Consider the following 53,288-nt stretch of genomic DNA (forward strand, 5'->3'; position numbering starts at 1 on the left):
AATTATTCTAAAGCTCCACCAGTCTCTTGGTGATTGGTTAGTTCTCAGTGGTCTCACTCACTGCCTAAATATCTCTTGCCCTGAACTAAATCTGTGTCCCAGCCCTTATCATTTTTTCCTTATTGTCCTTGTCCAGGAATGTCCTGTGGTCTCCTAGTCCCGGGGTTTGTGATTAGTCCCCTTTGGAATTTGTTGCCTTTATCTCTGAAGCCTTCCTTAACTGTCCTGAAGTCTTTCCTATTCTTTTTTGTTGTTGTTAAGATTTATTTATTTGTGCATACAAGAACTGGGGTACAGGCCAGAGGTGCGGGGGTGAGAGTGTTAGGAGTTGGCGCCTCAACTCCGCCTGGGGTTCCCAAAGACCACACGGAGCCAGAGATGCAAAAGCAAAAAGGCTTTATTGCTAGCTTAAGCTAGGGCCCAACTCTGCCAGGTGTACTGACACAGCAGTCATCAGGTTGAGAGAGCGACCTTCCAGAGCAACCAGCTGTTTTTGTACTTTGTTGAGTGCCGCAGACTTGCACAGCAGTGAACGATGAGGCCGTCTCAGGGTTGAGAGATTGCGCAGGGTGGTCAGGGATTTGGTTAAAGAAATGACAAACAGACACACTTCAAGAGTGAAAATCTGAGTGTAATTTAATTTGAGTTGGTGACCAGTATATATATGTTTTCTAAAAGCATAGGAATGGCGAACATCAGTGAAGAAATCAGCTTGCTTATAGGTTTAGCTTATCATTGCCAGGCAGTGATTTACATCTGGACCCAGGCGCATTCCTAAGTAGTTAGGCTATTAATTTTTCTTTTTGTTTTATATGATTACTTTTTGTTTTAACTACTCACTACCACTAAATTACTATTAATTAACATGGGTGAATTTTACTTTTCACAGTGTAATATTTTTATCATTAAGATTAATGCTAACAAGGCTAAGTATACAACAGAGAAATTATTAAACTAACAGTTCTATTAATACACAGAGTTTAGTAACATTTCATTTGAATTAGCCTAGTTATTAGATTTCGTATATTATTTTTTAATCAGCAAACCAATGACCTTTTAGACAGAGAAAGAGAAAAGATTTTAGAAGAGAAAAGATTTTAGAGAGACAGTTGTATTAGAATAAAGTTTGTGGGCCTTGAGAAGGCGAGATAAGTTTTCTTGTGGACAGCATTCCTGTAGTGGCTCCTGGTGGTCGTTACCTTTCAACAGGCTTCCGTCTTATCTATGTCTTCAGGGGATTTTGCTGTACTCCCCTGCGGGCTGGTTCCTTGCCCAGCCGGACCTAGGGACCGTGGCTTAGCCCTAAAGGTCACTGCAGGGGGAGGTGCAGCAGGTATGTCTTCAGGGGGTTTTGCTGTTCTCCCCCTACGGGCTGGTTGCCCAGCCGGACCTAGGGACCGAGGCAAGCCATTAGCCCTAAGGGTCACTGCAGGGGGAGGTGCAGCAGTTGATAGGATGCAGGGACTTTTCACACCTGGGGCAGGGTCCACCTTGATTGGATAGCTCTCATGGTGCCAGATAGGTTTCGTTTACCCTTGGCTTGTGGTTTTTGCCCTGAAACGAAACCAGCTGTGCCCTTTTGAGATGGCAGTTATTTCTCAAAATGGCTGCAGTCTTGTTCATCTTACAATAGGATTCATCAGAGACAGAGTGGGGAACAGAACACACAAACTGACTGAAATACACTACTGAGGGGAGCAGCAGGCAAGTCAGGAGAGGTCTGCTGCACCATGTGGGTAGCTCCCTGGCTGGGGACTGAACTCATGCTGCTGTGGCTGCGGATAGCATCATAGGTGGCCTCTTAACTCTTGCGTCACCAGGGAGGCCCCTGTAAGTCTTTTCTATTCTATTCTGACCCTAAGGGCTCGCCACTTGCCCTATGCCTCACTCTCACCTGAAATCTGAATATAGCCGTTCGAGCCAGGCACGTGAATTTCACCCAACATGTGTGGCGGTGGGGCAAAAAAGACTGTATACCAGGTGCCTTGCTGCCTGCTCTCCCATTTGTCATTTGGAACTTTACCTGAAGTTTGAACCAGATACTTCCAAAGCTGGTCCTGACACTCAAGTTTATCCCCAATGCCCAAAAACTAGGAGGGAAGTCATCTTGTTTAGGGATAAAAAAATAAGCTTTATTAACAAATGCATATGCAGCTAGTCAACACTCCCTTAGGGAGGTAAAGAAAAAGAAACCAACTATGTCTTCTAAGAACAAAACTGCTTCCTGGAAAAAAGGGATGACTGGATATTTAACTGAAGACTCTTCTGGAGATTGTTGATTTTATAGGGGTATGCAGAGTTGATTGACTTTCTGGATATGGACTGTTTTACAATTTTGCAGTAGTAGAAGTTTAGAAAGATGAGAACAATGGAAATGATTCCTATCTGGAGCAACACAAAGGATTCCTGTTCATAGTAATGCAAATGAATTTTGTTCAATAGAGACATAAATATTTGTAAATCAAATAAAATATTAGACACATTTATTAAAAAAAAAAAAAAAACCTTTCCTGGAGTTTAAGCCAATGTAGTCCCAGTGGGGCAGGAGATGGGAGCACATGCCATGGGGCGGAGCTCAACATATGGGTCAACAGTTGCAAGGACTGGTGTCCCCAGGTCTAAAGATTTACAGTGACTTGTACCAGTTACGCAATGAGGCGAGAGGGCTCTGGAGCCAGGTCCGGGGTGTCCTTTTCTGATCGCTCTCAGCCTTTTCCCGCTTGACAGTCTTAAACAGTCGCTTCTTTCTTTCTGTGTGTTTCAGGCAGGACCATTTGAAGAAGTGCCTGCTTATCTGAGTAAGCCTGGAAGTAGAGGCATACCCAGAGGCAAGAGAGTCTTCGATGGCCTTCAGGACATTATGAGCCAAAATTGGGATATCTTCCATAGGGTCATTGTTGAGGGATGTTAGAACTGAAAACAGAAAAGAGGAAACTCAGACCCTCCATTGCCAAACCCCATTATTCTACAACCCACATGCCAGAATAACTTTTAACTTTTATTAAAAGTAATACTTGATGATAGAAAAGGTCTACAGACACATTAAATAATGGAAGAAAAGTCACTCATCCCCAGAGATAACACTTAATATTTTCATGCTTTTCCTTGCAGTATTTTTAAAATACCTGATACTATTTTTTACGCTTATTTTATTTATTTATGCATACAGAACTGGGGTGTAGCCAGAGGTACGAGGGGAGGGCGAGGTTGGATGGTGCAGTGGCTACAATTAGCTTCATCGTGCTGAGACTTAGCCCCTCATGTAACAGGGTGGTCCCCAGGAAAGGGGGAGGTTCCAGGTTTCCTGCCCCACTCAAGGGAGGGTGGAGCTGAGCAGAGAGAGAAGCAGCTGCAGAGGAGGAAGGAAGCAGGATGGGGAGCCAGGAGACCTGGAGGAGGCACATCGAGCTGAGATATGTGAAGAAACTGCTCTTGCCTTTTGGTCGTGGACTGAGTGACAGACGTGGGTGAGAGACCCGTGGGGAGGTGACAATGGCAGTTTTTGTCTTGATTTTTGCTCTTTCCCTCCAGACTTTTCTGGCTGTTTCTGACCCTTTTCAGTGGGTCCCCTCTGGAAGATTCTTTAGACATGTGGCAGGCCTTGCTCTGGGCCAATCCCATTTGGATGGACTTTTACCCACGAAGGGACGGGTGACTTTGGGTGCTTGATTTAGAAACTTTATTCTTTGTCTTTTCTGTATTGTTCACTTAATTGTATTAAAATTCCTTCCCACTAAAGTCTTATTTGTTTTGTGTTGATGCAGCGGATGGCAGAACCTATTTAGAGCAGGCAGGTTTGCAGGGCCTGGGGTGCCTCTCTCCCTGCCCTGTAACACTCTGACACTATTCAATACATTTTATCATTTCTGTGATGGACCCCATTAGCAGATAATTAAGTCTTTTGCAATGCTTCACTATTGTTATTATCCACATTGGTGGAGGATAAGGATAAAAAAACTGGAAAGGAGGTGCCACAAGACCAGAAACCTGGGTCACACAATGCCAAGAGCTGGAGGTGGGGGTAGAGGGATTAACATACCCTTTAACCCAGCTAAGGGAACTCAGATCCTTAGCCAATGCCTAGACACAAAGCACAAGACCCAAGCAGGCATCAGACTGCTGGAGGGGGTGTCGGGAGTGCAGACCTGAAGGTGAAGATCTGCAGATGGAGGCCATTGTAGAAATGTGGTCCCTTTCAAATTCTACATGTTTACTCCTAGTCAACAACAAACAAACCACTCCAGGAAGGAGTGAGCCCCTCCCAAAGAGAAGGAGGCTGTATCTGTGTAGGCTCTGCAGTGTCCTGGGCGGCAGTCCTCTGCCCACTGTGCCTGTGCAGGTTCTTCCTTTTCACCAACTCTCTCCTCCGCAGGGCAGCAAGCAGCCTTTCTGCCTGCTGTGACCTGTGCCAGGCCAGAGATTCTCTTCACTGACCTCCTGAAGCTGAGGCAGCTCTCCTCAGCAAACCTGTCCCTTTCGAGGCAACCCTTTCTGCTGATCTGTGTCTATGCAAGTGTCCTTCATTCTCTCCCTTTTATCTAAACCTGCCCTCTCGGATGTAACTAACGTCTTTGTGTCTGGAACTGGAGAAGCTCTCCGGGGAACTCACTGGTGCTGGTGGAAGGGGAGCGATGGTGACACCTTTTCTAGAGTGAACCCAAGGACCCCATGAACCCAACAACTCCAAAAACGACATCACAGTCATCGTTAATTTGCCCAACAACCATCTACTGAGCCCTGACTACCACCAGGTGCTGTGCGAACTACTGGGGATACAGAGATGAACAAAACAGACAGATTTTCCACCCTTAGAACTTAATTCCAGTAGAGGGAAGACAAATTTAAGTACAAGCACAGACATTTCACAGTGATGAAAGCAAATACCTGGGAAGGGCTCCTTTAGATAAACCAGTCAAGGACTGCCTCTTGGAGAAGGTGACATTTTATTTTTTTTAAAGATTTATCTATGCATACAAGAACTGGGGTACAGGCCAGAAGTGAGGGGGTGAGAGATTCACCAGAGACAGTGGGGAACAGAACAGGCAGATTGACTGACATATACTGCTGAGCGGAGCAGTGGGGAGTCAGGAGAGGTCTGCTGAGCCATGTTGGTCACCTCCCTGACTGGGGATCGAACTCCTGCTGCAGTGGCTGTGGGTAGCTTCACAGTGCTGTGTCTTAACCCGTTGTGCCACCAGGGAGGCCCCTGGGAAGGCGACATTTTAGCTAAGATCCAAAGCAGGAGAGCCAGTCTCATGAAGAGCAGGGGGGAACATCTCCATTGGGAGGAAGGGTGATGGAATCTTGCTGTCGAAATTAGCCGCAGCTGCTAGTAAAGGGGGCCATGATGGAGGTGAAGGATGGGGACACAAGCCAGCTCATTCAGGGCCCTGTGGCCAGGTTAAGGGGCCAGCGGCTACCCTCAGAGTTGCTGATGAGTTTCCCGTAAACGGGTGCTATGGTTCCAGGTGCACAGAGCTAAGGAGATCTGGCTGCTGAGGGAGAAGAGAGTGGAGAAGAGAAAAAGGGTGTTGTGATGGTTAAAGTGGTCCAGTGAGCAGAGAGGAATGGCAGCTGGGGGTTTAGATTCAGGTGGGAACCGAGGGGATGGGGTCAGGGAATTGCTTAGCATGCAAAGAATCAAGAAAACTGGAAGAATCTTGGCTCACAAAAGGAAAAGGGTTTTCACACCCATTTGTGGGTACAGCTTTGTGTTATGTCCTTTCTCCTAGAACAGAAAACGAGGCTGGCCTCCTGTCTTTGTGGTTTACGCCGTCTTTCTGGGATGGGATGAGAGGGGCAACATGAATTCCCTGGGATATGGGGAAGAGTCTAGGGTTTCTGGTCTGGATAGACTTTCCCTGAAATTCCACAATGGTGACTAGGAATCGGGGTCTTCTATCCTTCTATCCAGACAGCAGTTCCACAAAATGAGCAGGTATAGCAAGTGAGGGTCAGAACAGAAGCCAGGGTTCAAACCCCAATGGTGCTGGTGCTGCTCCCTTGTCACTTAAAAGCAGCGACAAGATACTTCTGAGGAAGCATCTTAAAACAGAGAAAAGGAATAGATTGTTTGCAAAAGAACAAACACTAGAGCAGCACCAGGTTTCTTAGTAGCAACAAACAAGCTACATAACAATCATCTGAAATGTTTTAAGTGAAGAGAGAAAATAATTGTTGGTCTAGAATTGTGTTATTAGGAAAATCTTCTTGCAAGAATGAGGGAAAGAAAAAAATAATTACAAATAAACAAAATGAAGACAGAGTATAACCATCAAGGAACCTGCACTAAAGAAACCTCTAGAAGTTGTATTTCACGATGAAGAAAAATGATCCTCAAAGGATGTCAGAGACACAAAAAGGAACGGTGTGCAGGTAATGCTGTATGGAAGTCTAATATATCTGTATAAAATACCAACAGTAATCCAAGCATCTAAATTCCGGGTGGGGGCCTCCCCGGTGGTGCAGCAGGTTGAGCGCAGCGCTGTGAAGCTGTCCACAGCTTCTGGAGTGTGGGTTCGAGTCTGGGCAAGCCATACAGATACCCACACGGTGCGGCAGACCTCTCCTGTCTCACCCACTGCTTCCCTCAGCAGTGTTTCCGGTCCATCTGCCTGTTCTCCTCCCTGCTCTGTCTCTGGTGAATTTTCTCACCCTCTTGTGCCTCTGGCTTGTACCCCAGTTCTTGTATAAATAAAATAAATCTTAAAAAAAAAAAAGACCTGTTTGTACTAACATATGAAGAGCGGGGGCCGGTGGCGGGGGGGAGGCAAGTTGCAGAAACTTATATATAACACGTTTATAATCTATGCATATATTCTGTGTGTCCATAAACAAAGCGTGGGATTGTGGAGCAATCGGGCAGGGGAATAGGGAAGAAGAAGCAAGACTTGGGGGTTAGTGGAACTTAGCCCTCATTGCTAATGTTAACCTATTATTTTGCGAAGAAGGTATAGTCATGTAGGTCCTCTACATATGAATTAATCTGAAGATATTTTACTACGATCAAAAAGAATACAAAGCTGCTAGTTCTTCAGGGGGCAGGGACTGTGTCTGACCACCGGGGGCATCACCAGCCTTAGCACCTGCCTCTGTGCTGGCAGTTTTTATCCAACTAGTGTGACAACAGAGAAGTTGTTTTCTTCCTCCAACTTTTCGTTATTGTCTACTTTGATAACATTTATAATGGTGAAAATAAATTTTTCTTAAAATAATGAAACATGTCCTTATGATTTCCCATCCTCCTTTCTACCTCGCCCCAACCCCCTGGGGAACCCACCGAGGTACAGGGTTGAGACTCACCACTCCGCAAGAGCTGCACATCATTGGGGTGGATGAGTTTCATGTTTAGCCTCTTTACCGTGAACCCTAAATGTAAAAGGTATAAAGTCCTTGGCCTTCGGCTGTCCCCTTCCCCAGGTTCAGTAATGAACAAGGATATTTGGAAACCATTTCTAGCAAGGAATGTATCTAAGAACTGCCTTGGACCTGGGTAGGAGTGTCCCTTTCAAAGAACAACCATTAAAAATATTGTTGAGGGCCTCCTTGGGGGTACAAGGGGTTAAGCACCACACTATAAAATAATCCGCAGCCTCTGCAGCACAAGTTCAATTCCTGGCCGGCCAGGGAGCAACCCACATGGCGCAGCAGACCTCTCCTGTCTCACCCACTGCTCCCCTCAGCAGTGTATTTCAATCCATCTGCCTGTTCTAAAAGATTTATTTTTATACAAGAACTGGGGTATAGGCCAGAGGCTCAGGAGGGTGAGAGGATTCACCAGAGACAAAGCAGGGAGCAGAACAGGCAGACAACCAAAATACACTGCTGAGGGGAGCAGCGGGTGAGGCAGGAGACATCTGCTGCTCCATGTGGGTTTCTCTCTGGCCAGCAGGGAATCGAACCTGCACTGTGGAGGCTGATGGACAGCTTCACAGCGCTGCGCTTGACCTGCTGTGCCATCAGGGATGTCCCATCTGCCTATTCTGTTCCCCACTCTGTCTCTGGTGAATCCTCTTACCTGCATCTCTGGCCTGTACCCCAGCTCTTGTGTGCATAAATAAATAAATCTTTAAAAACAGAAAAAAAAGAGAATGTTCAAAAGCATGTGATCTATGTGGTTGTGATGCAGTAAGGCCAAAGAACCATACCAAATTTTGCAGTTTGAAAAAAATGCTATGCATGAGGGAGAGAATATGAGGGTGTGGGTGAGAGGGGAGAGAGGAGATATATTCTTAGGGGAAAAACTCTATAATGTTAACAGTGGTTCATTCCAAATGAAATTGGAATTTCTGGCATTATTTCTTCTTTTTTTTTAGTCTGAATGTTTTAGGTTTTCTAACTTGTACATCTACTACTGTTGTAGTTTGAAACAGCATACTTAGAAAACTTCACAGGGTTCCAGAGGAGGCAGTAGTTTTTCCCCTCTCAAATGTCTCTGATTCTTCTCCCCACAAAGCAGAGCACAGACAGATGGGAGACCCCAGACATGCAGAGCTGGGGCAAAGGCATATAGCCCCCTCTTCCTCCCTGGGCCTGATCACAGGCCCTGCTCAATAACTAGTCCAGAGTTAGGAAAGGGAGTGAATTGCCTCATGGTACCATGATTCTGACTTAGCCCTTTAGCAGCTGGGCCAGGAGGGCCCCCCTGCTGGAGAGAGGGGCAGGGTCGCCTTACCTATGAAGTTGAGTGCAGCTGCCCTTAGGAAGAACTGGGGGCTCTTCAGGAAGTCAAAGCTCTGGGACAGTAAGTCCCCCACGAGCTGCAATTTGCTTGTGCCCACCTGTGGGGTCAAACAGGGGTGGCGCTGACCGGGAGCTGGGGCTACTGGGCTCTTAGCTAAAGACCCTTTTTGCAGCCGTGGCCGCTCAGCCTGTCCACGGCCGAACCATGGCATCTTCAGCCAGCTTCAACCTGCACGCTGGGGCACACCAGCCAGCAGCAGTGCAGACTCAGGAGGAAGCCCATAAAGGGCTTCGGCTGTGGAGCAGGTGACCCAGGTTGGAAGTTTAGAACCTTCAGTTTGCTCACGAGCTGAAGTTAAACCTGTGCAACCTCCCTCACAGAACTGTGAAGCTCCAATGGGATAATGGGTATAAAAGCGTTTTGTCAACTGTAAAACGTTCTACCTGTGTCAGGCAATAAGCCTCACAATTCATCATATTAGAATTATTCCTGTTAGTCCCGAACCCACTTGCTTAGCCTTTAAATGTTTACTGTTGGACAAGGATTCCTAATCTTGCCCTGTGCTTGACTTCCGAGAAGCCACAGACTAATTTCATGGCTTCTCACTGAAGCCCTGGCCCCTCCTGGGGACAGTCATTCCTACAGTCCTCACAGGGGCAGGCCTCAGGCCATCCCCTGACCTTGCATGACCTCCCTGAGCCCTAAAGGCAGAGGCTGGATGCCAGGAGGATCAGACAGGGAGGCCCAGGGACTGGGATCTCCAATGTGGGCTCTGAGTTTACTGATGATAAGGAATGAGGATGGCAAAACGGAGGGCCTATATCTTCTCTCTGCCACCCCCTTGCCTGCCAGTGAGGCACTAGCAGGGACTTTATGCCCTGGCTCCTCCAGGCTCACTCACCAGGTACTTGCATGTTTCTTCCAACACGTGGATGTGGTCGCTGAGGGTGGTGTGCCGGAAGGCCTCCGTGAGTGACGACCAGACAATCACCTTAGTCCACTCAGTCAGGGCTCCTCCACAGGCCTATGGGGTGGAGCAAAGGGAACCCCAAAGTCACAGTCCTAAACTCTGTAGAGTCAGGCCAGAGGCTAAGTAGAAGACCACAAAGCTAGACCCAAGTGGTCGCTGGGGTTAGTAATCAGCATCGGGTGAAACCTGGGACCCTGTTTAGGACAAGACATCAATACTTTAAGGAGCAGAACTCGATCAGGTAAGACAGATGGCACTGAAGTGGAGGGGGGGAAATGCTCAGAGCCAATCCAGGTGATACTGAAGAGATGGATAAATAATGTATAGCTGTGGTAAGGATCATGGCCAGGAGCCACAGGGAAGGGGCTAGGCTCTGGCAGAAAGAGGTTGAAACCGGCTGGGGCTGGCAGGACAGAGGCCACAGTACCTTAATCACCTCGATGTTGGTGTCCTGGAGGCTGAGCAGCAGGGGGACGAGAAAGGTATAAATCTCTTTTTGGATGGAGGATCCAGGCTTAAATTTGCCCACTTGACGTAGCATGTGACCCAGAGCAGAGGTGGTTGCGATCCTCACCTCGTCCCTCTCCTGCCATGAAAAGCAAAATGGAGATTATGTGGCTGTGGTTTCCATCTGATCCTGCCTGGCCTGGCTTCCATCTGCCCACCTCTCATTCTGCGTGTCCAAAGTGCTCTGTTGCAATACGTTTACATAAAGGCAACACACTCAGTGTCACTGAGTTCAAAGCTGATGAGTCCGTTTGTTAAGGCACTGTACTAGAGAGTCCGAGATCACAGTTTCAGGTCTGCTATGGGCCCTATGTACAGCTGGCAACTTTATTCTCTCCTAAGGATATAGCTCAAGAATGCCAAATTTTAAAAAATGCATCTGAATATCCTAGTGTTAACTGTATAAGGCTATAAATGTATAATTTTATAAATGTATAAAGCTATAAAAAGTAATAAATGTGCAACCTACATTTGTGTTGGCTATCAGTGATCACCAACAGCTCTGTATATCAAAACTCCCTATATTTTCAGGATCATACTATATATTAATGGTTTATTTATTATTGACTATATTAAATATATGTTAAATATATTATATATTAAATACATCGTGTTACATGTTATATATTTAAGGATTGTATTATATATTAATTGAACATATAACTGAGCAACAATTATGAGCTAGGTGTGCCTAGTGACGAAACAGAGATGGGTGAATGTTAGTATTTAATTAAAAGAACAAAGAAAAAAGGTATCACATGCAGATTAGCTAAAGATAAGTGACTGAGCATTGCCTCAACTGTCCTTTTATGCCCTGAATCCTTAAAGGATATCCAAAAAAAGCAATAGATTGAAAAACATATTTTTAGGGCCTCCCAGGTGGTACAGGGATTAAAGACAATGCTATCAAGCTATCACCAGCCACTGCAGCACGAGTTTGATCCCCGGCGGAGCAACCCACATGGCGCAGCAGACCTGTCTCTCCTATCTTGCCCGCTGCTCCCCTCAGCAGTATATTTTAGTCAATCTGCCTGTTTTGCTCCCCACTCTGTCTCTAGTGAATCCTCTCACCCCCCCGCACCTGTACCCCAGCTCTTGTATGCATAAATAAATAAATCTTTTTTAAAAAATTCAATAGATGGGTAGAACAGCAGAATCACCACAGCAAAAGGATGAATTAGTAAAGCCCAGCAGTTCTTTCAAAGTGGACACAGAGATGAGAAAATAAAAGAAACATGGAAACAGGAAATAAGAAACTAAAGAAATTCCAAAGACCCGAACAGAAAGAAAAGAAGACATACCAAACATAATAATAGACCATTTTACAGATGAGGAAAGCCAGAGCAGCGCCTGGGTATGTTCACAGGATGACAGGAGTAGAAAAGTAGAGCCGAGAACCCAGAGGTCAGGCCCCCGCAGCCTCAAGGTTCTTTGCCTTTGGCCAGGTGGCCACTGTGGGGATGGATCATTAACATCAACTTACTGCTCCAGCAAAAAAAGATAACTGGACAACCTTTCCACTAATCCACACCCTTCAATGCTAGATAACTATATACAAAAATACTTTGAAATGCACAGCTGATCTTACAAGAAAATAAGGGAAATTCACAGACCAAAGGTGGAGAGGCTGCTGATACTCCAGCTACTGCCGTGAAGGGAGCCAAGCCTCCCTGGCCTTCATCCCCGACGGGCCTGGTTGTCAGGTCTACTGCTCTGCCCAGCGTGCCTGCAAGGCCGAGCTTGGAAGCAGGCCCCGAACAGACAGAGACATCTAAGAGAGCCCTTTAGTTCGTCTCCATGAGCCAGAAGGAAACGCAAAGTCCTCAAAGAGACCGAGGAAGCCCTCTTTTCTTTTGCTTCCTCCTTTCTCTCAGGTCCCAGCCTCGCAGGCCTAGCAGCCCCCAAAGGGGTCTACAGAGGCCAAAACCCTTGGGAGAAGAAATTTATTTTGCTTTGGAAGGAGCTGTGGTGGGCAAACCCTCACTGTCTTATTTCCTCGTGCCGCTTGACCCAGGTGTGGGCCCAGTCACAGAAGTGCCTGGCACTGGGGAAAACTAAAGACCCAGCTCTGTAGGCAAAAGACTGGAGGGTGGGGGGAAGGGAGTCCCCAAGAGCTGTAACACCAAGGATGTCACCGAGAGGGAAGAGCTGAGGAAGGTAACTCTACAGAGTTGTTAAGAACTCCTGAACTTTCCCCAGTTTCCTCTCACTGTGTTGGTGTGTTTTCTCCAGTAGCTCCTTCAGGAAACTTTTGGTGAGAGAGCAAGTGGGTTAAGTGAGAAGCATGTGCCAGATCAGTGTGTAACAGGGGGCACATCTGGGACAATCCCATGCCCTGCCCCTCAGTAGCGTCAGTCTTCCAGCACAGTCCCGCGGTCCTGCCCCTGTGTCCTCTGTTCAGCTGCCAAGTGTCAGCCTCAGCCCCAGCCCATACTGTTTCCCATTGAGCCTAGGGACTTGGGGCCATACATCATTAATGAGTGGACGCAGTTGCTTGGAGATGCTGCAAAAGACGACCTTGGCCTCCATCCCCTTCCCGTGGCAAATGATGTTCCGCAAAGTCTTCACGGCCTGCACTGTCACTCGTACCTCACTCTTCAGGAAGTTTCGCAAGAATGGAGCCAGGCTTTTCAGAGACTCTGACTGTTTGGAAGAAGGCAGAAATGGGTCACCGCCTGGGGCTCGTGCAACCCTTGGGGACGATGGTTTGAGAAAAGAAATGGTGCCTGAGAGAAACAGGCATGAGGAATCCCAGGGAGTGGAAGGCTGGTGCTGGGGGGTTTAATGCCTGACGGTTGTTCTGTGTAGGTCTACAAACTGGGCGTCACGTCCCAAGGATGAGGGGCTCAGGAATATACTGGGTTATAGAGACCCAGGGAGGTGAATTAAATGCTCAGGGACCAGACCGGACTCCTGTTGGCGTTCCCCCACTCACCTGCTTTGGGTGCAGTGCCAGGTTGCTGATTCCACGGAGGCCAATTTCTTTCATAGTAAGATTGGGCTCCTTGATCCACTTGACCAGATTGCCCAGAAATTCCTGCCCCAGAGTCTGAGCCACTGACCGGTGCCAGAGCAGCTGTGGGTGCAAAGACACAGCCATTACGAATGGAGGAGAGGTTGTGGGTTCCCAGTACCCCTCCAGACCTCCCACTGGCCCCCCCAATCAGGTCAGGACTGTGTACACTTGAGAGAAGTAGCTAATCTGTGCAAATGGGATACAGATTAATGGTAAAAAATAGGGGGGTGATGTTGATAAGGGCTCACTTTTGGGCCAGGTGCTGGGATCCACACATCACGCTGGCAGGACTAAAGTTGCTGGCCCCCTCCCAGGATTCCTGCCTCCTTTAACCAGGCCCCTGAAGAGCCAGGGAAGCAAACCCCAGTTTACAGGGCTTGGGTCTATTCTTCCCACTTTCTGCGGCAAGTTATTTAGATTTCTGCCCGGTGTTCCCCAACTACAGGGACTGAATGCCTGGGTTGTGGACCTTTTCTCAGGCTCTCACCTGTGCATAGAAGGCTCTGGCTAGGATCTTCCAGTGATTATCTGGGTTGTACAGGAGGTTCCTGACGAGGTTCAGGATTCGGTGCAGAACGGCTGGCTCACAGCTTATCACAATACCACTGGGAGGGACACAGGAAGCCAGGAGTTGCCGCAGGGAGGTGGCAAGGGACCAGTGTACAAGGAACAGCAAAGACATGAGGGCTGAGGATCAGGAGACCAGGGGGCTGGGAGGTGGGGAGGGGGGGTTGAGGCTGGGACCTGGAACAGCCAGGCCAGGGACAAGAGTGGCACCAGGGGAAATGGCCCCACCTGGTCAGGTCCATGATCCCAATGTGGTAAAGACTGGGGGAGGACAGAAGGTCCCAGGAGTGATGAAGGTCTGCATAGTTCACCACTCCATCATATGCAGCTGCGAGTATCACCAGCTTCACCACCTCCAGAGCACAGCTGAAGGCCAGCGCCATTGGGTTTGCGGAAAGAAAGGGAGAAAAGGATGGACTCGGCATTAAGCCTAGTTTGCATCCCTGTCCGGCAGGCCAGGAGACCGGTCCCTGCTCTGGTAGCTGCATTCTGCTTCCTTGGGGGCAGAAATCCACCATCTGTCAAAGCCAACTCCAGGCGCCTGTCCCTTCACCTCCTCAACCCTCAACCCTCAACAAGTTGAGGCCTGAGAGTTACCACAGTGCCGGGTGTTCAGATCTGCTCTCCCAGGTCCAAGACGAAGGTCAGGACGGCTCTCTGTTCCCACACCCCCTCAATCAGAATGTCTCTGCTTGGAGGTTGTGGGGTTTTCTTTAAGATTTATTATTTTATGCCTACAATCACTAGGGTGCAGGCCGGAGGTCCAGGGGGTGAGAGGACTAACCAGAAACAGAGTGGGGAACAGAACAGGCAGAATGACTGAAATGCACTGCTGAGGGGAGCAGCAGGCGAGTCAGGAGAGGTCTGCTGTGCCATGTGGGTAGCTCCCTGACTGGGGATCGAGCTCGTGCTGCAGTGGCTGGTGACAGCTTGATAGTGGCTGAGACTTTAACCCCTGTGCCACCAGGGAGGCCCTGCTTGAAGGTTTTATTTTATTTTTTAATTTTTATTCATGAAGTACCCTTGTTTTACGTCTGTTAGCATTTTGGCAACATAGCACATCTCCCCTTTGGTGTGGCCATCATAGCTCACCCACCAGCGATGCTTCCTGGCTTTGTTCTCAATTTCACATAAGATTGCATTTGAATAGGATGTCCTGAGGCTTCCTAAAAAAGTATGACGGTCACTTATTGAGGAAGCTAATCCCCGTTCTTATAGATGAGAAAACAGAATTCTAGCCGTGACTTATACAGGGTGACAGCTAGTGACAAAGCCAAGCCAGAGGAGAACCAGATTGGAATGACCACAACGGCCCAGTCTTGCCCTGCCTTTGACCATCTAATTGAATCTCTTGGTGCACAGAGTTATAAACAAGAATGTAAACTACTGAGGCCGTCAGGAGAGAATGAGTGAAAGGAAAAGATGAAGAGGAACTAGAAAACGTGTGGGGCTATTCTAGCACATGATGCTGTGGCACCCACACCCCACACCCATGTGCCATCTCCACACCTCTTCATCAGCATCCCTCAGAGATCACGATGCAGTCGTCCAGGACTCTCTGGAATTGACTTGCTTTATTGTCCCTTAGCTCTGAGGTCAGGCTTACCTGGTGGGGTCCAAGGAGTTGCTCTTAGAGCCCAGGTACCCCTCCTTGTTGTACACCACCATCTTCTGGGCAGCATTTTGTTCAATCACCCAGTGGAGATGATACAGGACAGCCAGCAATAGGCGGGGGTAGAATTCCTGGATAACCTCCTGGCACAAGGACCCCGAAAACATCTCACACAAGGCACATGCCACCTAGAGGGGGGGGTAGGGAGTACGGTGAGAGCAAGAAAGCAGAATTGATCAGATTGGGGTGAAAAATATAAAGTGCACCCATGATCTGGCACAGAGTTCTGTCCTGCCCTCCCTATCACTGCCCAAAGGGCATAGCTCACTGTGACACAGGCTTACAGGATGCCCCCAAGACTGAAAATGAGGGTCCATATATATGCATCATCTGTGCTCTCTTTATACCCCTGACATTAAAAACTAAAAGGGAACAACTGACCCTAAATTTTCAGCAGATGATGATTTGGGGCATCCTTTTTGTGCATCCCAATTCTAGGCAACAAAACCGCCTCCAGCCCCCTGCCCCACATTATACCCCAGGCCCTGGAAAAATGAGTGCCAGCACCAGCACACAGCCCCACGTCTGGTCTCTGGTCCATGAAGGGGAGTTCAAGTGCTCATGGAAGGCTGGATGTCAGGGATGACTGTGCTAGCCCTCCATTTTACTCCTCCCTGACGCTGTTCCCTCCCTGACGCAGAGCTTCAGCTCTGCCCCTCAGTCCAGCACAGTATGTTCCAGGCTCCCACTGCTCCCTGGTGCTGACCGCCACAGACTGGAAGGCCATCTCCAAGGTTTCCTCTTTGGGGTGCGGCTTTTCCAGAATGCTTATGAGCAGCAACAGGATGCTGATTGTGCTCTCCCGCAGGGTGCCAAACGCCTTCCACACATTCAGAATGGTTCTGCAGGACAGAGACAGCTGTAACATGGGCCCTGGTGACGGAACCCTACTCCTAGGGCTGGGCTGGTCTTGGGCCAGTTCTCGGGGTCTAGAGGGAAGGAGGCCAAAGAGGACTGGGCCAAAGAACACAGAGGTGACATCTGATTGGTGTCACAGAGAAAGCATCTATGGGCAGTGACTTTTATGCTGGAGACAGGGGTTGGGAGGCATGCCCGGGGAGGTACCTATCCCAAGGCAGGGGCTTGTTGAGCAGCATGGGCACCACGGTGTGGGTGTTGCTGCCCGCCAACCAGCACATGGCCTGCAGGGTCTCCTCCTTCGTGTTGGGCTCCAGCTGTGAATTGAGCCGCTCAAGGATGCCCTCCACAACTTCCTCAATCTGCAGGACAGAGGAGGCAATCTGTTGCCTCGTGGGGTGGCAGCATTGGAAGTGGCGTGGGGTGAAGGAAAGATTACTCAAGGTCCAAGTAGTGAGAGGCCTGGAGGGGCTACACCAAGGAGGGCTGGGATTCCGCACCTCAGGAATGCTTTCTTAGCTTCCATCCCACCACCCCCCCATCTTCCAAGACCCCAAATTCAAGGAACTTCTTTGTCATCCCACCAGTCACTCTTCAGTAGAGTTCTGGGTGCCAGACAAGAGAGATCAGCAGGGGCCACAAAAGGAATCCCAGCAGTTAGTGCCAAGTCGGCTACAACAAATGCTGCCCACAAACCAAAACTCCAGGGAGGGGCTCCCAGGTGGCTCAAGGAACAGGAGACTCCCCCCTGCACCCCCAGAAAAGAAGGCAGAGCCTGGGAGACAAGGCATGGCTTCCTTTCCCAGAAGAGATCAGCTTCCACTCAGGGACACTGGCACTGGGCATGGAGGGAGAGGCCTCTCCGCTCCTCTCACCTTCGTGACATAGGAGGCTTGGGGCGCCCGTTTCACTTAACACAAAAAGGACATGCTCAGAGACGTCCTCCCGCTTTGGGGGCCAAGGCCAGATATGTCATATAAATGAGCAAAGATCTTGGGTGCAGATGTCAACGGAAGCGCCCGAGCCATGGGTGAGGGAGAGGCCCCTCAGAGAGCCCTCCGGGCCTCCCTTTCAAAGTTTTTTTTTTTTTTTTTTAAGATTTATTTTTATTTATTTATACAAGCACTGGGTACAGTCAGAAGCGCGGGAGGGTGAGAGGATTCACCAGAGCCAGAGCGGGGAGCAGAGCAGGCAGAAGGACCGAAGTACACTGCTGAGGGGAGCAGCGGGCGGCAGGAGAGGTCTGCGCGCCATGTGGGACCCTCCTCCCATGGCCGGGGAGCTGCTGGGGATTGAACCAGTGCTGCAGAGGCTGTGGGCAGCTTTGCAACCCAGCATTCAACTGCTGTGCCACCAGGGAGGCCCTCAAAGGTTTGTTTTTGATGTTGTTGTTGTTATAGTGAAATGAAAAATGTGGTTTTGATGCAAACTTTCCCGTTTTTATGCTAGCATGAAAGAAAACTTATTAAAAGATCAGTGTTAATCTATGAGCTTGCTCTTTGCAGTCCACAGCCTTAGCCGTCACAGAGGTCTGCGTCTCCTGCCACCCCAGGGAAGCAGATTCACCCAACGTGCCTCTGGCTACCAGGCCCTCCAGTTGCCTCCACCCTTGAACTAGAGAACTTGCCCTTCAAATAGGAGGGACTGCATTTAGGAGCTCAGGGTTACAAACATCAGTGGGACCATCGAGAAAACCTAGTACAAGTATCCATCTCAGAGGGGAGTGGATTAAAGCCTCCTGGGGCGGGACTTGCTCCAGGTCCCTCAGCTGGTTAGAAACAGCCAGGAGAGCATTCCAGGCTCCTGATGTGCAGGGCAGACCCTCCCCTGAAAGGTGCAGCAGTCCTCACCTTTATCACGTCTTTGCCCCGCTCTTTCAGGACAGCGCTCATCAGCTGGGCTAGCGCCAGAGACACCTTGGCCCGGCTGTCGGTCAGGCCCTCTATGGCCGTCAGCACCAAGGTGGTGACCTGGATCTTAGTGAAGTACTCTGCAAATGCCTGCAACAGGGTGGGGTCCGACCAGGTGAATCTGGGTGTCCCTGCCTGAGGGAGCTAACCTTCCTGGCTCGGACAGGAAGAGGAGGCGCTTCTCTCAGAACATGAGATACTTTTGACCTCAGCTGTCCTGTCTGCCTAGTTCCCAAGGACGCTTTCACTAGAGACAGAGCCTGGGGACAGGAGGGGAAAACACTGATCTCAGATGCAACAGAGGGCTCAGAGGTCAGAGGCTGCAGCGGCAGAGCCCTGGGACAGAAGGGCCAGGGCAAAGATCCTAAATGCTGTCTCTTTGAGGCCTGGGTGGGAGCTGCACTAGTGGGAAGCCAGTGCTCCTGGTGAGACTGGTGATGAAGGAGGACCCCCAGGGGGCACACATGGCAGGGAATTTGAAGCTCACATCAAGTAATGGAATGGGAGGGGGCGTGGGGTAAGAGAGTGCCCCCTCAAGTCCGCAGCCTTATGTACCAGAGGCCGCTCTCCCGCTGCGCCTGACCCTGCTCCCTCACCTTGGCGATCTCAAAGGTGCTGTTATAGAACACGTGGGCACTATAGATGCCACTCTTGCTCTCCTCTTCCCACAAGCCCTCTTTCTTCCTTGCCATCTCTGAAACAAGACACACAAGCCACGCCTCAAACACACAGAGGCTTCCCAGGTTCCCCTCTACTCTCTGTCGGGGACCTGGCCTAGTCCCAGATACCATGTGCACTAAGTCAGCCTGGCAAGACGTCTGTCCCAGGGGCTGGGATAGAGAACAGACGCTGGGTGGGGAGTGGTGCGAGCTCGTGGCAAAGGAACCCTGTCTCAGAGCAGAGACGGAGCCGGCCAGAGGGCTGCACTCAGCCAGGGAAGCCAATGCTAAAGCACTGTTTCCTGGGCAGGTGTTCTGTCCCAAGTGGGCATCTGTAGAGGTTGGGGGCAGGTTCCTCAATGGAAGTCAAGTACTCAGGTAACTTCTTGTCACTTGCTTTTCTGGATTATTGTGGGGGTGGTGGGGGGGAATGGCTGGGTCAAAGAGAGAGGCCCAAGCTGGGGGGTGGGTGACAAGTGAAGTTGTCCATACGCTTTTGCCGCAAGAGGATACAGTAGAGGTTGTAGACAGCCTGGGCGGACAGGAAGCAGATGTTGTCCACAGGGTCCTGGCAGCGCATGGCCAGAAGCCTCACCAGGCGTCCCAACCGCGTGAACTCGATTTTATTCTGAGAAGGAGAGTTGAAAGTCACAAGCTATCCCCTAAGCTGAGTTGTTTCAGGAAAACTATTAGGAGGAAGGGATGTACACTCGAGGTGAGGTAGGTGAGGAAAACAGGAACTCAATGGCTAAGTTGTGACTATAAAGGACTTATAGTGTCATAGACTTGGAATGATCTTACATTATCCCCTTTGTGTCTTGACACCACACTTCCTCTAAGCTTAGTTCAAATGTCTCCTCTTTCAGGAAGCCCTCCCTGATTCCCTCTCTTGATAGCATTTGTATTTCTTTTTTTTTTTTTTTTTACAGTAGATTTCAGTTAACATGGTCATTTTATTTTTTTTTATTTATTATTTTTTAATAATAAATTTTATTGTTATATTCCCCATACAATTGCAGCCCCCCCATTCTGACCCCAATCCCTCCCCTCCCACCCCCGCCCCCCTAAAAGTGTCTCTGGTTCATTCCCACTACATTTGGTTGGTAATTCATGATCATCTTCTCCGGAAGTCTGTTCTATGCATTTCTCTCCCTCAATGGACTCCGAGATCTTTGAAGACAGGGGACTGTCAGGGTTGTCTACGTATGTATCCATGCATGTCACCTCTTATCCACTGTCAAATCTAACATGCGGTCTGGCACAAGGGAAATATTCAGAATCTGCTTATTGAGATGAATAGAATCAATCTGAACTTACAGGAAGGAATTGTCAGAAGGGAGAAAGGGGGCTTCCCTGGTGGCTTGGTGGTGGGTCGGGAACGCGCCAGCACATTCCCAGGGACACGCTGAGGGATGAGTCGTGAAGCAGGTTAGCAAGGTAAGACTTTGCAGCTAAGTGGGCAGCCCTCTTCTTATTTATTAGGAGTAATAAACAAGCAAGATTGTTATTATTATGTGACAATGTCAGGAAGAGCAGGGTCCAGTGGAGACAAAGGATAATCAACTTTATGGGGAATTGGAGGGACATGTTGGCCACGTATACAGGGAGGACTTCTGGGCTACTTCCAGACCACCTCAGACCATGGCCACACAATTGATCAGTGGCTTCCTAGGCATCCCCAGCTGCCTTGGTGCTTTATCCAAATCCTATACACACACATACACACACACACACACACACGTGCATAGAGAGGCCATACACACACAGGTGCAGAGGCCCCAAGTAGTAGAGAAGCCACAGCTTGGGGGTTAAATCTCAGTGCTACCACTTTGACGCACCCCCCCGCACCCCCTAAACGACAGCCTGAGTTCCATCCCTGACATGTGACCTAACCCACAAGGCGCAGCAGACCTCTCCTGTCTCGCCCGCTGCTCCCCTCAGCAGTATATTTCAGTAGATCAGTCCATTCTGCTCCCCACACTGTCTCTGGGGAATCCGATCACCCCCCACCACCTCTGGCCTACACCCCAGTTCTTCTATACAAAAATAAATAAATAAAATCTTTAAAGAATAAAGGGAGAAAGGAGAGAACAAGAAAAGATGCACAAGCGAAAACAGAGGACCGGGCCAGGGACTGGGACTAGGTAATACATATGATGAAGTTTGGGGAGGCAGGAATGAGGGTGACCAGAGGGGGCCCGAGGGAAGACTCCACTCACATCAAAGTCCTTCATCTTTGCGATGAAGCCCAGAATCCGGGCGGTGCACCACATGGCCCGCTCCCGCTCGCTGTCCTTCTGGGAATTCAGCCACGTGTCCAGAAGCTGGAGAGAGAAAGGGATGAAAGGAGGGGTCTCTGCAGTTGCACCCCTGGGATTAGGAGGGTAACCTTGACTCTTCTGCAAAGTATCGGGGCCAGACTTCTGAGAGCAGGAATTCTTTTACCTGGAGGCAGATTCTATGTGGGTCTGGCAGCAGAAACCTTCACTCCTCCAGCTCCCAATTTTGCCTTGATGTGTGTGCTAGAAATCTCGGTATCTCCTTTCAGGTTTAAAGCAGTAGCTCTCAAGTTCTACTGACCCATTGGCTACAAGAGGCCAATAGATCCAGCATCCCCTACCCATCTGCTCCCATTCCTCAGTAGGAAGAAGTTGGTGGCAACAAGGCAGAAACTGTGTTCTTAGAATCCAGGGTGTATTGTGTATCAATCAGCTTGAGAAATGAAATTGGAGATGATTCCTATGTGAAACGCAATGCATAGGAGTCTCACCAAGGGCCAAGTATGGGACCAAAATACCACTGATCCCAAGATCCAGCACCAACATGAAGGAACGCCCTCCCACTGACCTCCAAGCAGTGCTGGGTACGCGTGGGCATCTCAACAATCAGTGCCTCCGTCAGCCTTTGGAGAGCTTCCAGGGTCTTGCCGAACATACTCTGAGGGGAGAGAGGGACTCAAGGATCAGCAGGCTCTCAGCCCCACCCCTCTCCTAACTTCCTTTCAGCGCACCCACTCTCCCAGGCCTTCCTGGAGAAATCCTGCCCCGCAAGTTCCAGTACATTTCAAGTGTCACTTTCCCACTGTGACCTTGAATGATACCTCTGTGGTTTTCACCAGGGCATGAATGTCTGCCTGACATGGTTTGTCCTAGTGGACTAGAAGTTCCCTGATGACTCAGCCACCCGTGACCTTCCATCACCACTCCCGAAGCTGAGCTCATTCTAGTCTCTACCAAGGGGGCAGCCAGACTGAAGCCTGGCTAGTGCCAGGGAGGGTGGAGGGCTGCTTGGCAGGGTGAAGGGGAGCTGATTCACAAAAGCTAGGATGGTGGATTTCTGCTTCTAACCTTTTAGTGAACTAAGTGACCCTCCTCGAAACCATATCAACCTGTAAAGAAAGTAGGTGGGCCTCCCCGGAGGCGCAGCGGTTGAGCGCTGGGTTGAGAAGCTGTCCGCAGCCTCTGCAGCGCCGGTTCGATCCCTGGCTGCTCCCCGGCCACTGGAGGAGGGTCCCACATGGCGCGCAGACCTCTCCTGCCCTCTGCTCCCCTCAGCAGTGTACTTTGGTCCTTCTGCCTGTTCTGCTCCCTGCTCTGGCTCTGGTGAATTCTCTCACCCTCCCGCACTTCTGACTGTACCCAGTGCTTGTATAAATAAATAAATCTTAAAAAAAAAAAAAAAGAAAGAAAAAGAAAGTAGGTGATCTGTCTAGAACGCTCTAGGGAACTGACTTCCCACTGGGAGAAGCAAAGCAATCTTTGTAACCAACTTAGCTCAGCAGAAACTAACAAGGGAGGAAAGAGAAAGGCAACTTTCCCTGGAATAAAGTGCTCACCATCAATCTACCTCTAGAGCAAAACGATCCTCACTTGGGCAACTGGGACTCCCAGACTGCTCCAAACATGGGGTAATCCTGTCAAAATACTTCTCCTCATCCTTATCAGAACTATACCGAGAAAGGCTTGACCATAAAGAAAAACAAACCAATCCAGTAACCGGTAGAAAACTTGATTTTTTAAAATTCTTTTTAAAATTTTTGAAAATTCAGAGAACATGCAAAAGTTCCTAGGAATCCAGCATGGAAATACAAATTAGAAAATCAAATCTCTCTTCCCTCCCTCCAGAACACACTGCAGGCAACAGATAACTTGCTCTGAGACTCCATGGCTTTATTTACCTGTCAGTGAAAGGGGCTTCAGTGAAATCACCTGTGAACCCGGCCATCAGGTTTCGATAGCACAGCCATTAAAAAGGGAGGATGGCATGTCCAGCATTGGGCCAGAGTGTTTGCTAGTGGGCATCTAAGCACCCCCAAGGGGGAGGCGCCCCTCAAGGAAAGCCCAGCAACCCCTTCCTCACGGGAGGGCCTCCTTCCCAGGCTGTTGTTTGTATTGAAGAAACGGGAAAATCCTTTGTAAAACCACGAGACCTTTACTTCTCATTTTCTCTTCAATAAAAAGTAAAAACAAAGAGACACATTGAGGACTCAATTACCACATTGGCCTGGGCCTCCTTGGTGCCAAACTCCTCCTTCGGCAAAACCTCAGCAGGGGGCAAGCAGAGCACACTCTTGAAGCAGGTTCGAAGTAGATCTGTTTTTTCTTCCACCTCCATGAGGGGCCTGAGCATGCTAAGATCCGGGCAAGCAGAAGTGTAAGAAGCAGTGGGAGGTGATCAGGAGGAACAGTTGAGGAAAGGCACAGAGAGAGAGGTAGTGGGGACAGAGTGACAGGTGGCAGCAAGATAGGATGAGCTAGGTCTCCCTGGTGGCACAGGGTTAAAGTCTCCTGCTACCAAGCTATCGCAAGCCGCTGCAGCACGAGTTCGATCCCCAGTCAGGGTGCATCAGACCTCTCCTTTCTCGCCTGCTGCTCCCCTCAGCAGTGTATTTCAGTCAGTCTGCTTTGTTCTGCTCTCCACTCTGCCTCTGGTGAATCCTCTCACCCCCCACAGCACTGGTCTGTACCCCAGTTCTTGTGTGCATAAATAAATTAAATAAATCTTTACAATAGGTAAGATATGGAAACAACCCAAATGCACAAAAAAGGTAAATTCATGCCATTCTCAGCAACATGGATGAAGCTAGAAGGGATTATGCTCAGTGAAATAAGCCAGAAGGAAAAAGAAAAATATCAGATGGTTTCACTTATGGCGGGAATATAGGGGAACCAAATAAGGGATCAGGAAAAAAAATAATAATAAAAAGAAAATTAACAGGTAATTATAAATCAGAGACATTCTGCAAGGGAGGGGGAGGTAGAGGAATCAAAACAGGACAGAGAAGAGCACAAGGGACTATGGTGATGGTTCACACATGAATGGGTGGTGGAAATTTTAAGGGGAAGACACCTGATAGGAGAAAGCGTACGAGCATACACTGCACAGAAATGAGCAATGATGTAAAATATATATATGTAAAATATATATATATTCCTTTATATATATACAAAGGAAGAGACTAGAAGAAAAGATAACGGAGAGGGAAAGGAAACAGTAAGAGGAGGTAAATGAGTATGGACGATGGGAAGGAACAAAAGAGAGAGGGAGGAGGCACGGGGGAAAGGCGCTGGTATTTGGGGGAACATATATTCTTTGGTTCCCGGATGTGTTAAGGGAACGCGTGGCCAGTGGTGGAAGTGGAGGCGCCCAGCCAAGGACCGCCCTGGGCAGAGGGAGCCTGCAGGAAGCAACAGCACATGCTAGGGAGATGGGGTGGCAGCTCTTCCAGGAGCTTGGAAAATGTCACCCCAAAACTCCTGGCAAAGGAAGTGACAGACATCGCCAGTCTTGCCTGTGCTCTTGGGGATCCTATGCTAAAAGACAAAGCAGAAAATAAGAGATGGGGTGTGAGTGGGGAAGGGGAGCTGAGAGCAGAGACGGGGGCACACCGTACCTAAAGTCAGTGATGATGCTCATGGCCTTCTGCCTGATGAGGCTGGAGAGGGTGGTCAGCGGTTCCTCCTTGATGAGCTCCTGGACCCCACCACCCAGCCCCAGAGGACCATGAGCATGTGTTCCTGGCCCTCCTCGCCTCCTCCATCCCCGCCTGGTCACAGGAAGGCGGGGCCTAACATCTCCAGAGGCTTCAAAGACTCTGAAGGAAGCACCTCTCCTTCCAAAAGGACTCACAGCCTTAAGGACAGGAAAGGAGGCGCTAAGGTAGGAAAAGGACCCTGGGAGAGCAGGACTTCCATTCTCTGGGCCCAGCATGGTGGCTCCCATGAACCTTCCGCCCCCAACATTCCCACCCACGCCCCCCTGAGCACCACTCACCAACATGAAGTCCACAATGTGTGATTTGTGGGGAAACTGGAACTGAAAGGCTATGGGGTGGGTGCTCAGGATGCTGGTCAGCATGGTCAGGGCGTCCAGGTAATCCTCCTTCAGCTTCTTATCCTGCACCCATCAATGTGCTCAGGGGCTGGGCAGGTGTGGCCCGGGGCCCAGGGGCGGCATACACAAACCCGGGCAGGGAGCTCAGCCTTCTCTGACGTTCCCAAGGCTGAGGCTTGCATCTTCCCTCCAAGGGCAATTCAGGACAGGGAAGCCTGGGGCAAACCTACAGGGAAGGGTTCCACCCCTTACCACACTTTCTGGAGCCCCCACCTCTTATAACTCTTACATTAGGTCAGGCCTAGCTTTCTGGTCTCTCCACGGCAAAAGTCTCCCAAAGGATGTCTAATTGGGTGGTAGATGATCACGGAGTGGAAAGGACATCTCCCTACCCTCAGGGTGCATGCTCAGGACAAACAGCGGAGGCCAGAAAATGGTTCAAGACTCCCTCTACCTCCCCTGAAAGTGCCTTCCTAAGAGCATGTCAGGGATTTCAGGTATTGCTCAGCGCTTGGGGGAAGAGCGTTGGCCAAGAGCCCACAGGCAGGTTACAGAGTCGCCAGCAGGGAGGGAGACACTGTTCATCAGACCTAATATGCTTGTGGGGGCCTCCCTGGTGGCACAAGAGGTTAAGACACAACTTATGAAGCTGTCCGCAGCCACTGCAGCACGAGTTCGATCCCCAGTCAGGAAGCAGCACGCAGGGCACAGCAGATCTCTCCTGTCTCGCCCGCTGCTCCCCTCAGCAGTGTGTTTCAGTCAGTCTGCCTGTTCTGTTCACCACTCTATCTGGTGAAATCTCTCACCCCCCATACTTCTGGCCTGTACTCCAGTTCCTGCATGCATCAATAAATCAATCTTTTTAAAATTTTTTCAAAAAATAAAATGCCTGTGGTCTCCTACTCAGGCCAGTTTGAGTCTCAGAGTAGCAGAACGAAGCAAAAGGACAGAACTTCAGGAGAGGGAGTCCCTGCCATCGCCCGATCCCCAGAGTCCCCTTCTAGGCCAGTCCTCTTAGCCCCGGAAGGCACGAGAAGGCAGGGAGGGGCGTGGGAGCAGCAGAGCAGGCAGACTCACCTTTTCCACAATGCAGTTGTAGTAGTGCTGCGGGATCAAAGCCAGGATGTTGTCCACATGGTAGTAGATGGCTGTCTTGCTCTCGCAGATGATCTTGCTGTAGCTTAAGTAGATGGTGCTACACACCAGCCCCCACTCCCTTTGCTGATGTTCCTGCAGGGGGGAAGGGGAAAGTTGCCTTCTCCTCACCTTCTCCTCCTTATCTGATGAGGAAAGGGAGGTTCAGAAAGGAAAAGATTACCCAGAGGACTTGAAAGGGAAGACAAGGCCGTGGAGTGGGGAGCAGCTGGAAAGGGAGAAATATGGTTGGGGGTAGGGGTGTTTGCAGGACCTGCAGCAGGAATTCCAGGGCAAGGGAAATGTGGGGGTGATGAAACTGCCCACCATGGATCAGAGCCAAAGAGAAACTCTTTATAGGTGAGTCACAAGGCCTCAGAGAAGCGGGGAGACTGGGGTTATGAGGGTGTGTTAGAAGGCTTTGTGTGGGAGCTGGCGGATCCCCCGGGAACGCCATCACCTTCGGCATTAGGTAGATGTATGAGGTGTCCTTGTTGGTGAGCACAGCACAGTATACTTGCAGCTGGTCCAGAACCACCTTCAGGTGTCTCGTGGCCACGATACTGATTGCCACGGCAATGCCCTGTAAGAAGGACAGCCTCAACCACATGCTACAGCTCTGCTAGCCAGACATCAGCTGTGCTCCCCTGGACCAGGGGTTTAGAGAGAGGGAGGGAGGGAGAGAAAAGGGAAAGAAAAGAAATGGAAAGAAAATTTGTTTTCCCAAAATTGAACTGTAGAGGTAGAGAACCAACATTCTTCGAGAAGTAACCTAAGAAGTAAACTAGCGGCCTTCCTCGTGGTGCAAGGGGTTAAACGTCAGCACTATGAAGCTGTCCGCAGCCTCTGCAGCACGAGTTCGATCCCCAGCCAGGGAGGTGACCCACATGGTGCAGCAGACCTCTCCTGTCTCCCCGCTGCTCCCCTCAGCAGTGTATTTCAGTGCATCTGCCTGTTCTGTTCCCCACTCTGCCTCTGGTGAATCCTCTCACCCACCACACCTCTGTCCTGTACCCTAGTTCTTGTATGCAAGGATAAATAAATCTTAAAAAAAAAAAAAAAAAAGGAGTAAACTGGCCAAGATTATGGAACCGATTTGTATAATCTGGGGATTTCCAAACGCGACATCCCACAGTAGAAAATATGTATATGCATGAGGAACCCAGAGAAGGGTTGCTCTGAGGCGAGAGGAGGAGACGAACAAACCAAGCATGTTCTCACGCGGCCAGTCGGAGAAGGGGTGGAGAGAGGGGAGATTTACAGACAGCACCAGAGTTTCTAGTCCAAGAGAACGGGAAACAGCAACTCTGAGTAAAGTGGGCAGGTGGAAAAGGTGACCTGTCTGGGGCTGGGGAAAGAGGAAGCAGTGAGTTCCTGGATGTGTCGTGTGTGACTCAGCAGCAGGACAACTAGAAATGTCAGGTGCATCTGAAAGCTGGGGCGAAGTGTGGACCTGGGAATTGACAACCTGGTGGGAGCCCAGAGCACAGGAAACCTGGGGATGCTGCCTTTTCTGGCAGGATCAGTCTTTTGCCTTAAATCCCTCTGCCTCGTACAAGGCCTTTTGGACTGAAGTGTGAGCCAAGCCTCTTCTTGGGGCTGACCTAACAAGAATAACTGGGCACAGAGCTAAAGGAATGCCCAGCACAGAGACGCAGCGCCAGCTGTTTTCCAACCGGCTCATGGTGACAGATGCTCTGAGAATCTGGCAGGGGAGGTCTTGGGTCTTGGGGGTACAGGGGAGGCCTGAGCGTGCTGGCACCAACTCCACCAGCAACCGGCACTTCGAGGGCATCATGTGCCAGGCGTGGTTCTAAGTGCTTTCACGTTGTTAATCCTCAAACTCCTGTCCTGACACACAGCACTGATGTGGGGTTCCCGCCCACCCCAAGTGCACGATCTGGAGCTAATCATGAAGAAATAGGAGACAACCCCAGTAGGAGTGGTGTGGAAAATAAAAAAATGTCAAGTTCACGGAAGATAAAGGCTGAGCTAGTGCTCCAGATGAAAGACGAATAAAGAGAAAGAAGACAAGCAAAGTGCCGTGTGGTTCTGGACTGGATCCCAGAACAGAGAACAAAAATGTTCTTTTGCTCTAAGGAACATTACTGAGACCACCGAAAAATTTCAAATCAGGTGCACAAACTAGAGAATAGCACGGCAGCGACGTTAACTTCCTGATTCTGATCATGGTGCTGGTTCCATCCAGAGTATCTTTATTTTTAGATAATACACATCACGTGCATTTACACACATTTATACACATTTAGTGGTAAATGAAAATCATGAACTTTTCACAAAATGAGAGAGGGAATCAGGAAAGGTTAACATCTGGGAACCTGGGTAAAGAATAGACTCTACAGGTTCTCTTTTCAATAAATGTGAAATTATTTCAAAATGAAAAATAGTTTAGAAACTATCCTTTTTCATGTCCCTCCCTTACCGGCGGCCTCCACCTCACCTCCCGCTCTGCCAACTCCTCGTGGGTGGTCAGGACCAAGGCGGTGATCATCATCTGCACCAGTGTCTTGTCACTTGAGGACCACAGGGTGAAGCCGAAGAATTTATACAGGAAAGTCTAGGGAGGTGGGAGCGAAGGGTCTTGCTTGGCTGGGCCTGAGGTTAGGAACAGCCACTGCCGGGCTGGCTTCGGAAATGCAGCCACACAGGCCCCCACCTCTCCTTCCTCCACCCTGTCCCTCTAGCTTTCCGGGGGCAACAAGATAAGGCCGTGACCCTACAGCGCAGGGACAGAGTTGCCTTTCTAATTTCTCGGCTTCTCAGGGCAGGGATCATCCTCTAGGAACTTTTCCTGATCCACATACTTGTCACTTCCAGCTAGGAATTAAAAACAGGTCCTAAAATTTGCAAAGTTTTCAAATCAAGATTGCATAATTGAAAAAGTACTTTTATATAACCTGGGTCTCTCCTGCCTCTGCATTTCAGTGGCCTTTATTCTTGCTTACTAAGCATTGCCCTCTCTGCCTTGAAACACCCATGTCTGCATTCTCCGCTCTCCTACGCCTCCAGGTGCCTGCATTTCCTGTATTGTCTGCCTGGAACAATCTTTCCCTGGCTCTTTAAAATGTCTTAGCTCCAAGATTCTCATCTTTGAGATCGTGGCTAGTGAGCCTTCCCTGACTTCCGAAGTTTCTCTCCAGCTCACTCTCCTATTTCTTTCCTTCAGAGCCTCATCTCCATGCATTTCCTGTGTGTGTGTGTGTCTGGCTAGCTCCTGACTTGCCCGAACCTCCCATCTCCAAGGAGATCAAACCCTGCTGACAGGGCATGACATGGGAGTGAGGCAAACAGGATACCCCTGCTGTTCCATGAAAGTCTCCCCTGGTTTCCATGCATCTGCTAAAAGCCCCTCCCTATGGGCACCTTCTACCCCTCTAGCTGGTGAGGCGCCTGGCCCCAGATCACAGGAACCCTCCTTTCACTGGCTGCAGACCCTGCAAGAACAGTTCCCCTGAAGCCTGCAGCCTCTCTGCGATCTCCTTGCCCAGAGTTACCTCCTCTGTCTTCCCTCCCTGCTCCACACCAACCCTGGCAGCCGGGAGCCAGGGAGGCAGAGATCATCGGTGGGCGGTGGGGCGTGGGTCTGAAGGCCCCTCATGCATATGCACTTGACTCCAGGCAGAACAGGCTCTGCAGTGCAACCGGCTCAGGTGGAGAAGCCTCTTGCTCAGCCTCTTCCTCCCCCATTGCGCTTCCTTCCTGGCTCTGCTCTATTTTGGCTTCTCTAGAGAATGTCCCACCTGCTCAATTCCTGGACAAGATCCCCCACCTCAGGCTCAGCTTCTGCAAAATCTGCTCTAAGGCACCAGCCTCCCCAGCCCTCAAAAGACCACATCTTCCCGATGCTCTCACTCCTCAGCTTGCCTGGCACTGAGGCGTTTTCCAGACCCTGAATTTTTGCTGCTAAAACCAGGATGGTCTTGAGCCAACCTGGCTGGTGGGCAAACTCTGAGAAAGCCGCTCGTCCAGCCCCACAGGACAAGTTGTTCCCCAACTCCAGTGCAGGTCTCCCCCTGTCCCCTAGCACTTGGATCCCGATGCCCATTTCCGTAATCAGTCTCGGGAATGAGACCAGTTTCCTGGGACAACTCCTCTTGTTGCCCCAAACCAGTGCTGCTCAGTGCCAGGAAAACAGATGAGAAATCAAGAAACTTGTATTCAGGACGCAGTTTTAGTTTGCTTAAGACTCTAAAGACCTCTGGACTCCGTTCCTTTGTCCGTCTGATGGGATCACAAGTATAGGGCTTATTATTTAGCCTTTTGAGCGTCAGAGCCTCTTCACAGGTATCCTTGTTTGATCCTCAGCCAGTCTCCTGCGACCTGTAGGTCATTTTGCCACTTCCTAAGTGAGGTGACTGAAATCTCCTGGAGACCAAGATATTGGGCCGAGGTCACTCTGAAGGGCACGCAGGCGCTAGGGCGTGGGCACACAGCAGGCCTGGAGCTCGCGAGGAAAGGAGCCTCATCTGTCTTGCTCAGCTCTGGGGCTCCAGCACCAAGCACAGTCCTCACCCATGGCCGCCCTCAAAGAGTCCTTGAATTTACTTGTTAAAATGTGACTCTAAGGTCACTAATTTCCCCTCTGCACCCAGCCCCAGCTTTACTCTGTTACAGAGGAGCTGGCAGGTTCTATTGTAATAACAGACAGCAAAGTTCTGCATCAAACCAAAACCACTGAGAAAATGTTGGACATTTGTGCTGTTCCTGGGTGACCACCTGTTCTATCCCCTTGTCAGGCCTCCACATCCCAGGACCCAAGAACACTGGCTCGCCCCCGCCCCATGGCCTGCATGGCCTGTGCATGTCCATAGACCTTCCCTCCAGGCTCTTCCACCCTCAACATTCCTCCCCCTTGCAGACAACACACACACACACACACACACACACACACCTTCTCATCAGCCTCGCTGAAATAATGAATCTTCTTCAAGATGACCCTGATGAGGTGCTCCAGCCACTTGTCATCATTGATGGCCACCAGGGTGCGACTTGAAAACTGAAAGGCAAGGAGAATAGGCCCACAGAGAACAGTGGCTTTTCTGCCCCATGGGAGTGGGGTCAAAAAGAAGCCAGGGACAGGTGATATGGCTGTAAACATGGTAAGAGGGTCTCCCCTGGTGGCACAGTAGTTGAGCGCTGAGCTGTGAAGCTGCCCAAAGCCTCTGCAGTGCTGGTTTGATCCCCAGCAACCAGGCGAGGGTCCCACATGGTGCACAGACCTCTCCTGTCTCGCCCACTGCACCCCTCAGCAGTGTATTTCAGTCAGTCTGCCTGTTCTGTTCTCCACTCTGGCTCTGGTAAATCTTCTCACCCTCCCGCGCATCCGGCCTATGCCCCGATTCTTATATAAATAAATAAATCTTTAAAAAAAACAAAAAACAAAAAACATGGAAAGAGCTCAAGAAATGGGGAGGTGTTGAAACACATCGAGGGAGGCTAGTTAGGACTAGAGAGTGACAGTGATGGGTCAGGTCAACCTTCTCCAGTTTGCAAGGCCCTCTTCCACACTACCCTAAATCTTAGCAATAGAGGAGATATTCCCATTCACAGATGAAGAAGCTGAGGCCTACAAAGCCTTGTCCATGGACACAATCCCTCTTAAGCCCCTCCGGTAGGGTCTTCAGAGTAGGTGGTCAAGGCATAGAATAGAGTCCAAAACTCTGATGCAGGACCAGGAGGCTAGGAGGCCACAGAAAGACGTTCCCACCAGCAGAAAAGGCTCTTGAGCAGGAGAGGATCATGGCCTCAGTCTCCCGCAAGCCGGGGGCATCTTGAAGCAAGGAAAGAGGGCAAGTGTGGAGGGAGGTACCCCTTCAGGAGGGCTCACCTTGAGCAGCCATCTCTCCCACTTCTCCTGAATGAGGGTCTTCTCATTGTGCTCTAGAAAAGGGAAGACCGCGCAGACACACCCAACCAGAAGGAAAAAGAAACCAACATTTGAACACCATACCAGGAGCTGTGTGCCCATCAGCTCATTTCATTCTCCAAGATAATAGTGACCCTACACGGTGATGGCTCTCTCACTTTGCAGAGGCCCCCGGAGATGGGTCACTTTCCCCAGGTCAAGCACACAGTCGGTCAGTGTCAGAGCAAGGATAGAAACCTGGGTCTGTCTGGCTCCAAGGGATCTTCCCTGATCCTCCACCCACAAGAAAGGGCAGGAGTTGATCTGGGGACACTGGCACCCCAGAACTCTGGATTGAGAGCATCTGCTCAGTGCAGACATGGTTCAAAGAAGCTGACCCTGAAAATGGCATCTGGAGGCTGGTCCCTCCTCTACCTTGGGTCTCTGGAGTCTGCCCCGCTGTGCCATCTCCCTCTCTTCCCCCTCCCAACCAACCCCTCACCCTCCAAGAACTGCACCATCCTGGGGATCTCTTTCATCCACAGCTGGCCCACATCTGAATTGATAACGGGGTGCAGAGAGGTGATAGGATGCAGGGCATGTAGTAGCTTGAGGGAGCTTGCACCAATGTTCTTTTGTTTGTAGGGCCTTATGGAAAGCATCTGAGAAACAAGAGAAGCAAAGAGGATGCAGAGAAGGATTGAAAGGAAGAGAAGAAAATTAGAACAAAACCATAATGTGAGCTAAAGCTTAGACCCTCCCCACTGTTTATTACCTGCTGAGCCCCTTACACATTCTCCAAGCTGCTTGTGAAATATCACCTCCTCAATGATGCCTTCCTTGACACCCATAGACTAAGTCAACCCATTGTTCTCTCAAGATCCCATTGTGCCACGTGTACTCCTCCATTAGAACAGTTATCACACTGAAATATGGATGCTATTCCAACACTCCCCCCACTAATCCTGTGAACACCTCAATAACAGGTCTGTACTAAGTGTTTTTAACACTGAGCACATAATGCCTAGACAAATAGAGAAAATCAAAATATACTTGCCAAGAAAATGAGATGCAGGGACTTGCCCAAGGTCAACAGAAAGAAGCTCCCAATAAGGCCACAAAGGAGCCAGGTCAAGCCCTCCCCATGCTCACGCCTCCCCCATCCCCAGGCCCCACCAGTGTGCTGCCAGTTCCCTCCTCCAAGCTCTGTGGCATGGATTCCCTTTCTCTGGAGCCCCCTGGATCCTTGGCCCTACCTCCTTATACCACAGCCAGCGTAGTGCCTAGAACAGAGCACGACTCGAGGGTTTGCGGAATGCTGGTTGCATGGAGGGATGGACGCATGGACGGAGGGAGAGAGATGTACTATTCATTCCAGCGTCACTTACCACGAGGCAGGACAGGAGGTTCTGTGGGGTTACAAACTGGGTGGCTAAGAGAAAGAGAGGGTAACGTCAAAGGACACGGTTTGGGTCAGTTTTAGCACAAACAGCCCTCCAGCCCCCCACGGCAGCCCCCAGAAGTACTTAGAGGAGGAGGAGAGCAAAGTGGAGAGGAGAAGAGGCGCCGACATTTAGGGCTTGTGACGTTTTGACTTAAGGCCTGAGCAGACATCCTCACCCCAACCCTAGCAGTCATGGATGGGGTGAGTAGAGAGTGGGGCCCAGAGTCGGAGCTTGGGAAGAACCAAGAGACAGGCTTGTCTTAGCTTTCCAGTTCATATCACCATGTTTACATCTTGGCTAGTGTCTTAAAGAAAGACGACAGGCAAGAAGGAATTGTGTTTGGAATGTCCCTCTTCCAAAGGCGTCTCCATGTCATCTGTGGGATGCTGCCTCCCCATCCTGGCCTTGGTTCTGGTGGCACCCCCACCCACCCCAGATGTGCACCTTCTCCTCTGTCCCAGCCCTGCAGAGCCTCTGCCTGCCTCCTAGCTGGGCACCCCTCCTACCGCAACCTGCATGCTCACAGCCCACCCATCCCCGTGTGCCCCACCCTTCTACTTACGAGTGAGATGAAAGCCGCTGAGGTAGGGGGTCTTGCCCTGGGACTGGGCCTTCAGAGCCATTTCCAAGACTGTCTCACACAGTGGCACAAAGGCCAAGACACTGCTGGGCTCACACATTACGGTGACCAGTCTTGGCAAGGAGACCTGGCAGGGATGTGCAAGGGTTTCATTGGCAAGCCTAGATAAGCCCGGGCCCACGTTCTCCAACCCACAACCTTGTCTTCCTTTCCTACAAGGGCATTTGAGGCCTGCAGGCCACAGACAGACAGACAGACACACCACATCCACCACCACCACCACCAGCAGCACCACCACTCCGCGTGGTAAACTACAAACAAGGTCCTGATAAAAATCACAGCCAGAAGGACTTGCTTAGAGAGAGGGTTTCCTGAAATTTGGAATTCACAGGGGAACATCCCAGGACAGAAGCCCTGGGAAGGGTCAGGAGGCCCGGCCTGCTAGGAGGAGAGCAGCTGTGACTCCAGGACAGAGAGGGAATCCCAGCTGTGCTCCTCCCTTAAACCCTTAACTAGACTCTGACCCACACATCAGCTCCTCCAGCCTTCAAGAACCCTCAGAGGCTCCTGTGGCAGGCGGGATGCACGTTCCCCCCCTCGCGGACAGATGGGAAAACTGCAGCCCAGACAGCAATTGACACAACATTTTAGAGCTATAAGGTGGATGAGAAGACTCCAGAGCAGTCTCCAGCCTCCCCGGGAGAGGTCCTCTCCTGGCCCTGAGACACCCTCCAGAGGAGCCTGGGCACGCGAGTGGGCATTTCTGGAGTGGGGGAGGGGGAGAAGAGAAAGCTGAAGAGGCTGGATGCAGGAGGGGTGAACTAGGGGCTGGGGGGGTAACGAGGAGCAAGGGCGGAGGAAATGGACAGCCTCTTTGCCCCTGGCTGCTTGTACCATCTGGAGAATCTTTGAACACAGTATTCGGATGTCCACTTCATTCTGGAATAAGAAGAGGTGTTAATTCTGAAACCAGTGCCCGCTGAGTCTCCTGGTTCAGACCTCCCAGGCTCACTGCTCAGGGGATGCCAAAGTCCCTCCCCACCCACGCACCAGCCATACCCTCCTCTTGTTTTCCTTATGCTGCCTACTCTGCCTTCTTCTCACTCCTCCCCTAAGCCTCCCCCCACCTCAAGACCCACTCTGTTGCCCCCCACCCTTCCACCTGCACCCATGCTCACAAAGGAGTCCGATACGCTGAGCTTCACCATGTAGTCGAGGATGGCATTGCTCTGGGGCAGGGCCAGGTATTTGTGCTGCCCCAGCATCTCGATGAAGCGCAGCACATCCTTCCTCACCTGTGGGGTCACAGATCAGGGTGAGAGGGAGCACGGCAGGGACCACTGGGGTGACCACTGAGGCTCCAAGTAAGGATGCAGAGTGCAGAGTTGGGTGGGTTGTCTTCAGGGGACTCAGATCTTGGGTCCCCAAGTCCAAGTGTGACTCTTCAGCAGGGTCCGGGTGGTGACAAAGCACCGGTGGTTGAACCTGACCACTCTCTATGCTGCCCCAGAGTCCAACCCATTTTGGCCCCTGCCAACCTCCTGGAGAAGCAGAAGTGTTTACTTGTCCACACTTTACATCAAGAGGCAGGACTTTGGCAGGAGAGTTGGGTGGTGGGATCTGAGCTCTGGAAAGGTCTCATGTTCTGGCCTTCGTAGGGAAAGCCAGGAACAAATTCCACAAGTTCTGAGGGTCCATCCTTCAAGATCCCTATTCTCCATTATCTTCTGAAGACTGAGGACTTTGCTTTTAGGGATGATGTATCATCTGCCACTTGACACCTAAAGCACCTGCCCCTCATTCTTGCATAACCTGGAGCTGGCGGCTGACACTGCTGTCTGCAGCCCCAGCAGCAGAGCTTGGTAGAAAGGCGGCTTCTTGAGCCTCGTGCCAGACACGCGTGAGGTCTTCTCTGTAATTTGAACTCTCGGGAGACAGAACTAGTATCCTCTAGAACACCACATCCCGTAGGACACCCCAGCACTTCCCACAGAAAAACCTCAGAAAATAGGTAGGAACCACCTGTCTGCTCCTCAAACCCTCCTCAGGCTTTGAAGAATCCCAATGTAACCCACAGGCAGCAGCCTGCGCCAGTTGGGGTGCCTCACTTCTCATCCCCCAACTGTCTTCCCCTCTGTATTTTACACAATCTTGAGGTTCAAGTAAGCAAGCCCCTTCCCAGCCCAGGCGTCCAGTCTCCCTGCTCACGGGTTTGAGGTCCGTCTGGACCATGATAATGGTGGAGTGCAGGATTTCACTCTTCCTCTTCTCAGACTGGGTCACTAGAGAAAAGACATGTGTGCAGGTGCGTCAGTGCCCTCCTCCTGTCTCTGCTGCTTTGAGAGTGAAATAGAATGGGGGTGAGGTAGGGGAGGTTGCAGTCCCTGGTTCAGAGGCCACGGCACCCCAAAGCTTAATCCACCATCCTTCTTCTTCGGACCAGACTAAATACTGACCTAAAACAATATTTTCATCCAGCTGGCACTGAGCCCACCCATGCAAAGCCATCTCTCCAGCCAAGCTGCTCTCCCCACGTCTGCACACCTCCCCCATGAGAACTTCCACTGCCATCCTGCTTTACCGTGAAGCCCTTTTGTAACCTGCCACTTGGAGAGCTCCTTCCTGCTCCGGGCACGTCTGCACAGAGCCCACTGTCTCCGACTGTCCCCTGCTCTGCATTTCTGCTGCACGTGGTCACGCGTGCCTCCAAGCACCCAACTCTGCGGTCTTGTGTCATTTTGTTGGGCGCACCTCAATTCCTCCCTCAACAGTGAGTCCCTGAGACAAAGATTGCGTCTCTTTGTAGTGTGTTTTCAGTGCCTGGCTCTGTGCAAGGCACACAGCAAAGGTTTAACGCACACTTGTTGAAGTTGAAGCCCGTTTGCAGAATGTGATCCTAGACTGACCTCCATAAAACCAATGACATGGTTGACGCGGGTGGAAATGCCTCATTTAATATTTTCTTAAAAAAAGCTCTGGGGCCTCCCTGGTGGTGCAGGTGTTTGAGCGCCTCACTGTGAAACAGTCAGCAGCCTCTGCAGCATGGGTTCGATCCCAGCCTTCCGGCAAGATACCCACATGGCGCAGCAGACTCTCCTGACTCGCCCTCTGCTCCCCTCAGCAGTGTATTTCGTCAGTCTGCCTGTTTTGTTGCCCACTCTGTCTCTGGTGAATCCTGTCACCCTCCTGCACATCTAGCCATCTGGACTCTACCTTGGTTCTTGTATACGTAAATAAATATTTAAAAACCAAAACAACCCTGGGGTCTCCCTGCTGGTGCAAGGGATTAAGCACAGCGCTGTGAAGCGATCCACAGCCTCTGCAGCATGAGTTCGATCCCCGGCTAGCGAGGGAACTGCCCACTTGGCGCAGCAGATCTCTGCTGTCTTCCTCGCTGCTCCCCTCAGCAGAGTATTTCAGTCAGTCTGCCTGTTCTGTTCCCTGCTCTGTCTCTGGTGAGTCCTCTCACACAGCTCTGGCCTGTACCCCAGTTCTTGTATGCATAAATACATAAATCTTTTTTAAAAAATGATATAAAAAAACCCTGAGGGCAGGCTTTAGTTTCACCTCCACTTTTCAGATGATGGACTAGAGGCATGGAATAAAAGTAAGCTGCCCGGATGTGTATTCCGACTGGTGTCAACCCATCACATTCCCAGTTTCGACTGTGCTTTTAACGACTCTAAGGGACTGTCGCTCAGAGAAAGGAGATGAATTGGAAAGAAGACCCTCCAGGCCAGGTCCAGTGCACACTCACCCTCCTGGAACAAATCCATGAAGACTTGGAGGGCGGATGCCACCATGTCCGGGTCCCTGGTTTCCATGGTCTTGCGTAACAAGAACACCACCTGGTCACTGTACAGCTTGGCTGTCAGAGGATGCGAGTGCAAGGCAGTCAAGGGCATGTTTCTGCGGCAGGGGGTAAGTAGAAGGAACTCATGCTCACAGCAAACCACTGATGCAGGGAACTGGAGAAACTGGGTCCATCAGGTGAGTGAAATGAAGCAGGAGGAAAGAGAGCCAGTGTCTACCTGGCATTTGCCGTGTGCCAGGCCTGGGGTACAGGCTTCACCTGGCGGGAACTTGGCCTCTCTGCCCGGGCGCTCCCACAGTTCTGACACCACTCGTGAGCATCAAAGCCTTAACTCCAGGGTCGGCTTTTGAGCTGGGGCTCATGAAAGGACTCCACTCCGAGGTCAAGGGGAGGGAGCAAAGGAGGTAGGGGCCGAGCAGGCTTGTGCTTTTGGGGACTCATTTCATTTCAGGCAGACTCCCAGGGCTGACTTGGCATCTCTGCCAGCGGGACGGAAGCCCCACCCCAGGGCCAGGAGGGGTCCTGAGCACCCGCCACCCACCCGCATGCCTGGCCAGGGGAACAGCACTCACTTAGGACACTGAAAGTCCTCAGGACGAGGTGGCTGTTCTGCACAGAGTAGGGGTCTGCGGTGTTGACCTTTACGGTCAGCTGTGGGGAGACCAAAGCCATGAGACCTGAGGGCACCAAATCAGCAGCCCTGGTGCAGGGGGGGGATACCAGGGCCCGTGGCCGCGACCAGTGTGGTGCTTGACCGTCAGGAGAGCAGGAAAATAGCACCCAGGAAGCCACAGTCCCAGCTCCCAGAGGACAGGAGACAAGGGCCACAAACTAAATACACGGAAGGTAACACCTTTAGGCGAATAATGTTCAATTGTCCTGTTCTTACTCACGCGCCCACTCCAGTTTATGCCTCTGAGAGTTGGGGTACAACCAGAGGCTCTGACATTTCCCACAGGTGGGATGGAGTAGGTCGAACCTCCTGCCTTTTCCCAGAGTTTGGGGAGGGGGCAGCAAGGCCTGTCTCCTCCAAGAAACCTACGGAAGGGGTCCTGCTCAGCTCCTAGAGAACACCCCACTCCGTGCTCAAGGCGGGGGAGCCCGAGGGGGGTGGCGCAGGTCGCCACCCCAAAGACTCCCGAGCCGCGTGGAGGACGGCCCCAGGGCTGGGGCCCATCTCCGAGCAGAGAGCAAGCCCGGGGCTCTTCTCCCCTCTCACCAGCCTCAACAGCATGGCCGTCAAGTTCTCCAGCTGGGACTCCAAGTTCACCCCTCCACAGCCGCTGAGAGCCAGAGAGTCCACGAGCTGGCAGACACACTGCGTGGGAAAAGGACGGTGTCAGCACACGCCGGCCGGGCCCTGGCGGCCTCCGGGAAGCCCTCTCTGCTCACCTCCGTGAGGACTTCCCCAGCCAGCGGCGTGTCCCACTGTCCTCGGACCCTTGCAAGGAAGTCCCAGGGTCTCGTTCCTCCACAGCTGAGTGCAGCGATGGTCTGCCCGCCCCACGGGGAGCACCGGGCTCAGCTCATCTCTTTCCTCCCCCTGAGGGATCACGGCTCATTGCTGCCTGATGCCCAAGGTCTCGAGAACCATGATTTCATACACTTTGTTTTTTTCTTTTTTTAAAGACTTATTTATTTATGCATACAAACCTGGGGTACAGAGGTGCCGGGGGTGAGAGGATTCACCAGAGGCAGAGTAGAGAGCAGAACAGGCAGAAGGACTGAAATACACTGCTGAGGGGAGCAGTGGGCGAGTCAGGAGAGGTCTGCTGCGCCATGTGGGTAGCTCCCTGGCCGGGGATTGAACTCATGCTGCAGAGGCTGCAGACAGCTTCATAGGTTGCATCTTAACCCCTTGCGCCACCAGGGAGGCCCTATTTCACACACTTTGTGGTGCTTTTTGTTGTTTCAAGCAAGATGGTAAATTTGGCCCCACTTACTCTTTCTGCCATAAGCAGAAATCCCTCTGCTAGATTTTGAATATTTAATATTTCCTGCTCTTTGGTCTGGCTGGTGGAGCCCCAAATGTGCCCGCCTTCCCCAGCTAGAGCTGGTTAATGCTGGCTAATCCAAAAAAATATTCTATGGATAGATAAATACATACATCACGTGCAGTAAAAGAAGAGGAGGGAGAGGAAGAAAGATCGTTGAGAAAACATTTCTGATGTTAGTTGAGATGGGCTAGATCTTGACCTGACCTCACCTGCAGACCAGAAGCACTGAGGATGCAAGTAACATCCTCCAACCAACTAAGTGTCCACACAGAGCAAATCTCGGTTCCAAATGCATATAGACCTTACTCTACAGCAACATGCAGACATGTGGCAGGAGGACAAATACATGAGAGACAGCGGTCAGTGCACTCATGGAGAAAATGCCGAGCACATGTGTGGAAGGGCAGCACTTCACATCCCCAGGAAAGGGCCTCTGAAGTGGTGGTGCAATGGTGGCCGCGAACTCTGGTCCCTGGAAACTTGAGGCTAATGGGTGTTCCACTCCCCCAAAAAAATTCCTCCTTTTGGAAATTCATAAACGCACATTAGCATATACAGCAGTTATGAAAAATGTGCCCCTTAGTGCCTACTTTGAGGGGTATAACAGACCCACAACTCCAACAACTCAAAAATCCATTCTATGTTACAACTAAACCCAGATTCCCACAGATTTCTCCCAGCCACCGCCTAAGGATGGCAGGTCCAAGAAGACACAGCCATTGTGGCAAGACATAGTGCTTTTCTGATGGGAGATTTTGGCCCAGTGACTCCCTGATGGTTTTGCTGAAATGCTCTCAAAACAACACTTCAGGGCCCTCCTTGGTGGCTCAAGGGATTAAGCCTCAGCACTGTGAAGTTATCCGCAGCCTCCGCAGCACGAGTTCGATTCCCTACAAGGAAGGTGACCCACATGGCGCAGCAGACCTCTCCTGACGTGCCCGCTGGTCCCCTCAGCCGTGTATTTCAGTCAGTCTGCCTCTTCTTTTCCCCATTCTGTCTGTGGTGACTCCTCTCACCCCCACCCCCCACACCTCTGGCCTATACCCCAGCACTTGTATGCATAAATGAATAAACCTTTAAAAAATAACAAAATAAAAACTACACTTAAATACAAGATTTTCCTCTCTTCTTCCCATCCTTCCTTCCTTCCTTCCTTCCACACCCTTTCCTTATCGTCAGACGACATCACAATCTGATGCTCTCCCAGCTTTCTCCAGATCCTTCTTGGCTTGCCCTCACAAGCCTTCCTCTAAGGTAACTTTCAGACCTCTAACTCCATGTTGACATCTGCTTTTTAGAGGACCAGCCAACTTGCATAGTGAAAGCTTTGAGTTCTAGTTAAGAAATTTGTTTCAAGGCCTCCCCTGGCAGCACAGCAGTTGAGGGCTGGGCTGCGAACCTCTGCAGCACAGGTTCGATCCCCCACTGCCCGCGAGGGTCCCACATGGCGTGCTGACTTCTCCTGCCACGCCCTGCTGTTCCCCTCAGCAGTGTGTTTCGTCAGTCTGCCTGTACTGTTCCCTGCTCTGGCTCTGGCTCTGGTGAATTCTCTCACCCTCCCGCACTTCTGACTGTACCCAGTGCTTGTATAAATAAATAAATTAAATCTTTTTTTAAAAAAAAAGAAATTTGTTTCATTTTAACTCAGTGTTTCCCACCCATTTGACATAATGGCACTTCTTTTCATTGGGCTCCACATTAAAAGTTGGAGAGAACTTGGTTTCAGACATACCCTTGAAATGCAAGGAAAACTGAAAAACAATCAGAAAACTTAGACTCCACTTATGACTTCCACTCATAAAAACATCTAATATTGGTGTCACATTTCTATGTTACAATTCTGAGATGATCCCCTTGTGTGCATACACCTTCTCTCGGTTATTCAATCAAGCACTGGTGTAGGGGTAGATGTGAAGGCATTTTGCAGCTATACTTAAGGCCCCAAATCAGTTGAGCTTAAAATGGGGAGATTCCCCAGGTGGGCTTGATCCAATCTCATGAACCTGATAATCTATGTCTAAGGTCAGATACAAAGAAATCAGAGAAAAGCAAAGCAGCTAATGGGTGTGACTGAGTTCCCATAGAATATTATTCATCAAACAAATTTAAGGCCGGATTTGGCCTATAGGTCATCCTTTGCCAACTGCAGCACGAAGTATTCATAACAATAAATACGGACCGCAACTGTGGACTAAAGTTTCCACAGTTAAATGTCCAACTGTGGACTAAAAACAGAGAAAATTCTACATTCTACTAGAACCATAGCTTCCTCTGTGACCATACTGCAGAGTCATCTCAGAGGTTGGAGTCAGCAAAACAATAATATCTGTTTGCTGTGAGGAAAGCCTGAGGCGAGAAGAAGAAAATTCCACAGACCAAGTCCACCCATCATGCTACTAGTTGCTGAAAGAAAGAGCCTGAGATAATGGCCTAACTGCACCTTACTGCATCTACAGGGGCCTATTCTAGAATAAGAAAGTCAGCTATCCATCTTCCACACAGACAGCTCTAAGTTGGCTTTGTAAGATAGAGAGATCACTTTGCAAAAAAATAAAGAAATAAAAAAATAATAAAGAGGGTCCTCTCTGGTGGTACGAGGGGTTAAGACACAGCACTGTGAAACTATCTGCAGCCTCTGCAGCATGAGTTCCATTCCCGGCCCACCAGGGAGCTACCCACATGGCGCAGCAGAACTCTCCTATCTCGTCCGCTGCTCAGATCTGCTGTTCTGCTCCCTACTCTCTCTGGTGAATCCTCGCACACCCCAGTTATTGTATGATTAAATAAATAAATCTATATAAAAAGGAGAGAGGTCACTTTGCACTAAAAAAGGACTTATTCTTGATCATTAGCTAAGAAAATTAGAACCAAATTATACTGGTTAACAGAAAATGATTGAAATTAAGTAGGTGTATTTTTTTCTTTGGGAAACTGAGAGTAAACCATAGAGACATATTCTCATAGACTCCCAGGCCTGGGTCCTCAGTTTGGCTCTGAATAGTCTCCTTAATAGACCGCTCTTTTGATGAACCTTTGAATTCACTTCACAGCAATGATGATTTCAGGCAACAGTCTCACCCCCACCCTGCTGACCTGGGAGATGTAGAAAGGTGTCACATGGGTGAATAACATCATCAGCCAGCGGACTAAATGGTTCACTTGGTTCTTGAGTTTGGATGGTGCAATGAGGAAGAAGAGGTGGCCGGCAATGACCAGAGCTTGCTCTGCCTCCTGTGCCCAGGGAGACACAACGCACAGGCCTCAGTTCGGGGAGGAAGGCGGGACAAGCCCTCAGGCTTGGTCTTAGCTGTCTTGGTATTCTGAGGGCCTAGCACACACTTGGCATTCAGGGTCATCAGGAAATTACTTGCATAACCTAACTGAATGGACAGTGGAGTTTTTTTCTGACTGTGCCCTCTCTGGACAATGGGAACAGGAGCCTGAGGAGAGTCACTCGCCTTTCCAAGAAAAGTCTGGAGAATTTATGTTCCCTGGGCACAAGATTCACTTCTTCAGGGCCTCCCTGGTGGTGCAAGGGGTTAAGATGCAACAATGAAGCTATCCACTATGCTGCAGTCACTGCAGCATGAGTTTGATCCTCAGCCAGGGAGCTGACCCACATGGCACAGCAGACCTCTCCTGTCTCACCCGCTGCTCCCCTCAGCAGTGTGTTTCAGTAGATGCACCTGTTCTGTTCCCCACTCTGTCTCTGGTGAGTCCTCTCCGCCCCGCATCTCTAGCCTGTACCCCAGCTCTTGTATATGTAAATAAATAAATCTTAAAAAAAAAAAAAATCACTCTTCAGCCCTCACTGACCCCTGCTAGCTCCCACTCCCTCCTTTACCTTGGTCTTCATGGGCCAACGGTTCAAGAGCACCCGGAGAGTATAGTAGGCCTTGATGGACACTGCCTCCTGTGTGATGTCCATCACCTCATCAGCGTGGGCGCCCAGATCCAGATGCTTTCGGACATTGACGACCAATCCACTGAGTGCTGTGTGGGAAGCAGGGAGTTGGCTGCTCAGCATCCTTCTTTTGCCACAAAGGGCAACATACATACATGTGGGCATAGTCTTCTCATCCCAACACTAAAAGGGTCTCTGGCATTCTGTTCCGGGAAAGACCAACCCACTCACCACCACCACCACTACGGTTATCTTGCCTTCCAACTTCAGCTGATCCCCCCAGCAGGGGTGGGAGAAGTGATTGAGACTGTCAACCCCACAGTACCCCCATCGAGCATGGTCCTTGCCCCAAACCAACCATCCTCACGAAAGGTCAGATGGAGAAAAGGATCTGTTCGCACCTGGCCTGCTTTTAGATTTGTTCTCTCCTGCACCTTCTCCAGGTTTCTGGGTCCACATTCAGAAAACCCAGTCTCTTCCTGCTCTTCTTTCCTCCATCCCTAATTCCCAAAGAAGTTTGCCCAGGCCCTCCTACCCCTCACCTTGACATAATGCCAACATGTCTTCCTCTTCCTGGGTCATCCCCAGAAGGCGCAGGATATGTTCCCATGTGGTGCCAATGCAGTGGGCTATACCTGAGAGGGAGAGTACAAGAAAGACATTCCTCTTCCAGGGAGGGAGTCTTCCGGCATAACTGTAGAAGACCTTATTGACTAGGACACTGATGACTAGGGGCCAGGAGCACTGGGTTCTGCTCACTAGCTCTGCCTCCAAAGAGTACGGACAACCTGGAGTGAGTAACTTCATATATCTGAGCTTCTGGGCCTCCCTGGTGGCACAAGGGGTTAAGACATAGTCTATGAAGCTGTCTGCAGCCTCTGCAGCATGAGTTCGATTCCCCGGCTGGCCAGGGAGCAACCCACATGGCGCAGCAGACCGCTCCTGACTCCCTGCTGCTCCCCTCAGCAGTGTACTTCGGTCATTCTGCCTGTTCTGTTCCCCACTCTGTCTCTGGTGAATCCTCTCTCTCCCTGCACCTCTGGCCTATACCCCAGTTCGTCTATGCATAAATAAATAAAAATAAATCTTCAAATATATATATAGAGATATATATCTATATAAAAATATATATAATATATATATTATATATTATTATAGATATATATCTATATCTGAGCTTCAGCTTCCTCCGCTGTCAACAAGGACTGCTATACCTGATGTGACTATGTCACAGGTCTGCTGGGAAGATCGGCTCAACAAGGCGTGCTAGCACAGCAAGCGAACACAAGGCCTTGCCACAGCCTGCGTACACACACTGCCCTCCAAGGACCCTTAAGGAAACCAAGGGCCGTGCTATCTGAAGTTGGCGGGATTCGTTCAAGAGATGCATTTCTGCCATGGTGTGCCCTGTGCTTGCATTGCAGCCAGCCCACATGCCTTTTCATTTGGACGCTTGTGTCCAGCAGGTCAGCTGACGTCCCACAGCCTCTCCTTAGATCCAACTCCAAGTGGTCAAGAAGGGGCAGGGGGTGTTATTTGTCCAGTGACTTGACTTTCCTGCCCGCTTGGTGTTGGAGGGAGGGAGAGGGTTGGGTGAGGGTGTGTCTGCTGTTACTGGTATCTGTGCCAGGAGGGAGCCCACATGGCAAGGCTTGGGCTCATCCTGCACAATAATGGATGTCAGCAGACAGACAAATCAAGCTATCGCCACAACCTACACACACACACTGCCTTCCAAGACCCTGACATCTGCACAGCTTCAGGGTCCCCTAAACAAAGTATCCGTCACTTAATCTTCTGCTCCTTCCCACCACAGTTGAATGGGAGCATTCTCGTCTGTCTTTTCCCTCCATCTTCATTTGTTTCCAAGTCATTTCTCCTGTCCCAGTCCCCTCTGTCCTAATATTTTTCCTACTGTGCCACTCCTGGTCAGCCTCCCTCCTGAGTGCTCATCAATCCCACAGGAATCCTGGCTGGTCTCCTCCCCACTACACACCCACAATTGCTCAGTAGAAATGTTCAGTGAGAGGAGGCAGGAGGATGGACATGACAGCACCCCGCCCGTGACCAAGTCCTCAATTCAGACTCACTCTTCCACCACAGGGATCCATACCCGGGCAGACGGTGAGTTTCCCAACGGCAACCAGGAGGCTTCTGGGAGGCAAGGTGTACAGATAAACTCTGTCCCAGAGTTTTTCAGTGATCATTTCCGGATGGTAGGACCCTATAGCCAGTAGGACTGCAGTGCATTTCTCCTCCAATTCTTCGGATGGCTTCTGAAAAGAGGAAGACTAACTGTCCCAAGGTTAATCTCCAAGATGAGTCCCCAGGCTGCTGAGAATCAGCTTTGGTCAAGAAGTAATTCTCTTCTATCCAAAGGGAAGGAATTTGGACCTCCAAGGTGGTATAGGAGTTAAAGACACAGCACTATCAAGCTATCGGCAGCCACTGTGGCATGAGTTCGATTCCCAGCGAGGGAGCTGACCCACATGGTGCAGCAGACCTCTCCTGTCTCGCCTGCTGCTCCCCTCAGCAGTGTATTGCAGTAGATCTGCCTGTTCTGCCCCCTACTCTGTCTCTAGTGAATCCTCTCACCCCCCCACTCACCCCATTTCTTGTATGCATAAATAAATAAATCTTTAAAAAAATAAAAGGAATTCACCTACCCCACCTACCACCCTATCCAGTGCTCACCTTTTCAGTGATGGAGCACAAGAGCATCTTAGAGTGTGAGGGAGCACAAGAAGACAAAAAGTCTCTGGCTTGTGTGTTGGGGTAGGAGTTTGGATCAAGGTTCCCAGATCAGGGAGTTTCCCATGCAGCAGCTAGTAAACCACCAGGAAGGTGGGTAGATTGTGGAAGCAACTTTACAAAGCCCCTAGCAGGTCAAGGTTTTTGATGAGAGATGGGTATGGTAAGGAAGGTGAGTCAACAGGAAGAAAGATATCTATAGGTATATAATTACCCTAGAAAAGAAGATACCAAATTAACCCAGCACCAGGAAAGTCAATATGGAAGTATGTGGGTAGACTGTTAAGCAGAGTCATGAATATACAGTCTACGGGGTGGGGGGGGGGGAAACTAGCAGACAGTTGGGTAGATTAAACAGATTAGTAGATCGAGATGGCTGGTGGAGTGGCAGTAACAAAAGGGACTGTCTGCCCAGGGCATGGACAGTCTGAAGACCAGATCGGACTTTGAGGCCAATAGCCCAAATCCTTCTCTCCTTTGCATCTCACCTTTCACCTCTTCATTCCATAACAGTATCTGCATTTCTGTCTAGGTCACCATTCTTGGGATATATCCAGGGGTGAGATATGGGTTGTAGCAAACTGTCAGAAGCTTGAGGTACTCATATTCCAGGCCCCACTTAGTTTCTAAGTGCAATTACCCCCCACAAATGAACCTCTGGGTTCAGACCTAGGATTCTCTTTTCCCCCAGATCCCTCAACCCAGAGACACAGGCTCCTCACCAAGGTCCTCAGAAACTTGATGATGACATCTGTCACTTTCTGGCACAGTGGAGGTGACAACTTGTTATTCATGATTTTGATTTCCAGCAACTTGAGGGTTTGGAGGATAGTATCTGCTGACAACTATTGGAGAGAAGGGACTCAAAAGGAAGGAAGGTTGAAGGGTGGAGTTGTGAAGACAATAGCAATCCCTGGTAGAGCAAGGCAGAAGAGGAAACCTAGGAGAGGATAAAGCTGGACCAGTGGTCAGAGGGTGGGAAAGGGATGGTCAAGGCCATGGAATCAGCCCTGGAGCTGTGAATGGACTGAACAAATAGTGCCCTGCTGACTGGAAACTCTTCCCATGTCTCAGGCACAATGGGTCTAAGCCCAAATCACCTACTTGATGGAGGTGGTCTTACCCGGGCTGGAGTCAGGAAGGTGTCAGAGGTGCCCTCACCTGACCAAAAACTTGGAGGGCTTCATTAAAGTTCTCAATAGTCTTTTCTGAGACATCCCATGCCAAGTCCCTGTGAGTCGTCTCTGGGGAGGCTATCGTAGCTATTAACATGCCTGTAAGGAACAAAGAGAGAGAAAGGAAGCTGTGTCCCTCCTGCTGGAAGTCTTTCCTTTAAGAATAAGAAATCAGGGCCTCCCTAGTGGCGCAAGTTGTTAAGTCTCAGCACTAAGACACTGTCAGCAGCCACAGTGGTGAGAGTTTGATCCCCAGAGGGAGCTGACCCACATGGCGCAGTAGACCTCTCCTGACTCGCCCGCTGCTCCCCTCAGCATTGTATTTCGTCAGTCTGCCTGTTCTGTTCCCCACTCTGTCTCTGGTGAATCCTCTCACCCTCCTGCGCTTCTGACTATACCCAGTGCTTGTATAAATAAATAAATCTTTTTTAAAAAAATTAGAAAACAAATGGGAACATTTGTCCATAGCATTGCCTCCCACTGACCAACTAGGGTAAGAACAACAAACCTGTGCTGTGGGGAGACGAGGAAAACTGGTTAAGAAAACAATCCAGCAGATGATAATCTTGATATGTTACTCTTTTGGCTTCAGGTGTTCCAGGAGAAGAAAAAAAAAAAACTATCTAATAATCACTATTAATTTGAGGGAGCTAAAAGCAGGGCAGAATTAAAATATTAGACAACACAACACAAAAGAGGAGATGAGGAAGGTTGTGAGGCAGCAAAGACCTCACAGAAGCTTACCTTGTTCGGGATGATAGACGATAGGTCTATCATCAGAACTAGACTTTCTGAACCGGAGTTTAGAATGAATGCCTGAAATTTTCTAAGGGACAAATTACAGGTATTGTTTGAGTCGCAAATTCTTATTTCTAAATTTTCATTTCCTTTCATTTCTTGCAGTACCTCAATCTCAATACATCCCATATTGAATGCATTATCCTCTCCATCCAAACTCAACCCCTGTCTCTGTCATCTTTGATACCTCCTTTCCTGCACCACCCACATCCCTCTCAAGGGCAGAGACTTCTATTTATTAAAGCTCCCTCAGGGGCCTCCCCCCGGGTGGCGGTGGCGCAGCGGGTTGAGCACAGTGCTGTAAAGCTGTTTACAGCCTCCGCAGCATGGGTTCAATTCCCTGCCGGCCAGGGAGACACCCACTTGGAGTGGCAGACCTCTCCTGTCTCGCCCACTGCTCCCCTCAACAGTGTATTTTCTGCCAGTCTGACTCGTCTGCTCCCCACTCTATCTCATGAATTCTCTCAGCCTCCCGCACCCTGGGCCTGTACCCCAGTTCTTGTATAAATAAAATCTTAAAAAAAAAACCTCCCTGAGTCCATCCCTCCCTTACACAGGCACTGTCCTGTCCAGGTTCATTTAGGACAGGGGCTGCAACTGACCTCCACCTCCACCCCAGAGTCTCTCTAGACCTGCCCCTGCTCCAGTCTCTTTCTGTCCTTCTTACCCACACAAATGGAAAACAGCACTACAAGGAAGAAGTTCAGAAGACCCAGAGCAAGTGTCTCCTCGGAATACCATCTAATTGTTGGGAAATAATCACACCCTGGCAACCAAGCTTGGAATGTTCCACTAGGAACTAACCCACACCTTCTATTCCAAAGAACGGCAGGCAGAAGGCAGCCCCCTCTCATAAGTGTGACTCCTGCAGAGAAATGGCTTTCTCAGAACTTCCTTAAAACTCCTGCCATAGTACTTACTTAATAAATATCTCCCGACCTCCCTGGTGGTGCAGGGGTTAAAGTCTCAGAGTTTTGAAGCTATTGCCAGCTACTGTGGCATGAGTTCAACCCCTGGTCAGGGAGCAAGAAAGGCAAGGAATATTGTTTCTAAATCAAGCACCCAAAGTTACCAGTCCCCTGGTGGGTAAAAGTCCACCCAAGCAGGATTGACCCAGAGCAAAGCCCCAAAGCCTGCCCCAAATCTAAAGCCTCTTCCTAGTGGGGACCCACAGAAAAGAATCAGAAACCACCAGACAAGTATGGAAGGAAAAGAGCAAAATCAAAATCAAGACAAAAACCGCCCACGGGTCTCTCACCCACATCTGTGTCACCCAGGCCACGACCAAAAGGCAAGCGCAGTTTCTTCACGTGTCTCTCAGCTTCCAGTGCCTCCTCCAGGTCTCTTTCTGGCTCAGTCTCCTCTGCAGCTGCTTCTCTCCCTGTTCAGCTCCACCGTCCCTTGGGTGGGGCAGGAAACCCCTTTCCTGGGGACCACATTGTTACAATCCCCCTTTTAATTTTTAGTCCACCATGTACTATGGTGGCACAGATCTCAGGGTGTAGTCTAATTGTTAGGGGAAAAAGGATGTCCTAAAGCTAATTCCATACAGGCTTTGTGGACTCCACCCCCATTCCAGACCAAAGCCATCAGGACACTGGGAAAGACAAATCCCATCACCACCAAAGGGAAGGTTGCTGGAAACTGAGGGTGGGGTTAAGCAGCCAGGTTTGGTATAAAACCAGACACTTGGGCTTTGGGAGGTTCCCTTTTTGGCTCTCCGCCAGCTCGCAGCACTCAGCCAGCTCTCAGAGTGCCACTGGGTTTCCAGTGAGAGCGCCATTGGGTTTCCAGGTCGGCAGATCGGGTAGGACGCATTAAAGACTTTATTTCCCTATTTTCTCCCTGAGTTGTACATTTTCCTCATTTCCCTTTCCCTTGTAAATAAACCTTTTATTAACCTTTTGTGTGTGCCTGTAGTAGAGTATTAATAAGTCCCTTTTAAGCACATGGGTGAGGACCCACAGCCAGGCACCCTTTTTATATCGGGGCTGCTCCATAACATTAGGAGATGTCTTTTTTCAGGGTTACAATGTGTGTAAGAGAAGCAACAATTAGGCAGCAGCATTGTCCATGAATGTCCAGTATGACAGTTTTCCATAACTGGAAAATAGTCCATTTCTAAGCCGAAAGAAAAAAAAAAATCTGGAGCCATTAGCTAAAACAAGATGGCAAGTATATCAAATTCACAGGGAAAAAAAATCTTAAAATTGGTTGAACTCATGTAAAAAAAAACAAGTTCTCTCAACCTTGATCCCAAATTGTTAACAGCATAGCAGAAGTTTGCAAACTAACTCTACTTTTAAACCATATTGCCTATTTTTGCATACAATCACAGGGCAGAATAACTAAACAGCAATTTTAGCTGGCTTGTTGGAATCAGGAGCAAACTCTTGACTTCTGGTCCACGTAGGCTTGAAGAACAAAGTTGGTCTCACCAGACTCCACCTGGGCTTCCTCTTCTCGAGGGTACCAGTGCTTTTTTGTTTTCTGGGTTGTCCAGCCCTGCCAATGGAGGCAAGCTTCCTCACCCTCTTTGGAGGTTTCTGGAACCCTACAAAGCAATAGGTTCTCCTCTTCTTGGTTCAGCTGTTTCAACTTCCTGGAAGAACTCCACTCAAAGCCACACAATGAAACTCAAGTCCATTTTTTTTTTCGTTTAAGTAGACAAAAGCCCTAAGGACGTTATGCAAAAACGGACTCTGAGATAAGTAGTAAAAAAAATTACTACCACTATTTTTATGCTGTGTTGGTATCAAGGGGAGAGAAAATGTGAACACAAGTTAGCTCTGCTGAAAAAAGAAAAAAAAAATTCAACATTGCTGCAGGTCCTGGTCAGTCAAAAGAAGAAAACTTTGTTGAATCAGAACAAAATGTAACAAAATTTCCTGTATTAAGTCAAAACTTAGTAGAAGTCAGGTGTATCTCCAACAGCCTCTTCAGTCCTTTGTAGGAATTTCTTTTTAAAACCCATCAAAAGTTCCTTCAATAGGAGTCTGTTGAGGCCTTTCCTTCTTATTTTCTCCAGACACAATTTCTGTAGATATCAAACAATCGAAGTATACGATATTACAAGGTGACAATCACCATTGACAATTTACATACATGTCAGGTACTGAGAGGTTTTATACATGTTTTGGAAAACCAATGTTAACATTTCTGTGCATGTCAAAGTTTTACCATTTTCCCAAGTGACAAGGCTTCCCCTTTAGTTTTGTAACAGGGTGGTCCCCAGGAAACGGGGAGGTTCCAGGTTCCCTCCCCACCCAAGGGAGGGTGGAGCTGAGCAGGGAGAGAAGAAGCTGCAGAGGAGATTGAGAAGGAAGGAAGCAGGATGGAGAGCCAGGAGGAGACTTGGAGGAGGCGCATGGAGCCTAGAGACACGTGAAGAAACTGTGCTTGTCTTTTGGTCATGGACTGGGTGACACGGATGTGGGTGAGACCAATGGGGAGGTGACCATGGCAGCTTTTATCTTGATGTTGATTTTGCTCTTTTCCTTCTGGGCTTGTCTGGTTGTTTCTGACCTTTTTCTGTGGGTCCCCACTGGAGGATGCTTTAGACTTGTGGCAGGCTTTGGGGCCTTGCTCTGGGCCAATCCCATTTGGATGGAGTTTTACCCATGAGGGGACAGGTAACTTTGGGTGCTTGATTTAGAAACTAGATTCTTTGCCTTTCCTGTATTGTTTCCTAGTTGTATTAAAGTTCTTTCCCATTAAAGTCTCATGTGTTTTGTGTTGATGCGGCAGATGGCAGAACCCATTTAGAATAGGCAGGTTTGCGGGGTCTGGGGTCTGCCCCCTCTCCCTGCCTTGTAACAGATTTACTTTACTAGGTAAACCAAATAGGACAAATTCCTCTAATGCCTTTCCCAGGAGGAAAGGGAGAAACTTTGTAGAGTGTCTCAGGAGCTCCACTGAGGTTCCACAAAATTTCCTTAAATCAACCAAATGACAGGCTACCAAACTTTCACTTGAATTTAGATTTCTGGGAAGCTTTGCCATAAACTGTTTGTTTAAGGTAAAAGACTACTCTAAGAACACTTTTGGTGAGCAACTGTGCCTTCTTTAAGTCGAAAAATAATAAATGTCATAATCTCTGCATGTGGGCAAATAGACACTTGACTGTTCTTGAGAAAGATGTGATGATATGCTTATGCACTCACGGTTTGCTTGAAATGTATATATAAAGGGCTGCTGAGACCCTCAGCAGGATGATGTCAGCACCCTGATCAAGTGTCTGCGTCTCCTCCTTCCCCTTCTCCCCTTACCATTTCCTCTACAATTGCGCCAACGCCTTCCCATCCTTCAGGAATCCCTGACACCCAGACTGCTGCGGCTGGCTCACAACATCTGCCATCTGCCGCATCAACACAAAACATAGGAGACTTTAATTGGGAGGAACTTTAATAAAACTAGGAAACAATACAGAAAAGACAATGCCTATGCAGGTGCTCCCCACCTCCCACTCTCTCCCTCTCCAGGCAGCAGCCTTCCTGGCTGCGCATGACTGGTGGCCATGCCGGGTCTTCTCTTCACTGACCTCCCTCAGCAGAGGCAGCTCTCCCAAGGCTGCCCGCCTGTGACCATGCAGGAAGGCTGCTGCCCTGCAGAGGGAGAGAGTGGGTAAAAGGAAGCACCTGCATAGTCAC

The 53,288-nt window shown here is 49.8% G+C and overlaps 1 protein-coding gene across 1 annotated transcript; it reads right to left on the reverse strand.

The window, feature by feature from the left end:
• Window positions 1-2,626: 2,626 nt before the first annotated feature.
• LOC311185484 (maestro heat-like repeat-containing protein family member 1) lies at window positions 2,627-48,618 on the reverse strand (the record flags this gene model as incomplete). Its single annotated transcript, XM_084256110.1, is given in 41 exon segments — window positions 2,627-2,913; window positions 7,303-7,368; window positions 8,675-8,780; window positions 9,585-9,707; window positions 10,081-10,239; window positions 12,630-12,803; window positions 13,096-13,236; window positions 13,664-13,791; window positions 13,794-13,810; window positions 13,972-14,109; window positions 15,350-15,543; window positions 16,122-16,257; window positions 16,481-16,635; window positions 18,124-18,273; window positions 18,780-18,877; window positions 19,335-19,470; window positions 21,062-21,166; window positions 21,690-21,779; window positions 23,337-23,472; window positions 24,736-24,815; window positions 25,116-25,238; window positions 26,253-26,405; window positions 26,770-26,892; window positions 28,771-28,887; window positions 31,222-31,326; window positions 32,158-32,210; window positions 32,678-32,837; window positions 33,432-33,458; window positions 33,564-33,607; window positions 34,183-34,327; window positions 35,379-35,495; window positions 36,409-36,482; window positions 37,958-38,068; window positions 38,587-38,665; window positions 39,234-39,332; window positions 43,105-43,242; window positions 43,856-44,004; window positions 44,458-44,550; window positions 46,029-46,191; window positions 47,389-47,511; window positions 48,586-48,618. Coding segments are annotated over 41 exon segments (4,848 nt in total).
• Window positions 48,619-53,288: the final 4,670 nt, after the last annotated feature.

This window comes from Talpa europaea (genome assembly GCF_964194135.1).
Source record: "Talpa europaea genome assembly, chromosome: 15".
Taxonomy (NCBI): Eukaryota; Metazoa; Chordata; class Mammalia; order Eulipotyphla; family Talpidae; genus Talpa; species Talpa europaea.